Source organism: Aulonocara sp. 'chitande type north' Nkhata Bay, linkage group LG15 (genome assembly GCF_057382095.1).
Source record: "Aulonocara sp. 'chitande type north' Nkhata Bay isolate Kocher_YH1m ecotype deep benthic linkage group LG15, A_spYH_male_GT1.1, whole genome shotgun sequence".
Taxonomy (NCBI): Eukaryota; Metazoa; Chordata; class Actinopteri; order Cichliformes; family Cichlidae; genus Aulonocara; species Aulonocara sp. 'chitande type north' Nkhata Bay.
This window is the reverse complement of record NC_141358.1, coordinates 12,767,175-12,834,251: the sequence shown is the minus strand read 5'-3', so window position 1 is coordinate 12,834,251 and position 67,077 is coordinate 12,767,175. Positions and strand designations below refer to the sequence as shown.

Below are 67,077 nucleotides of genomic sequence, written 5' to 3'. Positions count from 1 at the left end.
TGGACCGGAAAAAGACAATTTCGAGTCAAATTAAATGTGGATATGGCCACCGAAGACGGGTATTGCCACCCGCCCGCGGTGTTCTCTATTGGAGCGGATAGGGGCTTCCTAGTGTATGCCGGGCAGCCCCAAGCGTGCAGAAAATGTGGTAGCACCGGACACAATGCGGACAGTTGCGAACAAATGAGGTGCAGGAGTTGCGGAAAGATAGGCCATATAACAAAAGACTGCAAGGAGCCTAGAAAATGTCACTTGTGTGATTCGGAGACGCACATGGCAAGAGACTGTACTAGGCCAAGGTCATATTCTGAAGCGGCAAAATCTGGAACTAAAGACGGATATCATAGAAAAACGGACACAGAAACTGATACTGAAAGGAGAGCACAGGAGGCGCCAACGGCTGCCGAAGATCAGACTAATGAGGAGAGAGATGGGAGCAAGGAAGGTGGAGCAGAGCAGAGAAAGGAGGAGGGAGGAAATCCACGCGAACTGGATGCCGAGAGAGAGAAACAAGGGGAGGACGGACAGGTGTGGGAAGTAGTAGCGAAGCCTCGGAGAAAATCAGCTAAGAGGCAGAGAAAGGTGAGCTCGGGCGCTTCTTCAGAAGAGACTAAAATGAAAAGTAGAGAGGACAGAGAGGAACGGACCGAGGAGGTGGAAAATGTGGAGGGACATGTTCTGAGAGGTACACAGACTGAATGTATGCACACGCCTTTAAGTGACTTAACTAGTGATGGGGATACGGGGGAAGAGGCCGAAAGTGAAGAAAAGTCGGAAGATTCCTTTATAAAAAACTTGCTGGCGCAAGTTAATATGGAGAGTTAAAAATGGGGATTTCGGAATAAAAGAAGATTTTTTAGGTTACTTAATGCAGTTATTTAATTTTTTCCTCCGGACTTTAATTATAAACGTATTCCCATGGTTTTGTTTGGTAATGATTTGGTTTTGTTGTTAAGATATGGGAAAATTCCGAATAATTACTTTAAATGTAAGGGGGCTTAAAAACGCCCGAAAGAGGAAAATGGTTTATGAATTTTTGTTACATTATAATTTTGATGTTTGCCTACTGCAAGAAGTACATCTAAAGGATGAGGGGGATATTGACCTTTTTACGGAGGAATGGAGAGGAGGTGAATCGGCTTGGAGTATAGGGGGGGTACACGGGACTGGGGTCGGAGTGTTATGTGGAAACAAAAGTATAAGGATAAAGGAAAGTTACACGTTAATACAGGGAAGGGTGATGGTTGTAGATGTGGAAAAAAGTGGAATGCAAAACCGGATAATAAACGTGTACGCACATGTGGATCCAAAGTTGAGAAGAGAACTACTCTTAAAAATGGATACCTGTTTTATGACAAAAAAAAATATTCTGGTGGGAGGGGATTTCAACTGCACCTTGGAGAAGGAAAAATCCTCCCTCCCCTTCAAGACTTTCATAAAAAAATATGGTTTGATAGATGCAATGGCTACACTACAGGGGAAACAAGTGGGGCACACATGGAAGAATACAAGAGGGGTGGAAAGTAGATTAGATTATATATTGGTAGACAAAAAGTGCAAAATAAAGCAAGGAAAACTAATACCGGCACTGTTCACGGATCATCAAATGGTAGAGGTGGAAGTGGAGATAAAAGGAACAGATTATGGAAAAGGTTACTGGAAACTAAATAATGAAGTACTTATGGAAAAAGAATATAAGAAAAAATTTGCAGAGCTCTTCCCCTTATGGGCAGAGACGGAGAAGTTATACATGAATAAACTGGATTGGTGGGAGGATGTAAAAAATAAAATAAAAAAGTTCACAGTGGATTATTGTACGGAAAGGTCAAGAGCTAGGAATGAGGAATTCCGCACGCTGCAAAAAGAAATAGAATATACTTACGCACTACAAACAAAAGAAAAAAATAAAAATAAGGACGAGAAAATAGAAATTTTAAGATCGAAACAGGAAGAATTACTTGAGAGGAAGGCAAGGGCTGAAACATATAAATTAAAACAGGAGGAGTATGAGGAGAACGAGAAATGTTCCGCTTTTTTCTTCAAAAAGATGAAAAGTAGGGAAAAAAGGGGAGTCATAACAAAATTGGAGAAGGATGGGAAAATGACGGAAGGGAGAGAAGATATGTTAAAGGTGGCGAAGGAATATTATGAGGAGCTGTTCAGCAAAGAAAATCTAGAGGGAGGGAAAGGGGATTTCTTCTTGAAGAAAATAAAGAAGAGACTAACGGGAGAAGAAAGGGAAAGGCTAGAGGGGGAAGTGACAATAGAGGAGGCATATAAAGTAATAAAAGGAATGAAGGCAAATAAAGTGCCGGGAATAGATGGTTTAACAAAGGAATTTTACGAAACCCTTTGGGGGGTGGTGGGGATACATTTGGTGGGAGTTTTTAAGGAAATCATGGAGGGAGAGGCGATGACAGAGAGTATGAAGATGGGTGTGGTTTCCGTATTATTTAAGAAAGGCAACCCACATCAACTTGATAACTATAGACCGTTAACCATGTTATGTGTGGATTATAAGATCTTGAGTAGGATATTTGCAAATAGACTTGCAGGAGTAATGTCGCACATAGTGGAGAAGGATCAAACGTGTGGGGTACGGGGGAGGCAAATTACCTGGAATGTGCAACTACACAGAGATATACTTACATATGTGAGGGATAGAAACTTGGCAGCAATATGTGTGAGCTTGGATCAGCAAAAGGCCTTTGATAGGGTAGATCACGAATTTTTGTGGAGGGCAATGGAGTATATGGGGCTGGGAGGGACCTTTATAAAATGGGTAAAGAATTTATATAAGGGCATAAACTCGAAAATAAAATTAAATGGATTTCTTACAGAAAAGGTGTATCAAACAAGGGGTTTGAGACAAGGATGTCCATTATCTGTTGTGCTTTATGTACTTTATGTTGAACCTTTGGCCTGTGCAATAAGGGAAAGCCAAAGAGTGAAAGGGATAATGATGCCACGGGGGGAATGTTTAAAAATATCACAATACGCGGACGACACGATATTATATTTGGCAGATGATGATAGTCTAAGGGATGTGATAGAAATTTTAAATGCTTATGAAAAAGCGACGGGATCTAGGATAAATAAAGAGAAGACAAAGTATAAATATTTGGGGATATGGGAGGGTAGAAGAGATAACATCTGTGATTTTACTTTGTGTGAAGGTCCAATGGATATTTTAGGAATCTCTTTTGGAAACAAGGAAGGCGATGAGCTTTGTAATTGGAGAGAAAAGATGAACGCGGTGGAAAAGAAGTTGGGTCTTTGGAAAGTAAGAAAATTATCAATCTCGGGGAAAGTTTTGGTTATAAAGAGTGAGGTAGTGCCGAAATTACTACATTTGGCCTACGTGTTCCCGATGCCACAGATATATAGAGCACAAATAATGAGGGGGATATTTAAATTCATATGGGGGGGTTACGAGTATGTAAAAAGACTACAAATGTATCAAGAAATAGAAGATGGTGGGAAGGGGGTACCAAATGTCCCGTTGAAGTTAGATACAATGTTTTATACAAATGTGTGTACATTATTGAAACAGACTTATGTGCATAAATGTCAAATATTGCTATGGTTTTTGGTTGGCGATACCATACCGTTTTTTGATAGGGTGGGAAAATAAGGGACCTAAGGCGGAGTTTAGACCAAAATATTTTCAGAGGATGGTGGGATGGGGAAAGAAACATCCGGAATGCAAAGAGGTGGATACAGTATTAAACCATAAACTTCTATACAAGAAAATGGTACGGAAAGCCAACCAAAATCAGGTACCGGTGAGTCCAGAAGTGTGGAAACTCACACAGGATAAGAGTTTTAAAAATGTCATAAAGGATTTTAATTGGATGCATTTACATAAAAGGCTACCCGTGAGGGTTACTATGTACGCACATAATTTGGGAAAACAGAAAAAGTGTCCGAGGGACAATTGTGTAAAAGAAGAAACAATTGAACATGTACTATGGGGATGCGAATACGCAAAAAAGGTATGGGAAGGGGTAAAGGGGAAGTATAAAGGTTTGGGGACGGTGACTTATGAAGAGATCACCTTCTTTGGGACTAAAGGTACAGAAAAAGAGAGATATAAAATACGTTGCATGTTGTTATCAATTGTTAAACTTAAGTTGTGGAGGGCAAGACAGAGTTGTATAATGGGGGGATACAAAGAGGGGGAAATTGGGACGATCAAGGCTATAGAAAGGGAATTTGAAAAGATATATTGGCATGAACTACAAAAATGGGGAATAGACACAATTAAGGACAGATGGAAAGATTTCTCTCCTTTTTTTGCTCTGAAGGTACCCAAAAGGTGGTGGTAGGTAAAGTGTAAGGAAAGGAGGAAGGGAAAAGGAGTAATGATAAGCTATACGTCAAATGAAAATGTCATATGAAAATGTTAATCAGTTTGTCATGAACGAATGTGGGGAAAAATGGAAATGTAAACTTGTCATTGTAAAGGAAATGGTAAAATGTTTTTGAATGATTGTGGAAAGAAAATTAAAAAAAAGGAAAAAAAAAAAAAAAAAATCTGTTCTTATCAGCAGATGATACGATATTATATCTGGCAGATGATGATAGCTTAAGGGAAGTGATAGAAATTTTAAAAGCTTACGAAAAAGCGACGGGATCGAAAATAAATAAAGAGAAAACAAAGTACAAATATTTGGGGATATGGGAGGGTAGAAAAGACAACATTTGTGAATTCACTTTGTGTGAAGGTCCTATGGACATTTTAGGAATTTCATTTGGAAATAAGGAAGGTGATGCTTTCTGTAATTGGAAAGAGAAGATGAATGCGGTGGATAAAAAATTAGGCCTATGGAAAGCAAGAAAACTTACAATATCGGGGAAAGTTTTGGTCATAAAGAGCGAGGTAGTGCCGAAACTATTACATTTGGCCTATGTGTTTCCGATGCCTCAGATTTATAGAGTACAAATAACGAGGGGGATATTCAAATTCATATGGGGGGGTTATGAGTATGTAAAAAGAGTACACATGTATCAAGAAATTGCAGATGGTGGGAAAGGGGTACCGAACGTTCCTTTAAAGTTGGATACAATATTTTATGCAAATGTTTGTACATTATTGAAAAAGACTTATATGCATAAATGCCAAATATTGTTATGGTTTTGGTTAGCGATACCATACCGGTTTTTGATTGGGTGGGAAAATAAAGGTCCCAAAGCAGAGTCTAGACCAGAATATTTGCAGAGGATGGTTAGATGGGGGAAGAAACATTCGGAATGTAAAGAGGTGGATACAGTATTAAATCATAAACTTTTATACAAAAAACTGGTATGGAAAGTTAATCACAATCAGGTAACGGTGAGCCCGGAAGTGTGGGAACTTGCACAGGACAAGAGTTTCAAAAATGTTTTAAAGGACTTTAACTGGATGCACTTACATAAAAGGCTACCAGTGAGGGTCACAATGCATGCACATAATTTGGGGAAACAAAAAAAGTGTCCAAGGGAAAATTGTGTAGAAGAAGAAACAATTGAACATGTACTATGGGGATGTGAATACGCTAAAAAGGTATGGGAAGTGGTAAAGGGGAAGTACAAAGGGTTGGGGATGGTGACGTATGAAGAAATCACTTTTTTTAGGGCTAAGGGCAAAACAAATGAGAGACATAAAATACGTTGTATGTTGTTGTCAATTATTAAGCTTAAATTATGGAAGGCAAGACAGGGCTGCATAACGGGGGGATTTAAATGGGGGGAAATTGGGACGATTAAGGCTATAGAGAAGGAATTTGAAGGGATATATTGGTACGAACTACAAAAATGGGGAATCGATACGATTAAGGATAGATGGAAAGATTATTTTTTGAAAGTACCCAAAAGGAGGTGGTAGATAAAGGGTAAGGGGTAAAGTGGGGAGGGGGAGATAAGGAGTAATATGATAAGTTATTTGAAAATGTTACTTTGTATGGGGAAAGATGAAAATAGGATTTTTTTTTTTTTTTTTTTTTTTTGTTATGAACGAATGTTGGGAGAAAAGTGAATGTAACCTTATCATTTTAAAGGAAAAGGTAAAATGTTGGAATTGTTGTGGAAAGAAAATAAAAAGGAAAAAAAAAATCTGTTCTTATCAGTAGGCGAGAAGCAATGAAGGATGGCGGCGGCGTCGGCCAATTTTCATGAGAGGAATGCATGGACGCATGGTACAAGAAATACTTTGAGATTTGAACTTATGGAGAAAGAAGAAGATTTCCACGACAGAATCAACTTTGGACGAAGGATCCTCTATGAAGCTTTAAAGATACAGCCGGAGGAGATCTACTGTCTTCAGCAGAGCACGGCGAGTAAACACTACGACGTGACCTTTTGCACGGGACAGTATGCGGAGGAAGTAAGAAGGAGGTGCATCAGAGAAGAAGATGAAGAACTGAGGAAATATACGGTAACTCCATTGTATAGGAATGATTATAGGATCTTAACTGTACACATGTACAATCCTTGGGTTACTGAAGAGACTATTAAGTATTTCCTGGGAAGATACGTTACTGTACTCCCAGGAGTACGGAAAATAAAGGACGGTTTGGGCCTATGTTGGGTCTGTGTTTCCACAAACCCCGCTAATTCTAGAGACTTATTCATCATGAAGAAAACAAGACAGTCGATCGATCAATTACTTGCGCAAGGGAGGCCTCGTCTGTGTCCAGCACGAAAATGACCCCAATGGTGGCCTCCTCTCGCTGCCTTTTATTGACAATCTTCAAACAATAGTTTACAAAGCACCTCCCCTTGCAACCCCCCTTTGGTTACATAGACAAGGCACTGTATGTAAGTGTGTGTGTTATATGTATGTGTGTGTGTGTGTGTGTGTGTGTGTGTGTGTGTGTGTGTGTGTGTGTGTGTGTGTGTGTGTGTGTGTGTGTGTTACCTCCTGCTGACCAAAGGGTCATAAACCCAGGAAGCTTACATCAAAAGAAACAGATCTTTCAGATAGGATGTATCTACAATAAAACCTCCCCCAGCACAGAGTGGCTGGAGAGGTGGTCAGAATCAAAGGAATGGCTTTGATCCTACTGCTTAAACTAAGACTGTACAAATTTAAGAAACACAATGGCAACATTCAACAATTAGACTTAACATTTCCCTCCTTTTTGTCATTGTTCTTAAATTTCAACTTATGCACCCCTTGTTTGACAGTGTCAGTGTAGATTTCATTCATGCACAGTAAACTACATCCTATACATAAGCAAATCAGTATCAACAGTTCAAAAACAGGAATTAATATTTTCAAAAGAAGATGCCACCAAGGACCAGACGGTAACCAAGCTATCCAGCCTTGTGGCGGATCTACTCCTGTCGTGCAATTCATTATGTATTTCTTCAAGTACACAACTGAATGTCAAAGGTCAAACAAGAAGAATCATCATTCTCAAAAATCATATGTCTCTACTAGAGATGGCACGATACCACTTTTTTATGTCCGATACCGATACCGATATCATAAATTTGGATATCTGCCGATACCGATATGAATCCGATATAGTGTTTTTTAATCAACAAAACTGTTTTTTAAAATATCTTGCTGCATTTTGTATAAGTTCATACTCAAGTTTAAAACAACAACTACACTAAAGCTATTCTGTTATACCTGTATGCAAAAAAAATGTTTCATAGTTCAGCAATACTGATCAATCTAATAAACTTAGACCTACACCATCCTCCCTATTCTGGTATTTAGCACTTAGCGTAAATATTAAGCAACCTAACTAATAGGGTTCCAACTCCCAGCAACAACAAAAATAAATAAATAAAAAATAGGGAACCACCCCTCACGCTCCACCTCATGATGCTTAATCGACGTAATCAACCTTAATTTGATGCAGTGTGAAAAAAATGCACAGAAATCAATTATTTTTCAAGAAATATTAAATAGATTCAACATCTTTCTTCAACAAAATTGCAGACTGCACAGATGGTACCTTCCCAAAGGAAAAAGTACTATAGCTTACTAGGGTATATATATTAGACTTAATAGTTACTATATACAGTAATGGACTTCTATTCATTTTGCATCAAATTAAAACTTTGGGTGTCAGATAATTATTTATTAAAAGCTTGACATTTTAAATGAGAATAAGAAAGAAAAGTATGTCTTTGTGCCCCCTTTTCCCTGTTAATGCCCCATCGGCCCCCCTGGCTAAACTTTGCTAGATCCGCCCCTGCACAGTTACCAGCGTCAGCTACGTAGAAAAAGATCCTGGAGTAGAAAGTAACATTAAATACATTCTAACAACAGCTGATCAAGCTTAAACGTGCTGCTGTTGTTCAGCCGCTGGTTTCCTCTTTCTGGTGCAAAGTGGGCCAAAAGCAAACTAGAGACACGGACTCGCGACAGAAAAGCCGATCAGCTGATCGTTAAGCAGTTTCATGATTGAAGTAGCAGCAAGAAGAGGCAGTCGCTCCATATATCGTTTGGTAAGCTTAACGCAGGAATGCTTTACAAACATTCAGAGATGGACTTACACACTTGCTTTACTTCTCTCGGGGATAACTTTGTCGGAGATGAAATGCCGGGTTGCTAGCGAAGCTCCAAATGCTATCCAGAGCACCGACAGGTCCCGCATGCCACAGCCGCTCTATCACGTGATGCATACTGCTCCGACGTGCTAACGTTCTGAGGTGAGTTACGGCGTGTCGCAAGTTTTGTGAGGTGCTTTCGTGATATTTAATGGATCGGATTACATTTTTTATTTTTCTCCGATATCCGATCCAGTAATTTAGGTCAGTATCGGACCGATACCGATACCTAATATCGGATCGGTCCATCTCTAGTCTCTACAATCCAACTGTATACAGACATAGGTATTTAAACGCATCAGTTGACTTTATTGTTTGTCCATATGGCTCTCAGCTAACTTCAAAGCTGCAGCCTGGTCAACACCCTTCTTTATGACTCCTATCAACCCCCCAAATCTTTTCACTGTAGGCATCCTGTGGGGGTTAGAGTCAACTGGTGAATTATCTGCATTTACAACTCTTCTCCTGTCCTGTTGTCACCACAGAAAAAGCTTTGTAAAGGAAATTGGATCAAGGGGTTTTGATCTTCTTGGCTCAAAACCTCAAGTGTTCATGATGTAAATGTAGACAAAAGGCTTCTCTGTTTACATCCTTCTTGCAGAAGACAAAAGAATAAGTGATGTTGCCATGTTCCATGGTTAATCTCCAACTTGGGCTAATCCATTGTCCTTCGTACACATAGGCAATTGGCCTGTTTCCAGTTCGTTTAACTGTATAATGTCCTGCAACAAGTCATATTCTTTGAGTCAGACGAGCAGGTCTGTCTCACCAGAGCAGTTCACCTTCCCAGCTACTGGTGAATCAACCTTCCATTCAGGTTCAGAGCAGTTGAAAAGTTGGCAGTGTTCCTGGATGTGTTGCTAAAGCAACCAAACAAACTGTCTCGCTCCAAGTGATGCTATCCGGTTGTGTTCTTAAACTGCCACCAGTAGTTGGTTGAAAACCCATGCGGGTACTGGGTGTGATTTGCTCTGTCCCAATGCGCTCCTGTCATCCCACTCAGGGTCCACAGGCACAAGAAGATGCACAGCACATTCCCAGCCATTCTGATGAGTACCTGTGGCTCAGTTGGTTTCTTCACCGGATTGAGACGAGGGGCCCTGGAGGCTTTCCCCCCCCTTTGTTCCCGGTCTTCCTGCCACTTACTCCGAGCTGGCCTGGATGTGTGTCACCTTCTTGCAGTGCGCTTGATATATCCAAGTGTTCCTTCCGGCAATCTTCACTGCTGTGGTCGTCGTCAGCAGCATCCGATATGGACCTTCCCACCATGGACTGGACCAGCACTTCCTCTCCATGGCCTTATCATCATCCAATCTCCAGACTTCAGGCTCTGCTCCTGCGAAGAAACAGAATCATCTGGCAGATCATTTGTTCTCATGACTACTTTACTTTTAAACATTTTCAAGCATCTAATCTGCTAATATGCTCTCTCTTCTGCTTTTCTATCATCACTACAGAAGACTGGAACTCTAACTCTAACTCTAAATCCTCTAACATGTGTAATCTCAAAGAGTCAGACCATTCTCTGTTGGAGTAATCCTCGTGTACTTATTCTATACAGTCTAACCATGTCCTGCCTGTCTTCCTAAATCCTAACTTTACTGTTCCATTAGTTCTCTCTGCAAAAAAGTTTTTTTTTTTTTTAAAAGTATTTAATAATCCTAGAGTGAGTATAACGACTGCTCATCTCCCTCCTGTTTGAGACATGGTATAGCCAATGGCTCAAAATAGCAGCAGTCTTATACAAATTATTAGGCAGTACTGGTGTATCACACAGATAAAAAAAATCATCCTGCAAGCTTGCTCCCTCTGTAAGTCACAACTGTTTTCCTGCTGTAGGTGAGTGGATGTGCATGTCTGCTGATGCTGTATTTCCAAAATGTTAACACCATGTTTAACTACAGCTGCCTCTTTTGCGATCTTATCTGCAAAATCTTTTCCTAATGCAACTGGATCTTTCCCTCACATGTGTGCTGCACATTTACAAACGGCAATTCCACTGGTTAATAACGCTGCATCCAGCAGAATTTGCAAGAGTTTGGTGTGTTCTGCAGGTTTCCCTGTAGAGGTTGTCACACCTCGTCTCACTCACTGCACTACAAAGAAATGTACAGTAGCAAATGTATACTACCTATCAGTGTATATTGTCTCTCTACAGCTTTACACGCTTCCGTTAAAGCTAGCATCTCTGCTGCTCAAGCAAACATGAAACATGCTAGTTGTCCTACATAGATAACTCTCTCTCACTGTCTGCTACAGTATGTAGCAGTTCTAGTCTGTCCCTCTGCTGTTATAAAACTCAAATCATCAACAAACCAAACCTTTTCCTCAACGAGTGGCACATCTATTAAGTCATCCCTCAGCTTACACGTCTTCTCCTCGCGCTCTCTACACTCATGAGAAGTGCCCTCCTCCGTTGGCAAAAAGGGTTGGACAGATTCAGAATTCTGCACCACTTTATGGTAATATGTGTGGTTGTGAGAGTAACAGTAACATTAAAGACAAGTGTCTTGTAGGTGACAGAAATGTAAGTTTAGTCTGCAGTAGTAGACATCTACCTCGTGTGGAACTAACAATTGCAAAAGGTGAAATAAACTATTGAAACATTGTACAGCTTAAGCTGCTGCACATACTGATCTCACGCATGGAGGTAAAGCACGAGCAACTAGAGCTAATCTTTTAGGATAGTAAGTTACTGGCTTCACTTGTGGAAAAAGTGCTGTTAGTTATTTTACAGTCACCTTGCATTTGTGCTGTTCACAGAACCACAAGTCCATCGCTGGACCTCCTCTGCGCTGTCACTTTTTGGAGCTTGGCACGCTCCCTCAGGTTCCATTTTGTGGGCGATCCTCTCAGTCACTCCTTCTCATCATGGCATCTCACGACATCTACAAATTGAAAAAATGACACTCCTCTCGCCACACGGCTTTCGCCATGTGTCAACTCCCCAATGAGACATGTACAAGAGTGTTGCACAGTCTCCCTAAAACAATCTCCAGGGTTTGTCCCTTGGAGCAGCTTCACTCCAAGCTGTAACCCTGTGTAAAAACATTAATCAGCACTTAAATGTTCAGCTTGTTTAGCTCCCAGCTCCTGTATCACAGAAGACAAAGTCTTAAATTTAAAACAACTTCACATTCGCAACCAACTGTAGATCATAAGAGTAATAAAGTATTCAGCATCACAGAGACAAGTATCATTGCAGGTTTATTCTAAACTCATTAAACTCCTACGTTTTCCCATAATTTATTCCAAATTATTTAACATCTCAATGTTATTCCACATTGTAATCAGTGAACTTCACTTATAGGCCATCAAAGCCTCATCTGAACAAGGATGCACCACTTGCATAGGTTTAATACTTGTAAATAAACAGCTAATCACACAAATCACTGCAACAATAATAGAAAACATTGTTTAATGTTACTTCTGGACCCCACCTCTTGACGCATGGACACTCTCATGCGTCAACTCACCAAACCTGGATCCCTGCCTTAAAAACTGGCTCCACCAGGAGCCTGCATACTCACCATCATGGCCTGGAAAACAAGATCTGGAAGTAAAATTAAACTTCACACTTATAAACAAGTATATCACAAGGGTAACAAGCATTCAGCATCAGCAAGACAAGTGTCATGTGCAGGTTTTCTCAAATCATTAAATCACTATTGTTACCATAATTCGCCTCAAACATGGATCATCCCATGTGCTCAGTTAACATTAATGTAATCGGTGACTTCCCTTAAGCAAAGTCACTCCACTCATATATTATTATGGGTCCAAAAGTGGCCAGCAAATGAGCCCATAATAAACTACTCCATAAATATCGTAATCTCTTATTTGTTTTACTCATGTCACTTGTCCACTTCTGCTGAATGCTACATGCACTCTTAAAGAAAACAAAACCTGAAATAAAGAAACAAACATCCACCAGTTGTTCTGCTAAAAACCACATCATCAAATCACATGAAAAACTGCAATGCTGTAAGAAAAAATGCAAATGTTAGCGCTGCGCAGGTGTGTACACACTTTCTCACAGTAACTTCTGTGAGTACCACAAGCCCATGAATAACACACCTCTGATAGATTCACAAACATAAAAATGGCATTTAAAAGGTTAAACCATCACGCAACCTCAGATGTTGCTATCATCTTTCTGCTCCTGTAACAGAGACACACACAGAGATACATCCACACCTTTGTCAAGTGGGGGTTGACTTCACACAATGGTGTTAAGTCAGTCAGTCAGTTCCCCATTTATTTTAAAATTCTTACTCATTCACTCAGTGATTCCTTCTTTTGCTAATTGTGGAAATTATCGTCGCATCCGTTTCCACGCTCAGCAAAACAACGTCATTTCAAAAAGAAAAATAATTTAGACTGGATTTTCTCGTTGAATCCTTTTGGAGGAATTTGTTTCCTGATTGTCCCAAATAAGAGCCCATTTTAATTTTGGAGAAGCTCACTTTGCAACAGTTTTCTTGACGACGCTTCGATTCTAATCGTGCAGATCTGCTCAAACAGAGATCATCAAACAAAACTTTCAGTGCACCATGAAAGTAACAAAATAAAAGAAAGAAAATCAAAGAAATCAAAGAAAATAAAGGAAAGATAGGCCTTGTTTAAATCATGACACGTGTTCTTCATGCCAGGGGGATAAATCGTAACAACCCAATTGGCAGGTTCAACTTTAGTAATAAAGACAAATCAAACAGCCAGTTTAATCTCAAACATTCATCCAATCAGCCATACACACAACATACAGCATAACCCTGTTGTCTTAGCACATAATAAGTTTTAGTTCTCATGTAACTAAATGTGTGCCATGGTAAAACGTCTTCACACACCAGAAACTCACAATCAGCTCACTCAACTCACTCATTCAAGACCTCTCATCAGCATTCTGTTTCCTCCTCTATGATGCAACCATCTGTCCTCCTATAATATTCAGTCCACTAGTCTATGTATCACTTTCATCTTACTAGTGACTTGGACAAGATGACAAACAGAATCTCATGCTTAAGATGCTGTCTGGTCTCATGAGTATCATTGTATGTGTATATGCATGTGGGGTTAGTATAGTTAATGCATTTTCAGTATGTTTTTGTGTTCATCTCTCACCACACTTCCATTATTCTCATCACTGCTTAAAACAACACACATCTCTCTGTTTTTTTTCTTTAACTGTACTTTTCTCCAAAACAGAAAATAGCATTACAGCTGTTTCAGACTGAGAAACACCAAACACTCTTCGTGCCATCATTCATCCACACAACTATTTTATTTCTTTTTGTCCACTGGGCAGGTGACCTGCAGAATCACGTCTGCCCCAGCTGGATACCTTTCACACACACCATGACGTCAGACACTCTCACACTCGCGGAATTGATCAGGAGAAAAACTTTCTTCATCTTTTCTGTCTCCTCTCTTGCCTAGTCTGTCTTGGACTCAATGCTGCTCCTAATATGCCTCTAATCTCTCCTCCACTTCTACCTCTGCTCTCTCACGCTCTTCTCTGACTCTACTTTCTGCTAACATTCTTGCTCTTCCTAATGCTTTTCTACGGTGTTGTTCTAGAGTAGTTGCAGTGGATTGAGCTGTAGTTTCATCCTCAGGTTTCACAACTACTTCTTGCAATATTGCTCTTTTAACATTCTGTGCTTCTCTCCTCTTCTGAGCCTGCTCCAGCCACAACTTAGCAATTGCTAACTGCAATTCCTTCCTCTGCTTCGCTTTACCTGTTTTACCTGCTACACTTACAGCTATTCTTTCTACCAGCATTTTACACTGAACTTCCACTAATGTCCCTTCAAATCCACATTTCTTACGCCAACAACCTACATACTGCGTGCTGCCTGGTAAAAATTTCTCCATAAATTTTACATCTCCTTCTAAGGCAGACTTACACATTTTATTCTCCATTACAAGACAACAATCAGCCACACTCACGCAGACCACGTCTGGCCCGCACACACACACACAACATAGGCCTATCGCTTGCGTCTGCACGCACAGCTAGCGCTCTCTGTTGAAAACTCTCAAACGCCCCATATGGCGGAGATTCCGGACTCTGAACCTAGGTTCTCTCCACGCCCCAAACGGCGGAGAAGCCTGCGTCTCTCTCACGCGGCTAGCGCGCTCCCGGACTCACGTTTAACGCACAGCCCGTAGCCGCTCTCTATTGTTTTGGGTCCACGTGCGCTCTCGTGACCAGCGCTCCCCGGGACTCAAACGTTTCACGCAGAATCACGGTGACGCGTTTCTAGGATCCCACATTCATTCACACGGTTATAGAGACACTCTCTAAGGCCTTCTGTACTCACTGTTTGTTTACGTTCATGGGAAGAGTCTCTGGATCCCGTCAATCGTCATCCATCCCGAGGGGAGGTCAGGCGCAAACTTCCCGGCCTGGTGGCAAGCCAAAAACACCAGGGCTTTACGTCAATCATCCCAGACGTTGCGGTGGCGTCCTCTCCCTCTCCTCGGTGGATGCAATGTGTTAGGCTCCGGCTCCGAAGGACCAAATAAATGTTGGGTCTAAACTCAGACCCCGCTGTATCCAAGACTTATTCCCATGAAAGAAAAGCAAGGCAACAGTGTTCGATCGATTTCTTGCGCAAGGGAGGCCTCTCGTCTGTGACCAGCACGTTGAAATGACCACACTGGTGGCCTCCTCTCGCCGCCTTTTATTGACAAACTTCAAACAATAGTTTACAAAACACCTCCCCTTGCAACCCCCCTTTGGTTACAAAGACAAGGCACTGTATGTAAATGTATACACTGAGTGTGTGTGTGTGTGAGAATGTGTGTGTGTTATGTGAGAATGTGTGTGTGTGTGTGTGTTGGTCAAAGGGTCATAAAACCTAAAAGCAGGAACAACATCCTTGGTCATAAAGAGGGTAGTCTTCCCCCACACCCAATGTATGGTTTACCAAAGATAACACAGTGAAACCATACAAAGGGTAGGAAGCTCTACCAAACATCAAACAGATCTTCAAGTTAGGATGTATCTACAATAAAACCTCCCCCAGCACAGAGTGGCTGGAGAGGTGGTCAGAATCAAAGGAATGGCTTTGATCCTACTGCTTAAACTAAGACTGTACAAATTTAAGAAACACAATGGCAACATTCAACAATTAGACTTAACAGCCTATGGACCGGAAAAAGACAATTTCGTGTCAAACTCAAAGTGGATGCGGCCACCGAGGACGGGTATTGTCACCCGCCCGCGGTGTTCTCTATTGGAGCGGATAGAGGCTTCCTGGTTTATGCAGGGCAGCCTCAAGCATGCAGGAAATGTGGTAGCACTGGGCATAATGCAGACAATTGTGAACAAATGAGGTGCAGGAGTTGTGGAAAAATTGGCCACATAACAAGAGACTGCAAGGAGCCTAGAAGGTGTCATTTATGTGACTCGGATGCGCATATGGCAAGAGACTGTACTAAGCCCAGGTCATATTCGGAGGCGGCTAAGTTTGGAATCGAGGTTGAACATCACAGAGAAGCGGACATAGAAACTGATACTGGAGAAAAAGCACAGGAGGTGCCACCAGCTGCCGAAAATCAGACTAATGAGGAGAAAGCTGGGAGTATGGAAGACGGAGTGGAACAGAGAAAGGAGAAAGGAGAAACGATTTGTGAACAGGATGCCGAGAAGCAAGGTGAGGACGGTCAGATATGGGAAGTGGTAGCTAAGCCACGGAGAAAAACTGCCAAGAGACGGAGGAAGGTGAGTTCGGGCGCTTCTTCAGAAGAGACTAAGATGAAAGGTAAGGAGGGCAGAGAGGAGCGGACTGAGGAGGTGGGGAATGAGGAGGGGTACGTCCTGAGAGGAACACAGACTGAATGTATGCATACTCTTACAAGTGACTTAACAAGCGATGGGGACATAGAAGAGGATGCCGAAAGTGAAGAAAAGTCAGAAGATTCCTTTATAAAAAACTTATTGGCACATGTTAATATGGACAGTTAAAGTTGGTATTTTTATTTTTATTTTTCTTTGTTGTTGTCTCCGGATCTTAAGTTTAAATATGTCCCCATGGTTTTGTTTTTGTATTTCCTTTTTGTTGTTGGGATATGGGGAAAATTCGAATAATTACGTTAAACTTAAGGGGGCTTAAAAATGCCCGAAAGAGACAAATGGTTTATGAATTTTTATTATTTTATAATTTTGATGTTTGTTTATTGCAAGAAGTACATTTAAAGGATGAAGGGGATGTTGCTGTTTTCACGGAGGAATGGAGAGGAGGAGAATCTGCGTGGAGTATAGGGGGGGTACATGGGACAGGGGTTGGAGTGTTATGTGGAAATAAAAGTATACAGATAAAGGAAAGTTATACGATAATACAGGGAAGGGTGATGGTCGTAGATGTGGAAAAAAGCGGGATGCAAAGTCGGATAATAAATGTGTATGCACAGGTGGATCCAAAGTTGAGAAGAGAACTTTTTTTAAAAATGGATACCTGTTTCATGACAAGAAAGAATATTATAGTGGGAGGGGATTTTAATTGTTCTTTGGAGAAGGAAAAATCTTCCCTCCCTTTTAAGACATTCATAAAAAAATATGGTTTGATAGATGTAATGGCCAAATTACAGGGGAAACGAGTAGAGTATACATGGAAGAATACAAGAGGGGTGAAAAGTAGATTGGATTATATATTGGTAGACAAAAAGTGTAAAATAAAGCGAGGGAAAATAATACCGGCACTGTTCACGGATCATCAAGCTGTAGAGGCGGAATTGGAGATAGAAGGAACGGAATTTGGAAAGGGATATTGGAAATTAAATAATGAAGTACTTACGGAAAAAGATTATAGGGAAAAATTCTTAGAGCTCTTCCCGTTATGGGCAGAGATGAAAAATCTATATATGAAGAAATTAGATTGGTGGGAGGATGTAAAAAATAAAATTAAAAAATTCACAGTGGATTACTGTACGGAGAGGTCAAAATCAAGAAAAGAAGAATTTTGTACGCTACAGAAAGAGATAGAACATACTTATGTAAAACAAAACGAGGGAAAAAATAAAAATATGGACGAGAAAATAGAAAATTTAAAATTGAAGCAAGAAGAATTACTTGAGAGGAAGGCAAGGGCTGAAATATATAAAATAAAGCAGGAGGAGTACGAGGAAAATGAGAAATGTTCAGCTTTCTTTTTTAAAAAAAATGAAAAGTAGGGATAAAAGAGGGGTTATAACGAAATTAGAGAAGGATGGGAAAATGATCGAGGGGAGGGAAAATATGTTAAAAGTGGTGAAAGAATATTATGAGGATTTGTTTAGGAAAGAAAAACTAGAGGGAGAGAAGGGGGATTTCTTCTTAAAGAAAATAAAGAAGAGATTAGCGGGAGAAGAAAGGGATAGGCTAGAAGGAGAAGTGACAATAGATGAGGCATATAACGTGATAAAGGGAATGAAGGCAAATAAAGTGCCGGGAATAGATGGTCTAACAAAGGAATTTTATGAGACGTTTTGGGGAGTGGTGGGGATACATTTGTTGGGGGTTTTTAAGGAAATCATGGAGGGAGAGGTGATGACAGAGAGTATGAAGATGGGCGTGGTTTCTATATTATTTAAGAAAGGTAATCCACATCAACTCGATAATTATAGACCTCTAACCATGTTATGTGTGGACTACAAGATTTTGAGCAAGATACTCGCAAATAGACTCGTAGGAGTAATGTCACACATAGTGGAGAAGGATCAAACGTGTGGGGTCCAGGGGAGGCAAATTACTTGGAACGTACAATTACATAGGGATATACTTACATATGTAAGAGATAGAAATATAGCAGCAATTTGTGTTAGTTTGGATCAGCAAAAGGCGTTCGATAGGGTAGATCATGATTTTTTGTGGAGGGTAATGGAGGAAATGGGGTTAGGAGAGGCTTTTATAAAAAGGGTAAAAATTTTATACAAGGGCATAAACTCAAAAATTAAATTAAATGGTTTTCTTACAGAAAAAGTGTACCAAACAAGAGGTTTGAGACAAGGGTGTCCATTATCTGTCGTACTTTACGTGCTTTATGTCGAACCTTTGGCCTGTGCAATAAGGGAGAGCCAAATAGTGAAAGGGATAATGATGCCACGGGGGGAAAGCTTAAAAATATCGCAATATGCAGATGATACGATATTATATCTGGCAGATGATGATAGCTTAAGGGAAGTGATAGAAATTTTAAAAGCTTACGAAAAAGCGACGGGATCGAAAATAAATAAAGAGAAAACAAAGTACAAATATTTGGGGATATGGGAGGGTAGAAAAGACAACATTTGTGAATTCACTTTGTGTGAAGGTCCTATGGACATTTTAGGAATTTCATTTGGAAATAAGGAAGGTGATGCTTTCTGTAATTGGAAAGAGAAGATGAATGCGGTGGATAAAAAATTAGGCCTATGGAAAGCAAGAAAACTTACAATATCGGGGAAAGTTTTGGTCATAAAGAGTGAGGTAGTGCCGAAACTATTACATTTGGCCTATGTGTTTCCGATGCCTCAGATTTATAGAGTACAAATAACGAGGGGGATATTCAAATTCATATGGGGGGGGTTATGAGTATGTAAAAAGAGTACACATGTATCAAGAAATTGCAGATGGTGGGAAAGGGGTACCGAACGTTCCTTTAAAGTTGGATACAATATTTTATGCAAATGTTTGTACATTATTGAAAAAGACTTATATGCATAAATGCCAAATATTGTTATGGTTTTGGTTAGCGATACCATACCGGTTTTTGATTGGGTGGGAAAATAAAGGTCCCAAAGCAGAGTCTAGACCAGAATATTTGCAGAGGATGGTTAGATGGGGGAAGAAACATTCGGAATGTAAAGAGGTGGATACAGTATTAAATCATAAACTTTTATACAAAAAACTGGTATGGAAAGTTAATCACAATCAGGTAACGGTGAGCCCGGAAGTGTGGGAACTTGCACAGGACAAGAGTTTCAAAAATGTTTTAAAGGACTTTAACTGGATGCACTTACATAAAAGGCTACCAGTGAGGGTCACAATGCATGCACATAATTTGGGGAAACAAAAAAAGTGTCCAAGGGAAAATTGTGTAGAAGAAGAAACAATTGAACATGTACTATGGGGATGTGAATACGCTAAAAAGGTATGGGAAGGGGTAAAGGGGAAGTACAAAGGGTTGGGGATGGTGACGTATGAAGAAATCACTTTTTTTAGGGCTAAGGGCAAAACAAATGAGAGACATAAAATACGTTGTATGTTGTTGTCAATTATTAAGCTTAAATTATGGAAGGCAAGACAGGGCTGCATAACGGGGGGATTTAAATGGGGGGAAATTGGGACGATTAAGGCTATAGAGAAGGAATTTGAAGGGATATATTGGTACGAACTACAAAAATGGGGAATCGATACGATTAAGGATAGATGGAAAGATTATTTTTTGAAAGTACCCAAAAGGAGGTGGTAGATAAAGGGTAAGGGGTAAAGTGGGAAGGGGGAGATAAGGAGTAATATGATAAGTTATTTGAAAATGTTACTTTGTATGGGGAAAGATGAAAATAGGATTTTTTTTTTTTTTTTTTTTTTTTTGTTATGAACGAATGTTGGGAGAAAAGTGAAAGTAACCTTATCATTTTAAAGGAAAAGGTAAAATGCTGGAATTGTTGTGGAAAGAAAATAAAAAGAAGGAAAAAAAAATCTGTTCTTATCAGTTTAATATCTGATACGTCCCCTACCCGGGGACCATATATTAAATTGATTTTTGGAGCAGGGAGATGGAATAGGGGCTTGCTCCGTCCACTCCACGCATCGACCTGGTATTGCAGTATTTCTAGGAACGGTGCACCCCCTGAAGCTGTGAAAAACAAATGGCATTTGACTCAACAGTTTGTGCAAAGAAATTTCTTATACGCTAGATATATGTGTGCGTCTGCATATCTGGACATTGTCTTCGTGTAATCTTCCAAGGTTAGTCAGACTGAAATGTTGCCACTTAATATTTGTGAATGACTTACATTTAACTATTACCAGAATTACTACATCCTGCCACTTGGACTGACACGTGGCTGGACACACACTTTCTATGGGAAATCAAAAAAATATGTCGTTTTGAACTGCAGTTACACTATTCTGGCTCCAATCCTGCAGTTACCTCTGTTGTCCACTAGAGACCAATAGAAGTCTTTAAAAACCGGAGGCTGCCATCTACAAGGACTCATGTTGATTATAGGTTTAACTCTTCTCTTTCTCTACATACTGCAGCTTTCTGTCCTCTGTGGCTGTAAATTACATCGTTTGAAAAAAAATATAAACCACACAATTTTTTCTTGGCTTTTTAGCTAAAATCACCTGTATTGTCTGTTGTTTCCATTTGTGGATGGTTAATAGTGCAGAAGATTGTTTTTCTGTTTTCAGGATTACATGAAAACATTTTGGAACAGATCATTTTTGTATATAATAAATCTTAGGATAGTATTGGTTTTGATGATTTATAAAACAGCTGTGTGCCGTAGCCCTGGTAGTGTGGATCCTTAGTGTGTAAAGAGTAGATACCTCATGTAATATGTGTGAATGAAAATCCATGGACTTTATAAGAGTCCTCCATTTATGGCTATGATCCTAACAAACAAGATTAATACGTTTCTTTCTCCTAGCAATCTTCCTGTTTCCTAAAGGAACACGCATGCACAATATATATGCATCAGGATGGCCGAGTGGTTAAGGCGTTGGACTTAAGCTCCAATGAGCGCATGCTCTCGTGGGTTCAAACCCCACTCCTGGTATAATTTGGAGCCTCATGACTGGTAAACTGAAATGTATCTATGGGAGCACCAATGATCAATAGGAGTTTTTAGGAATTTGCTGTGAGCAATATCCCCCCACCCAGTCACCCCCAAAAAAGCTGGGATGAAAGACAAATGAGAGGTCTGTGCCAAGGTCGCCCCCTCTCAGTCTTACTGTACATGTTATATGTAGAACCGTTGGCTTGTGCAATTAGGGAAAGCCCAGACATAACAGGAATACAGTTACCGGGAGGAGAAAAATGTAACAGTATGTAATTATCATATTATGAAAACAATTATAACGCCAAGAAAGTTATAAAAATGAATTGAAGACGCTCCGTCTCAACGACCGCTGATTGGACTGCAGGCGACCACGTGATTTTGAATCTCATTAACCGGCATGCGCTGACCGGCGTTTCAGAAACTAAAGTGTCGTCATATATGTGGCGCCGTTTAAAAACTGAAACATGCCGACCATAGTTATATTGTGATGTTTCGGAGGTAAAACGTCAGTAAAACATCGACCTGTCCTCTACCATTTGTTAGAAGGCGACTGTGTTCTTCATTGTAACCATGAGTTAGAGTTGCAGTAAGCAGAATGAGTCGTTTCTGTCGTGCGATATGTGGGTATCGCTTCTCGGCCTTTTGGCTAAGATCAAGTGTAGTATCTGTTCTTATCATTTCGCACTTGATTTTTGGTCTTAGTCTAGGACTGCGACCCTCTCCTTTGGGTGTCTGGGCGGTGAAACCTTGGTTATTTATTGCAGCGCAAAGGTACGTGGTTTTTTATAGAAATTATTTGTTTGTATTGAAAACGTTTCCTTTTTAATCTTCTGTATAAAAAACTGGTGAGGAATGCTAACTACAACCAGGGGATAGTGAGTTCGGAAGTTTGGGAATACGCACAGGATAAGAGTTATAAGAATGTTTTGAAAGATTTTAATTGGATGCACCTACATAGGAAATTACCTGTAAGGACTACGATGTATGCACATAATTTGGGGAAGTTAAAAGAATGTCCGAGGGATAATTGCACAGAGGAAGAAACGATTGAACACGTCCTATGGGGGTGCAAATATGCAAAAAAGGTATGGGTTGGAATGAAGAGGAGGTATAAGGGACTAGAGGCTTTGACATATGAGGAAATAACTTATCTTAGGCCTAAGGATAAAAAGAAGGAGGAAAATAAAATACGTTGTATGTTGTTATCAATTACAAAACTTAAGATATGGAGGGCAAGACAGGGGTATATAAGGGGGGGGGGTATGAATGGAAAGAGATGGGAACAATAAAGGATATAGAGAGGGAATTTGAGGGGATATATCGGCATGAATTACAAAGATGGGGAATAGACACGATTAAGGACAGGTGGAAGGATTATTATGAATGATGTAAAAGATGTTTTTGTGAAATATGAAAAGTATTCAATGGAATGTTGAGCAAATGGAAATGTAAGATGGTTGTTACAGGAAAAATGATTCTATGTTTCTTTACCTTCTTTTAAATGTACAAAGATGCCTTTTGTCTGCCCTCTGCCTATGGTTAGATTAGTTTAGAATTATCTTTTTAGACTTTCCCAGCAAACACATCTTGTTTCTGGGACATATTGTTTTAGATTGTTTTATCTTCCCTAGCCCTCTGCTGACGAGACTAGCACCATATATGGAGTTGTTTTATTTTATCTGTTTATTATTTGTTATCCTGTTCTCACTGTCTCTGTGCTCTGTGCCTATAAAAATTACCAAGCCACTGTGCATGGTGTGAGTTGTTCTTAGCAGCTCACCCGTGTACACGTTTGATAAAGAAAGTAACTTTGACTCATTGTGTCTTTATTTCTCCTGGGTTTTTTACAGAGTTTTCCCCCAACATTTCTTGGTCCTTCGGAGCCGGAGCGCCTCCATCGTGTCCCATCTCCGTGACCAGTCCACGTTGCTCGCCTGTCGACAGCTCACATACTAGGTGTGTGATAAAAGACCAAGAGCGTTAAATTCGGGTCTTGGCCAACGTCTTAGAAAGCGACCCACGGTGGTGGGGCCCGATCGAGGTGGACCAGACCCGGCGACACCGACCAGGTAGATACAGACACACTGACACAATCTTGCGTAAAAGCGTATTTTAAATTCAGGGAATTTAAAATAGCGAAAGTAGCTCGTCGCGACTGGAAGCTCCCCACCTCTGTGGGTTTAAAGTAGCTCGTCGGCTGGTAGCTTGGAGCTCGTCGACTGGAAGCTCCCCACTTCTGTGGGTTAGGTTTGGAGCTCTGGGTAGCTCCCCCAGCTGGGTCTAGACAGGGTCTAGGGAATAAGTAGCTCGTCTACAGAAAGACTGGCAGCTCCCCTTATGATAAGGGTTCCGATCGCGCGAATAGGTGTGAATGTGAATGTGTGTGTGTGTGTGTGTGTGTGTGTGTGTGTATGTATTGTTTTAATTAACGGAGCAAGCTGAATTTTCACGGTCCAATAAGAGACTGAGCTGCTCCTACTGTGTTTTTCTTTTACTGCTATTCACTGACGTGCTGGTGAGTTGAGAGAACGGTCGAGTTCCGTCTCGTAAAGTTCACACCGCTTTTGGAAATAGTCCGAAAGTAGAAGGGCGTGTGAGCAACCACTCTCGTCTCTAATACCAGCGAAGGTGATAGCAGCTGTATTGTGTATATATTACTTAAACAAAAATAAGTAAATACATAAATAAGATGGGTAATCAAGCAAGTGAAATTAAAACTCACTCCTGCTGACGAGCAGTGGTGAGAAAAGAAAAGTCCAGACGCCGGACAAAAACAGTGTCTGTAAACTGAGAGATTTAAGAAAACAAAATATAAACAGTCAGAAGAATAGAACTCAACTGCCAGTTTAGTAAAACCAGAAGACGAGACACTGTGCAGTTCCCACAATCTTTTTAGTAAACCATCACTCACTCCTGCAGCCACATCTGCAGCAACACCCATATCAGGAAGAACATAATAATCCTTTATTAAGTGAAAACTAGAGATCACAGTAGTTTGAAGTAGTTTAAAAGGGTTGAAAACAGACCCCACTGAGTAGATATAAATATAAAAAGTACGAAATAAAGATGAACAAAGGGAAAATTACAGTAGAAATTATCTTTAGAGTATTTGAAATTAATAATAGCAAGGATAACAACCTGTAAAGTGATATTATCAATGAAACACAGTTGGCATGATGACCATGCTCACAATGTATAAAATGAATATAAAGCAAATAATTCACACGAAAATATTTTAATAACATAAATAAAGTATATTAAGGCTGTGTCACTGTTCAGCCAAGGACAGTGTGTGAAAAGGTAACTGTCTCCACCCTGGGAAAAGGATGATTCTGCAGGTCATCTGAAGCCCTTGATGGATACAAAATAAAATATAAATAATATATTATAATAGAACTGCCTGGTCCGCCATGCAACAGAGAGAACAAATGTGACCGCAGATTGGATGAATTCAAAATTATCTGTTTGCTGAATAAGATGATCCTAACTATCAAATTGGCTCAGTAGTAGTATAGTGGTACACACTGATAAAATATAATATGCTATTACTGTTATATAAGACAAAGAGGATAATATTAACAATGACATAATATTAATATGAAGAGGCACCTTAATCGGTTATGATGTAAGGTGGATAATTGTTAAGCAGTAGTCTGCATCAAGCTTAAGGTTTGCTGAAACTCAGTGTAATGACATGTGAGATGAAGACAATACAGAGAATAACTAAACTAATGAAGTGCATAGAGGCACTTGACCAGCTTGAAACCTATCATCCTAGAATGACACATTGCTGGGATATAGAGCACACCTATAATAACAACCAATAAGCAAAACCCTGTAGACAACAGCTAAAACTACAGGATTGAGAAGCTGAATTAAATATGTAGACACTGCTAAGCTGATGAGCATGTTACACATTTTCTTTTCTTTTTCTTTTTTGTTTCTTTTAGAGCAGAAGCTGCTGTAACACACCCAAAGAAAGACTCTAGGTCTGACCAACCGTCTCAGTCGTGGGAAAAAGATGACAGTCAATAAAATTCTAAAAGATAATTTATTGACGAAAAATATATCAAGAGATAAAAGATAAAACAGTCCAGTGTCCCACTTATGAATTGTATAAAAACACACAGTCCCAAGGCCAGAGCCAGCTATGCCACACGGCCAAGTTTAACAGGGTTAGAAGTTGTCCTTGGAGACCCACCACCCTGCAAGCATATAGTCAGTGGTCACTCAAGCCTCTGGAACTCTGCTGCCTTTAGGCTGTGGCATATAATAGGCCCTGGACTGCACAGAGAGACAAAACAACACAGCAGTGTTTGTAGTGTGGGCTATATGTAGATCAGTGCAATCAAGTACACCTGCCTCTAATTAGTCCAACCCCATTCCAGCCATTGGCTCACCAAAAATGTGACAACCACAAAACCACTCCCAACCCAGTGCAACTTCACACAATAATATGGAGCTGAATTAACACAGGCACATTAGTCTACCATGTTACAAGCTGCATGATATTAAAAGCCAACATATGCAGACTTCTGCCTTGTTCGGGTGGCAGCATTTTTCTTTCTCTTTTGTGTCCTGACACGTTTATGTTTTTTGTTTTTGTTTGATTATTTTGTTGGTTTTGGAAACGAATTTAAACGAACTTGTGACAATACTTGAGAATCACAGTGACACATAGTGATTAGGCATATGATTGAAAAATGCCTAGGTTTAGAGCTGTGAGCTATGAGCTGTGAGCAATGCAAAGTTAAATATATATATTTGTATAAATGGGAAACAACCGTAACTTGAAAGTTTGAAATGTGTGAGATCCATGCATTGTTTGAAGAACTAGAAATTATCTAAAACTGCCATAAGTGAAGATGTAGAGTTGCATCTATTCTCCCAAACAAAAAAAAAAAAAAAAAAAAAAAAAAAAAAGGAGAAGCATTCTGTAACTTAAAAATAAGGCTGACTGTTGACAACAGACTAAAACACTAATTCGCAGGTGGCTATCAGGAACAGAGAGGCGAGCAAAGTCACAAACACCAAGGCCGCAGACAGCCACGCAGACACAGCAGATAACATAGAGACAACGCCTGCTAGAACCGTGGAGAGGAAGGTCACTTCACACGAGATTGTTGCGCATGTGAAATACACAAAGATAAACAAATAACCATTTATATAGACAGCCAGTATGTTTTCTCTGCTGTGCATCATTTTGCAAAAAATCTGGAAAACCAGAGGAATGATTACACCAACTGGCAAACCAGCATGCCAACCTCTTACAACGCCTACTGACTCTTTCATTACTACAGGCAACAATTTTGCTGACAGAGCAGCAAAATAGGCGGCACAAAAGACAAACATCACATTGATGGCAGTGAACACACATCAGATTCCACTGGATGTGTTGAAAAATGAACAAAAGCAGCAAGCACAGCAGAGCAGGCAAAATGGCTAAAACACGGTGCAGTTCTGACAAACGACTTAATGATGTGTTATGGCAAGCTAGTGTTGCCAAAATTCCTCCACAAAATGGCGGCATTAGTGACTCATGGCTGTACGCATTTGTCAACGGGGGGACTGACCAGTATTGTCAACTCTCATTTCTACACTGTAAATTCTACACTGTAAATTTTGAAACCTCAGCAAAACAATTTGTCAGAACGTGCATGACGTGTCAAAAATGTAATGCTCAGGGAAACCTGAGACCACACAATCCATATGGACTTTATTGAGCTAAATGAATGCCAAGGGTAAAAATACACCCTAGTGGTTATAGATGTATTCTCAAAGTGGCCAGAAATCTACCCAGTGAAAAAGGCAGATACAATTTCAGTAGCAAAATGTATGTCTAAGTTGTAGGAAAATAAAGAGATGATTGTAAATGACGAAGAATGTAATGATGTCTATCAAGTGTCTTGCAGATCACAGCCCGGTGACTGGGTTCTGATCAAAGTGCTCCAAAGGAAAAACTGGAGCTTGCAAAATAGCGGAACGACCATCTTGCATCCATCAGAGCCAGTAAGTGAAGCCATCTAAACACAGCTGACAGCAGGCTTGCCCACTTGTTGTGATCTCGCCCGGTGGAGGGGTCAGCTTTCCTGGCCGGGGGGTCTACTCGCGACAGGAGGGTGTGTCCCGTCGTCATGAGGTGGTGGCTCTTAATAACTGCAGTGGCCCTGACCATGGCCGGGCTCCTCATCTTTGCTTCCGTGAGGGACAATAAGTCACGCTATATGAAGAAAAGGCAGACACTGTATGACAAAGGAAAGTACACCAAGTTTCCCCATGGCTATGCCACTAATTTCTGGTGGCAGTTTATGAACACTACAGCTTACTGGAATAATAAAACTGACTGCTATGCAAATACATATACACTTTCTGCCCACCGAGGAACGAGAGGAAGTGTATGGACTGTTCACTCAACGAAACCTGTGCCAGTAACGCGACACTGATGAGCCTCAACTGTCGCTCCAACTACAGCTACCGAATGATACTACAAACAAAGACTCATTACCAGACAGGATGTGCACGGACGGCACCAAGCAGTAAAGGAACCAGAGTTTCGCATCTGAGGAGGAGTGAAATTCTTACAGAGCTTGATCCCCGGCATTGGAGTTGCCGAGGTGCGGGATCACGTGGAAATCAACCGATATGCTCTGCTACGACACATCAACTTAACTAAGGCCCTGGGAACCGCCTTAGCAGGAGAACAGAAGGCCATCAGAACGATGGTGTTGAAGAACACACTGACACTAGACCTGCTAACAGCATCACAAGGAGGAGTTTGCAAGCTGATCGGGGAAACATGTTGCACTTTTATCCCTGATGGATACGAAACTGGAGGAGACATTTATGAAGCTTTGCAGAATTTGACCACTCTGCAAAAATATGTCACTGACCACACACCTGGAGCAGCTACAGCACAAGGCTGGCTGGACTGGCTGTTCAGCGGTTCATGGCTGGCTGCTGTAGCAAAGCCATTTTTCCTTCTAGGTCTCGTCATGATAGCACTGCTCATATTAGTGTTGTGTGTGTTGCCATGCCTAAGAGTAATGATTTCAAAGATGATAACAACTACAATGACTGCTTATGTTGCCGTGCCTGAAGAAGACCAGCATCCCGTTGCAATTCTGTTAGAGGAGAACTTGTAATAACTGCTAATGAATGACGTGGTGATTAAAAATGACTTGTCAAGTGATCACGCACTGATTAAAACATTAGTAGGTTATGCAGGTTTTCATCCTTTTATTTTTTGAAGTTTTCATTTTAAATATGAAGTTTTCATCATTTTACATATAAAGTTTTCAATTTAAGGTTTGCATCATTTTAAATATAAGGTTTTCATCCTTGTATTTTTTGAAGTTTTCATTTTACATATTAGGTTTTCATCATTTTTAAATACAAAGTTTCCATTTTAGTTTTCATCCTTTTATTTTTTGTAGTTTTAGTTTTATTATTTTTTCTTGTTTATTCCACTTGTTATTTCATTTACTATGATTTTCATTTACTATGTTTTTCTTTTTATTATTTTCTTTTGTTTTATTCTTTAGACCAAATGACTTCCATTTCTGCTATGCTGACATTTTGAAAATTAAAAAATTGCTTAAGATACTTAATAAATAACCTTCACAGACAATTGTTGTATACATTTAAAATAAGTTAAAACAGGAGGGAATGTTACAGGAAAAATGATTCTATGTTTCTTTACCTTCTTTTAAATGTACAAAGATGCCTTTTGTCTGCCCTCTGCCTATGGTTAGATTAGTTTAGAATTATCTTTTTAGACTTTCCCAGCAAACACATCTTGTTTCTGGGACATATTGTTTTAGATTGTTTTATCTTCCCTAGCCCTCTGCTGACGAGACTAGCACCATATATGGAGTTGTTTTATTTTATCTGTTTATTATTTGTTATCCTGTTCTCACTGTCTCTGTGCTCTGTGCCTATAAAAATTACCAAGCCACTGTGCATGGTGTGAGTTGTTCTTAGCAGCTCACCCGTGTACACGTTTGATAAAGAAAGTAACTTTGTCTCATTGTGTCTTTATTTCTCCTGGGTTTTTTACAGAGTTTTCCCCCAACAATGGTGTTGTAAGTAAAAAGAAAAAAGAAAAAAAAAATCTGTTCTTATCAGTTTAATATCTGATACGTCCCCTACCCGGGGACCATATATTAAATTGATTTTTGGAGCAGGGAGATGGAATAGGGGCTTGCTCCGTCCACTCCACGCATCGACCTGGTATTGCAGTATTTCTAGGAACGGTGCACCCCTTGAAGCTGTGAAAAACAAATGGCATTTGACTCAACAGTTTGTGCAAAGAAATTTCTTATACGCTAGACATATGCGTGCGTCTGCATATCTGGACATTGTCTTCGTGTAATCTTCCAAGGTTAGTCAGACTGAAATCTTGCGACTTAATATTTGTGAATGACTTACATTTAACTATTACCAGAATTACTAAATCCTGCCACTTGGACTGACACGTGGCTGGACACACACTTTCTATGGGAAATCAAAAAAATATGTCGTTTTCAACTGCAGTTACACTATTCTGGCTCCAATCCTGCAGTTACCTCTGTTGTTCACTAGAGACCAATAGAAGTCTTTAAAAACCGGAGGCTGCCATCTACAAGGACTCATGTTGATTATAGGTTTAACTCTTCTCTTTCTCTACATACTGCAGCTTTCTGTCCTCTGTGGCTGTAAATTACATCGTTTGAAAAAAAAAACCCACACAATTTTTTCTTGGCTTTTTAGCTAAAATCACCTGTATTGTCTCTTGTTTCCATTTGTGGATGGTTAATAGTGCAGAAGATTGTTTTTCTGTTTTCAGGATTACATGAAAACATTTTGGAACAGATCATTTTTGTATATAATAAATCTTAGGATAGTATTGGTTTTGATGATTTATAAAACAGCTGTGTGCCGTAGCCCTGGTAGTGTGGATCCTTAGTGTGTAAAGAGTAGATACCTCATGTAATATGTGTGAAGGAAAAAAAAAAAAAAATCTGTTCTTATCAGTTTAATATCTGATACGTCCCCTACCCGGGGACCATATATTAAATTGATTTTTGGAGCAGGGAGATGGAATAGGGGCTTGCTCCGTCCACTCCACGCATCGACCTGGTATTGCAGTATTTCTAGGAACGGTGCACCCCCTGAAGCTGTGAAAAACAAATGTCATTTGACTCAACAGTTTGTGCAAAGAATTTTCTTATACGCTAGATATATGTGTGCGTCTGAATATCTGGACATTGTCTTCGTGTAATCTTCCAAGGTTAGTCAGACTGAAATCTTGCGACTTAATATTTGTGAATGACTTACATTTAACTATTACCAGAATTACTAAATCCTGCCACTTGGACTGACACGTGGCTGGACACACACTTTCTATGGGAAATCAAAAAAATATGTCGTTTTCAACTGCAGTTACACTATTCTGGCTCCAATCCTGCAGTTACCTCTGTTGTCCACTAGAGACCAATAGAAGTCTTTAAAAACCGGAGGCTGCCATCTACAAGGACTCATGTTGATTATAGGTTTAACTCTTCTCTTTCTCTACATACTGCAGCTTTCTGTCCTCTGTGGCTGTAAATTACATCGTTTGAAAAAAAAAAACCCACACAATTTTTTCTTGGCTTTTTAGCTAAAATCACCTGTATTGTCTGTTGTTTCCATTTGTGGATGGTTAATAGTGCAGAAGATTGTTTTTCTGTTTTCAGGATTACATGAAAACATTTTGGAACAGATCATTTTTGTATATAATAAATCTTAGGATAGTATTGGTTTTGATGATTTATAAAACAGCTGTGTGCCGTAGCCCTGGTAGTGTGGATCCTTAGTGTGTAAAGAGTAGATACCTCATGTAATATGTGTGAATGAAAATCCATGGACTTTATAAGAGTCCTCCATTTATGGCTATGATCCTAACAAACAAGATTAAGACGTTTCTTTCTCCTAGCAATCTTCCTGTTTCCTAAAGGAACACGCATGCACACTATATATGCATCAGGATGGCCGAGTGGTTAGGGCGTTGGACTTGAGCTCCAATGAGCGCATGCTCTCGTGGGTTCAAACCCCACTCCTGGTATAATTTGGAGCCTCATGACTGGTAAACTGAAATGTATCTATGGGAGCAACAATGATCAATAGGAGTTTTTAGGAATTTTCTGTGAGCAATATCCCCCCACCCAGTCACCCCCAAAAAAGCTGGGATGAAAGACAAATGAGAGGTCTGTGCCAAGGTCGCCCCCTCTCAGTCTTACTGTACATGTTATATGTAGAACCGTTGGCTTGTGCAATTAGGGAAAGCCCAGACATAACAGGAATACAGTTACCGGGAGGAGAAACATTAAAAATTTAACAGTATGTAATTATCATATTATGAAAACAATTATAACGCCAAGAAAGTTATAAAAATGAATTGAAGACGCTCCGTCTCAACGACCGCTGATTGGACTGCAGGCGACCACGTGATTTTGAATCTCATTAACCGGCATGCGCTGACCGGCGTTTCAGAAACTAAAGTGTCGTCATATATGTGGCGCCGTTTAAAAACTGAAACATGCCGACCATAGTTATATTGTGATGTTTCGGAGGTAAAACGTCAGTAAAACATCGACCTGTCCTCTACCATTTGTTAGAAGGCGACTGTGTTCTTCATTGTAACCATGAGTTAGAGTTGCAGTAAGCAGAATGAGTCGTTTCTGTCGTGCGATATGTGGGTATCGCTTCTCGGCCTTTTGGCTAAGATCAAGTGTAGTATCTGTTCTTATCAGTTTAATATCTGATACGTCCCCTACCCGGGGACCATATATTAAATTGATTTTTGGAGCAGGGAGATGGAATAGGGGCTTGCTCCGTCCACTCCACGCATCGACCTGGTATTGCAGTATTTCTAGGAACGGTGCACCCCCTGAAGCTGTGAAAAACAAATGTCATTTGACTCAACAGTTTGTGCAAAGAATCTTCTTATACGCTAGATATATGTGTGCGTCTGCATATCTGGACATTGTCTTCGTGTAATCTTCCAAGGTTAGTCAGACTGAAATCTTGCGACTTAATATTTGTGAATGACTTACATTTAACTATTACCAGAATTACTAAATCCTGCCACTTGGACTGACACGTGGCTGGACACACACTTTCTATGGGAAATCAAAAAAATATGTCGTTTTCAACTGCAGTTACACTATTCTGGCTCCAATCCTGCAGTTACCTCTGTTGTCCACTAGAGACCAATAGAAGTCTTTAAAAACCGGAGGCTGCCATCTACAAGGACTCATGTTGATTATAGGTTTAACTCTTCTCTTTCTCTACATACTGCAGCTTTCTGTCCTCTGTGGCTGTAAATTACATCGTTTGAGAAAAAAAAACCCACACAATTTTTTCTTGGCTTTTTAGCTAAAATCACCTGTATTGTCTGTTGTTTCCATTTGTGGATGGTTAATAGTGCAGAAGATTGTTTTTCTGTTTTCAGGATTACATGAAAACATTTTGGAACAGATCATTTTTGTATATAATAAATCTTAGGATAGTATTGGTTTTGATGATTTATAAAACAGCTGTGTGCCGTAGCCCTGGTAGTGTGGATCCTTAGTGTGTAAAGAGTAGATATCTCATGTAATATGTGTGAATGAAAATCCATGGACTTTATAAGAGTCCTCCATTTATGGCTATGATCCTAACAAACAAGATTAATACGTTTCTTTCTCCTAGCAATCTTCCTGTTTCCTAAAGGAACACGCATGCACAATATATATGCATCAGGATGGCCGAGTGGTTAAGGCGTTGGACTTAAGCTCCAATGAGCACATGCTCTCGTGGGTTCAAACCCCACTCCTGGTATAATTTGGAGCCTCATGACTGGTAAACTGAAATGTATCTATGGGAGCAACAATGATCAATAGGAGTTTTTAGGAATTTGCTGTGAGCAATATCCCCCCATCCAGTCACCCCCAAAAAAGCTGGGATGAAAGACAAATGAGAGGTCTGTGCCAAGGTCGCCCCCTCTCAGTCTTACTGTACATGTTATATGTAGAACCGTTGGCTTGTGCAATTAGGGAAAGCCCAGACATAACAGGAATACAGTTACCGGGAGGAGAAACATTAAAAATGTAACAGTATGTAATTATCATATTATGAAAACAATTATAACGCCAAGAAAGTTATAAAAATGAATTGAAGACGCTCCGTCTCAACGACCGCTGATTGGACTGCAGGCGACCACGTGATTTTGAATCTCATTAACCGGCATGCGCTGACCGGCGTTTCAGAAACTAAAGTGTCGTCATATATGTGGCGCCGTTTAAAAACTGAAACATGCCGACCATAGTTATATTGTGATGTTTCGGAGGTAAAACGTCAGTAAAACATCGACCTGTCCTCTACCATTTGTTAGAAGGCGACTGTGTTCTTCATTGTAACCATGAGTTAGAGTTGCAGTAAGCAGAATGAGTCGTTTCTGTCGTGCGATATGTGGGTATCGCTTCTCGGCCTTTTGGCTAAGATCAAGTGTAGTATCTGTTCTTATCAGTTACAAGGCGAGAAGCAATGTAGGATGGCGGCGACGTCGGCCAATTTTTCGGAGAGGAATACATGGTCGTATGGAACGAGGAATACCTTGAGATTCGAACTAATGGATAAAGAAAAGGATTTCCATGACAGAATTAATTTCGGACGAAGGATTCTTTATGATGCATTGAAGGTACAACCAGAGGAAATCTACTGCCTCCAGCAAAGTACGGCAAGTAAGCACTATGACGTGACTTTTTGCACGGGAGAGTACGCGGAGGAGGTGAGAAAGAGATGTGGTACAGAAGAAAATGAAGAACTAAAAAAATATATGGTAACCCCGTTATACAGGAACGATTATAGGATTTTAACGGTGCACATGTATAATCCCTGGGTTACAGAAGAGACCATTAAGTACTTCCTGGGGCGGTACGTTACAGTGCTCCCAGGGGTACGAAAAATAAAGGACGGGCTAGGCCTATGGACTGGAAAAAGACAGTTTCGGGTAAAACTTAAAATGGATATGACAACGGAAGATGGATACTGCCACCCGCCTGCAGTGTTTTCCATCGGAGCAGACAGAGGTTTTTTGGTGTATGCAGGACAGCCACAAGCATGCAGAAAATGCGGCAGTACGGGACATAATGCAGACAATTGTGAGCAGGTGAGGTGTAGGAGCTGCGGGAAAAATGGTCATATCACAAGAGACTGCAAAGAGCCTAGAAGGTGTCACTTATGTGGCTCAGATACACATATGGCAAGAGATTGCACTAGGCCCAGATCATATTCGGAAGCAGCTAAAGCAGGGACCGAGGTAGAGCGGTATGAAGAAACGGATATAGGAACAAATATTGGGGAAAGCGCACAAGAGGCGCCACCAGCAGAAAGGAATCAGACTAATGAGGAAGAAGGGGGGGGGGGAGAGGATGGGGCCGAACAAGGAAAAGAAGAAGGCGATAAGATGGGGGAGAAAAATGGGGAGAAGCAGTGCGAAGAAGGACAAATATGGGAAGTGGCAGCTAAGCCACGAAGAAAGTCGGCCAAAAGGCGTAGGAGAGTGAGCTCGGGAGTCCCTCCAGGAGAGACTAATTTGAAAGAAGATAAAGGAGAGCGGATGGAAGAGGGAGGGGAGATGGGAGCGTATGTGTTGAGAGGGACGCAGACTGAATGTATGCACACACCAATGAGTGATTTAACGAGTGATGGAGACGTTGAAGAAGAAGAAGTAGAAAGTGAAGAAAAATCGGAAGATTCATTTATAAAAAATTTGCTGGCGCAAGTCAACATGGACTAATAAGGGAGGGGAAAATGGACGACAGAGGTTTTTCTTTTTTTTTCTTTTTCGGCTCTAATTTTGTAAAGTTTTCCTTTTTTTCCAGGGGATATGAAGATCAAAAAAGACCACTAGGAGATGGTATCTGTTTTTTTCTTTTGTTTCTTTGTTATAAAATTATTAAGGGCCCTCTGCTTAGGTGTATAGATACCCCTTTTTTTACTACAAAATGGTGAGGTTCCGAATAATTACGTTAAATGTAAGGGGGTTAAAAAATGCCAGAAAAAGACAAATGGTATATGAATTTCTGTTGTTTTATAATTTTGATGTATGTTTATTACAGGAGGTACATTTGAAGGACGAGAAGGATGTTGTTATTTTTTCGGAGCAGTGGAGGGGGGGTGAATCGGCATGGAGTATAGGAGGAGTATATGGGACAGGGGTGGGAGTGTTGTGTGGAAATAAAAGTATAAAAATAAAAGAAAGTTATACGGTGATACAGGGAAGAGTGATGGTGGTAGATGTAGAAAAAAACGGAGTCCAAAGCCGGATAATAAATGTGTACGCACATGTGGATCCAAAACAAAGAAGAGAACTCCTTTTGTCGATGGACACTTGTTTTATTACAAGGAAAAATATTATAGTGGGAGGGGATTTTAATGTATCTTTAGAAAAAGAAAAATTTTCTCTCCCATTAAAGACATTTATAAGACAATATGGGTTAACGGATGTTATGGGCAGACTTCTGGGGAAAAAAGTAGGGTATACATGGAGAAATACAAGGGGGGTACAGAGTAGGTTGGACTATATTTTGATAGATAAAAAGTGTAAAATTAAAGGGGGAAAAACGATTCCGGTTCTACTCACGGATCACCAGGCGGTAGAGGTGGATTTGGAGATAGAAGGGATGGAATACGGGAAGGGATATTGGAAATTAAATAATGAGGTGTTAAAGGAAAAAGATTATAGGGATAAATTTCTAGAGATCTTCCCTTTATGGGTGAAAGTAAAAGAACTTTATGGAAAAAAAGGGGATTGGTGGGAGGATGTAAAATGCAAGATAAAAAAATTTACGATAGAATATTGTACAGATAGATCTAAACGTAGAAAAGAAGAATTTAATATGTTACAAAAAGAGATAGAACATATTTATGTTATACAAAAGGAGGGGAAGGAAAAAAATGTAGATTTGAAAATTGAAGACTTAAAGGTGAGGCAAGAAGAGTTATTAGAGAGGAAGGCAAGAGCAGAAACATATAAATTAAAACAGAAAGAGTATGAGGAAGATGAAAGGTGTTCCGCATATTTTTTTAAAAAGATGAAAAGTAGGGATAAAAGGGGGGTTATAGAGAAATTGGAAAAGGATGGGAAGGAGATTATAGGGAGGGAAAGCATGTTGGGGGTAGTAAAAGAATATTACGAGGATTTATTTAGAAAAGAAAAAGCAGGGACAGAAAAAAGAGATGTTTTTTTGGGGTCATTAAAGAGGAGATTAGTAGAGGAAGATAGGGAGTTTCTGGAAAGGGAAATAACGATGGAAGAGGCATATAAGGTGGTGAAGGGAATGAAGGTAAATAGGGTACCAGGAATAGATGGATTAACGAAAGAATTTTATGAGGTATTTTGGGGAGTGATAGGGTTACATTTGTTGGAGGTCTTTAAAGAAATATTAGAGGGGGAAGAGATGGCGGAGAGTATGAGGACGGGTGTGATTTCGTTATTATTTAAGAAAGGGAATCCGTATTTACTTGATAATTATAGACCGCTCACTATGTTATGTGTAGATTATAAGATTTTAAGTAAGATAATTGCAAATAGATTGGTAGGGGTAATGTCGGATATAGTGGGAAGTGATCAAACGTGTGGGGTGAAGGGGAGACAAATTTCATGGAATATACAATTACATAGAGACATACTTGCATATGTAAAGGATAGAAAAATGGCGGCAATCTGTGTAAGTTTAGACCAACAAAAGGCATTTGATAGGCTAGATTACGAAATTTTGTGGGAGGTAATGACTAAGATGGGCTTGGGAAAACAATTTATAAGGTGGGTGAGGATCCTTTATAAAGAGATATATTCAAAAATCAAATTGAACGGGTTCCTCACGGAAAAAGTTCATCAAGCGAGGGGGTTGAGACAAGGGTGCCCGTTATCGGTGGTACTCTATGTATTATATGTTGAACCATTGGCTTGTGCGATTCGGGAGAATAAAAGAGTGAGGGGGATAATGATGCCGGGGGGGGAATGTTTGAAAATATCTCAATATGCGGATGATACTATACTATATTTAGCGGACGACGACAGTTTAAGAGAAGTTGTGGAAATATTAAAAATATATGAAGAAGTTACAGGATCAAAAATAAATAAGGAAAAGACAAAATATAAGTACTTGGGGACGTGGGAAGGTAGAAGGGAAAATATTTGTGATTATACTTTGTGTGAAGGTCCTATGGACATTCTAGGAATTTCTTTTGGGAATAAGGAGGGCGATGCTATTTGGAACTGGAAGGGGAAGATGGCAGAGGTGGAAAGGAAATTACGACTATGGAAAATGAGGAAGCTTACAATTACTGGGAAGGTGTTAGTGATAAAGAGCGAGGTGGTGCCGAAATTATTGTATCTTGGCTATGTGTTCCCGATGCCACAAGTATTTAGAGCACAAATAATGAGGGGAATATTTAACTTTATATGGGGAGGTTACGAGTACGTAAAGAGAGTACAAATGTATCAGGAGGTTGCCGATGGGGGAAAAGGGGTACCGAACATTCCGTTAAAGTTAGATACGATTTTTTATGCAAATGTGTGTACGCTGTTAAAGAAGCCATATATTCATAAATGTCAGATATTGTTATGGTTCTGGTTAGCTATTCCATACCGGTTTTTAATTGGGTGGGAAAATCAGGGGCCGAAGGCAGAGACAAGACCAGAATACTTTCAGAGGATGGTTAAGTGGGGAAAGAGACATATAGAGTGCAGGGAGGTGGATACAATACAAAATCATAAACTTCTGTATAAAAAACTGGTGAGGAATGCTAACTACAACCAGGGGATAGTGAGTTCGGAAGTTTGGGAATACGCACAGGATAAGAGTTATAAAAATGTTTTGAAAGATTTTAACTGGATGCACCTACATAGGAAATTACCTGTAAGGACTACGATGTATGCACATAATTTGGGGAAGTTAAAAGAATGTCCGAGGGATAATTGCACAGAGGAAGAAACGATTGAACACGTCCTATGGGGGTGCAAATATGCAAAAAAGGTATGGGCTGGAATGAAGAGGAGGTATAAGGGACTAGAGGTTTTGACATATGAGGAAATAACTTATCTTAGGCCTAAGGATAAAAAGAAGGAGGAAAATAAAATACGTTGTATGTTGTTATCAATTACAAAACTTAAGATATGGAGGGCAAGACAGGGGTATATAAGGGGGGGGTATGAATGGAAAGAGATGGGAACAATAAAGGATATAGAGAGGGAATTTGAGGGGATATATCGGCATGAATTACAAAGATGGGGAATAGACACGATTAAGGACAGGTGGAAGGATTATTATGAATGATGTAAAAGATGTTTTTGTGAAATATGAAAAGTATTCAATGGAATGTTGAGCAAATGGAAATGTAAGATGGTGTTGTAAGTAAAAATAAAAAAGGAAAAAAATCTGTTCTTATCAGTTACAAGGCGAGAAGCAATGTAGGATGGCGGCGACGTCGGCCAATTTTTCGGAGAGGAATACATGGTCGTATGGAACGAGGAATACCTTGAGATTCGAACTAATGGATAAAGAAAAGGATTTCCATGACAGAATTAATTTCGGACGAAGGATTCTTTATGATGCATTGAAGGTACAACCAGAGGAAATCTACTGCCTCCAGCAAAGCACGGCAAGTAAGCACTATGACGTGAATTTTTGCACGGGAGAGTACGCGGAGGAGGTGAGAAAGAGATGTGGTACAGAAGAAAATGAAGAACTAAAAAAATATATGGTAACCCCGTTATACAGGAACGATTATAGGATTTTAACGGTGCACATGTATAATCCCTGGGTTACAGAAGAGACCATTAAGTACTTCCTGGGGCGGTACGTTACAGTGCTCCCAGGGGTACGAAAAATAAAGGACGGGCTAGGCCTATGGACTGGAAAAAGACAGTTTCGGGTAAAACTTAAAATGGATATGACAACGGAAGATGGATACTGCCACCCGCCTGCAGTGTTTTCCATCGGAGCAGACAGAGGTTTTTTGGTGTATGCAGGACAGCCACAAGCATGCAGAAAATGCGGCAGTACGGGACATAATGCAGACAATTGTGAGCAGGTGAGGTGTAGGAGCTGCGGGAAAAATGGCCATATCACAAGAGACTGCAAAGAGCCTAGAAGGTGTCACCTATGTGGCTCAGATACACATATGGCAAGAGATTGCACTAGGCCCAGATCATATTCGGAAGCAGCTAAAGCAGGGACCGAGGTAGAGCGGTATGAAGAAACGGATATAGGAACAAATATTGGGGAAAGCGCACAAGAGGCGCCACCAGCAGAAAGGAATCAGACTAATGAGGAAGAAGGGGGGGGAGAGGATGGGGCCGAACAAGGAAAAGAAGAAGGCGATAAGATGGGGGAGAAAAATGGGGAGAAGCAGTGCGAAGAAGGACAAATATGGGAAGTGGCAGCTAAGCCACGAAGAAAGTCGGCCAAAAGGCGTAGGAAAGTGAGCTCGGGAGTCCCTCCAGGAGAGACTAATTTGAAAGAAGGTAAAGGAGAGCGGATGGAAGAGGGAGGGGAGATGGGAGCGTATGTGTTGAGAGGGACGCAGACTGAATGTATGCACACACCAATGAGTGATTTAACGAGTGATGGAGACGTTGAAGAAGAAGAAGTAGAAAGTGAAGAAAAATCGGAAGATTCATTTATAAAAAATTTGCTGGCGCAAGTCAACATGGACTAATAAGGGAGGGGAAAATGGACGACAGAGGTTTTTCTTTTTTTTCTTTTTCGGCTCTAATTTTGTAAAGTTTTCCTTTTTTTCAGGGGATATGAAGATCAAAAAGACAACTAGGAGATGGTATCTGTTTTTTCCTTTGTTTCTTTGTTATAAAATTATTAAGTGCCCTCTGCTTAGGTGTATAGATACCCCTTTTTTTACTACAAAATGGTGAGGTTCCGAATAATTACGTTAAATGTAAGGGGGTTAAAAAATGCCAGAAAAAGACAAATGGTATATGAATTTCTGTTGTTTTATAATTTTGATGTATGTCTATTACAGGAGGTACATTTGAAGGACGAGAAGGATGTTGTTATTTTTTCGGAGCAGTGGAGGGGGGGTGAATCGGCATGGAGTATAGGAGGAGTATATGGGACAGGGGTGGGAGTGTTGTGTGGAAATAAAAGTATAAAAATAAAAGAAAGTTATACGGTGATACAGGGAAGAGTGATGGTGGTAGATGTAGAAAAAAACGGGGTCCAAAGCCGGATAATAAATGTGTATGCACATGTGGATCCAAAACAAAGGAGAGAACTCCTTTTGTCGATGGACACTTGTTTTATTACAAGGAAAAATATTATAGTGGGAGGGGATTTTAATGTATCTTTAGAAAAAGAAAAATTTTCTCTCCCATTAAAGACATTTATAAGACAATACGGGTTAACGGATGTTATGGGCAGACTTCTGGGGAAAAAAGTAGGGTATACATGGAGTAATACAAGGGGGGTACAGAGTAGGTTGGATTATATTTTGATAGATAAAAAGTGTAAAATTAAAGGGGGAAAAACGATTCCGGTTCTACTCACGGATCACCAGGCGGTAGAGGTGGATTTGGAGATAGAAGGGATGGAATACGGGAAGGGATATTGGAAATTAAATAATGAGGTGTTAAAGGAAAAAGATTATAGGGATAAATTTTTAGAGATCTTCCCTTTATGGGTGAAAGTAAAAGAACTTTATGGAAAAAAAGGGGATTGGTGGGAGGATGTAAAATGCAAGATAAAAAAATTTACGATAGAATATTGTACAGATAGATCTAAACGTAGAAAAGAAGAATTTAATATGTTACAAAAAGAGATAGAACATATTTATGTTACACAAAAGGAGGGGAAGGAAAAAAATGTAGATTTGAAAATTGAAGACTTAAAGGTGAGGCAAGAAGAGTTATTAGAGAGGAAGGCAAGAGCAGAAACATATAAATTAAAACAGAAAGAGTATGAGGAAGATGAAAGGTGTTCCGCATATTTTTTTAAAAAGATGAAAAGTAGGGATAAAAGGGGGGTTATAGAGAAATTGGAAAAGGATGGGAAGGAGATTATAGGGAGGGAAAGCATGTTGGGGGTAGTAAAAGAATATTACGAGGATTTATTTAGAAAAGAAAAAGTAGGGACAGAAAAAAGAGATGTCCTTTTGGGGTCATTAAAGAGGAGATTAGTAGAGGAAGATAGGGAGTTTCTGGAAAGGGAAATAACGATGGAAGAGGCATATAAGGTGGTAAAGGGAATGAAGGTAAATAGGGTACCAGGAATAGATGGATTAACGAAAGAATTTTATGAGGTATTTTGGGGAGTGATAGGGTTACATTTGTTGGAGGTCTTTAAAGAAATATTAGAGGGGGAAGAGATGGCGGAGAGTATGAGGACGGGTGTGATTTCGTTATTATTTAAGAAAGGGAATCCTCATTTACTTGATAATTATAGACCGCTCACTATGTTATGTGTAGATTATAAGATTTTAAGTAAGATAATTGCAAATAGATTGGTAGGGGTAATGTCGGATATAGTGGGAAGTGATCAAACGTGTGGGGTGAAGGGGAGACAAATTTCATGGAATATACAATTACATAGAGACATACTTGCATATGTAAAGGATAGAAAAATGGCGGCAATCTGTGTAAGTTTAGACCAACAAAAGGCATTTGATAGGCTAGATTACGAAATTTTGTGGGAGGTAATGACTAAGATGGGCTTGGGAAAACAATTTATAAGGTGGGTGAGGATCCTTTATAAAGAGATATATTCAAAAATCAAATTGAACGGGTTCCTCACGGAAAAAGTTCATCAAGCGAGGGGGTTGAGACAAGGGTGCCCGTTATCGGTGGTACTCTATGTATTATATGTTGAACCATTGGCTTGTGCGATTCGGGAGAATAAAAGAGTGAGGGGGATAATGATGCCGGGGGGGGAATGTTTGAAAATATCTCAATATGCGGATGATACTATACTATATTTAGCGGACGACGACAGTTTAAGAGAAGTTGTGGAAATATTAAAAATATATGAAGAAGTTACAGGATCAAAAATAAATAAGGAAAAGACAAAATATAAGTACTTGGGGACGTGGGAAGGTAGAAGGGAAAATATTTGTGATTATACTTTGTGTGAAGGTCCTATGGACATTCTAGGAATTTCTTTTGGGAATAAGGAGGGCGATGCTATTTGGAACTGGAAGGGGAAGATGGTAGAGGTGGAAAGGAAATTACGACTATGGAAAATGAGGAAGCTTACAATTACTGGGAAGGTGTTAGTGATAAAGAGTGAGGTGGTGCCGAAATTATTGTATCTAGGCTATGTGTTCCCGATGCCACAAGTATTTAGAGCACAAATAATGAGGGGAATATTTAACTTTATATGGGGAGGTTACGAGTACGTAAAGAGAGTACAAATGTATCAGGAGGTTGCCGATGGGGGAAAAGGGGTACCGAACATTCCGTTAAAGTTAGATACGATTTTTTATGCAAATGTGTGTACGCTGTTAAAGAAGCCATATATTCATAAATGTCAGATATTGTTATGGTTCTGGTTAGCTATTCCATACCGGTTTTTAATTGGGTGGGAAAATCAGGGGCCGAAGGCAGAGACAAGACCAGAATACTTTCAGAGGATGGTTAAGTGGGGAAAGAGACATATAGAGTGCAGGGAGGTGGATACAATACAAAATCATAAACTTCTGTATAAAAAACTGGTGAGGAATGCTAACTATAACCAGGGGATAGTGAGTTCGGAAGTTTGGGAATACGCACAGGATAAGAGTTATAAGAATGTTTTGAAAGATTTTAATTGGATGCACCTACATAGGAAATTACCTGTAAGGACTACGATGTATGCACATAATTTGGGGAAGTTAAAAGAATGTCCGAGGGATAATTGCACAGAGGAAGAAACGATTGAACACGTCCTATGGGGGTGCAAATATGCAAAAAAGGTATGGGCTGGAATGAAGAGGAGGTATAAGGGACTAGAGGCTTTGACATATGAGGAAATAACTTATCTTAGGCCTAAGGATAAAAAGAAGGAGGAAAATAAAATACGTTGTATGTTGTTATCAATTACAAAACTTAAGATATGGAGGGCAAGACAGGGGTATATAAGGGGGGGGGTATGAATGGAAAGAGATGGGAACAATAAAGGATATAGAGAGGGAATTTGAGGGGATATATCGGCATGAATTACAAAGATGGGGAATAGACACGATTAAGGACAGGTGGAAGGATTATTATGAATGATGTAAAAGATGTTTTTGTGAAATATGAAAAGTATTCAATGGAATGTTGAGCAAATGGAAATGTAAGATGGTGTTGTAAGTAAAAAGAAAAAAGAAAAAAAAAAAAATCTGTTCTTATCAGTGATAAGGCGAGAAGCAATGCAGGATGGCGGCATCATCGGCCAACTTCCATGAGAGGAATGCATGGATGCAAGGTACAAGAAATACTTTGAGATTCGAGCTGATGGAGAAAGATGAGGAAATCCATGACAGAATTAATTTTGGACGGAGGATCCTATACGAGGCTTTAAAGATACAGCCTGAGGAAATCTACTGCCTTCAGCAGAGCACGGCAAGTAAACATTACGATGTAACCTTTTGCACGGGAGAATGCGCGGAGGAGGTGAGAAGGAAGTGTATTGGAGAAGAAAACGAAGAATTGAGAAAATACATGGTAATCCCTATGTACAGAAATGATTATAGGATCCTAACTGTTCATATGTACAACCCATGGGTTTCTGAAGAGACTATTAAGTATTTCTTGGGAAGGTACGTTACAGTACTACCAGGAGTGCGGAAAATAAAGGATGGCTTAGGCCTATGGACCGGAAAAAGACAATTTCGAGTCAAATTAAATGTGGATATGGCCACCGAAGACGGGTATTGCCACCCGCCCGCGGTGTTCTCTATTGGAGCGGATAGGGGCTTCCTAGTGTATGCCGGGCAGCCCCAAGCGTGTAGAAAATGTGGTAGCACCGGACACAATGCGGACAGTTGCGAACAAATGAGGTGCAGGAGTTGCGGAAAGATAGGCCATATAACAAAAGACTGCAAGGAGCCTAGAAAATGTCACTTGTGTGATTCGGAGACGCACATGGCAAGAGACTGTACTAGGCCAAGGTCATATTCTGAAGCGGCAAAATCTGGAACTAAAGACGGATATCATAGAAAAACGGACACAGAAACTGATACTGAAAGGAGAGCACAGGAGGCGCCAACGGCTGCCGAAGATCAGACTAATGAGGAGAGAGATGGGAGCAAGGAAGGTGGAGCAGAGCAGAGAAAGGAGGAGGGAGGAAATCCACGCGAACTGGATGCCGAGAGAGAGAAACAAGGGGAGGACGGACAGGTGTGGGAAGTAGTAGCGAAGCCTCGGAGAAAATCAGCTAAGAGGCGGAGAAAGGTGAGCTCGGGCGCTTCTTCAGAAGAGACTAAAATGAAAAGTAGAGAGGACAGAGAGGAACGGACCGAGGAGGTGGAAAATGTGGAGGGACATGTTCTGAGAGGTACACAGACTGAATGTATGCACACGCCTTTAAGTGACTTAACTAGTGATGGGGATACGGGGGAAGAGGCCGAAAGTGAAGAAAAGTCGGAAGATTCCTTTATAAAAAACTTGCTGGCGCAAGTTAATATGGAGAGTTAAAAATGGGGATTTCGGAATAAAAGAAGATTTTTTAGGTTACTCAATGCAGTTATTTAATTTTTTCCTCCGGACTTTAATTATAAACGTATTCCCATGGTTTTGTTTTGTAATGTTTTGTTTTTGTTGTTAAGATATGGGAAAATTCCGAATAATTACTTTAAATGTAAGGGGGCTTAAAAACGCCCGAAAGAGGAAAATGGTTTATGAATTTTTGTTACATTATAATTTTGATGTTTGCCTACTGCAAGAAGTACATCTAAAGGATGAGGGGGATATTGACCTTTTTACGGAGGAATGGAGAGGAGGAGAATCGGCTTGGAGTATAGGGGGGGGTACACGGGACTGGGGTCGGAGTGTTATGTGGAAACAAAAGTATAAGGATAAAGGAAAGTTACACGTTAATACAGGGAAGGGTGATGGTTGTAGATGTGGAAAAAAGTGGAATGCAAAACCGGATAATAAACGTGTACGCACATGTGGATCCAAAGTTGAGAAGAGAACTACTCTTAAAAATGGATACCTGTTTTATGACAAAAAAAAAATATTCTGGTGGGAGGGGATTTCAACTGCACCTTGGAGAAGGAAAAATCCTCCCTCCCCTTCAAGACTTTCATAAAAAAATATGGTTTGATAGATGCAATGGCTACACTACAGGGGAAACAAGTGGGGCACACATGGAAGAATACAAGAGGGGTGGAAAGTAGATTAGATTATATATTGGTAGACAAAAAGTGCAAAATAAAGCAAGGAAAACTAATACCGGCACTGTTCACGGATCATCAAATGGTAGAGGTGGAAGTGGAGATAAAAGGAACAGATTATGGAAAAGGTTACTGGAAACTAAATAATGAAGTACTTATGGAAAAAGAATATAAGAAAAAATTTGCAGAGCTCTTCCCCTTATGGGCAGAGACGGAGAAGTTATACATGAATAAACTGGATTGGTGGGAGGATGTAAAAAATAAAATAAAAAAGTTCACAGTGGATTATTGTACGGAAAGGTCAAGAGCTAGGAATGAGGAATTCCGCACGCTGCAAAAAGAAATAGAATATACTTACGCACTACAAACAAAGGAAAAAAAATAAAAATAAGGACGAGAAAATAGAAATTTTAAGATCGAAACAGGAAGAATTACTTGAGAGGAAGGCAAGGGCTGAAATATATAAATTAAAACAGGAGGAGTATGAGGAGAACGAGAAATGTTCCGCTTTTTTCTTCAAAAAGATGAAAAGTAGGGAAAAAAGGGGAGTCATAACAAAATTGGAGAAGGATGGGAAAATGACGGAAGGGAGAGAAGATATGTTAAAGGTGGCGAAGGAATATTATGAGGAGCTGTTCAGCAAAGAAAATCTAGAGGGAGGGAAAGGGGATTTCTTCTTGAAGAAAATAAAGAAGAGACTAACGGGAGAAGAAAGGGAAAGGCTAGAGGGGGAAGTGACAATAGAGGAGGCATATAAAGTAATAAAAGGAATGAAGGCAAATAAAGTGCCGGGAATAGATGGTTTAACAAAGGAATTTTACGAAACCCTTTGGGGGGTGGTGGGGATACATTTGGTGGGAGTTTTTAAGGAAATCATGGAGGGAGAGGCGATGACAGAGAGTATGAAGATGGGTGTGGTTTCCGTATTATTTAAGAAAGGCAACCCACATCAACTTGATAACTATAGACCGCTAACCATGTTATGTGTGGATTATAAGATCTTGAGTAGGATATTTGCAAATAGACTTGCAGGAGTAATGTCGCACATAGTGGAGAAGGATCAAACGTGTGGGGTACGGGGGAGGCAAATTACCTGGAATGTGCAATTACACAGAGATATACTTACATATGTGAGGGATAGAAACTTGGCAGCAATATGTGTGAGCTTGGATCAGCAAAAGGCCTTTGATAGGGTAGATCACGAATTTTTGTGGAGGGCAATGGAGTATATGGGGCTGGGAGGGACCTTTATAAAATGGGTAAAGAATTTATATAAGGGCATAAACTCGAAAATAAAATTAAATGGATTTCTTACAGAAAAAGTGTATCAAACAAGGGGTTTGAGACAAGGATGTCCATTATCTGTTGTGCTTTATGTACTTTATGTTGAACCTTTGGCCTGTGCAATAAGGGAAAGCCAAAGAGTGAAAGGGATAATGATGCCACGGGGGGAATGTTTAAAAATATCACAATACGCGGACGACACGATATTATATTTGGCAGATGATGATAGTCTAAGGGAAGTGATAGAAATTTTAAATGCTTATGAAAAAGCGACGGGATCTAGGATAAATAAAGAGAAGACAAAGTATAAATATTTGGGGATATGGGAGGGTAGAAGAGATAACATCTGTGATTTTACTTTGTGTGAAGGTCCAATGGATATTTTAGGAATCTCTTTTGGAAACAAGGAAGGCGATGAGCTTTGTAATTGGAGAGAAAAGATGAACGCGGTGGAAAAGAAGTTGGGTCTTTGGAAAGTAAGAAAATTATCAATCTCGGGGAAAGTTTTGGTTATAAAGAGTGAGGTAGTGCCGAAATTACTACATTTGGCCTACGTGTTCCCGATGCCACAGATATATAGAGCACAAATAATGAGGGGGATATTTAAATTCATATGGGGGGGTTACGAGTATGTAAAAAGACTACAAATGTATCAAGAAATAGAAGATGGTGGGAAAGGGGTACCAAATGTCCCGTTGAAGTTAGATACAATGTTTTATACAAATGTGTGTACATTATTGAAACAGACTTATGTGCATAAATGTCAAATATTGCTATGGTTTTGGTTGGCGATACCATACCGTTTTTTGATAGGGTGGGAAAATAAGGGACCTAAGGCGGAGTTTAGACCAAAATATTTTCAGAGGATGGTGGGATGGGGAAAGAAACATCCGGAATGCAAAGAGGTGGATACAGTATTAAACCATAAACTTCTATACAAGAAAATGGTACGGAAAGCCAACCAAAATCAGGTACCGGTGAGTCCAGAAGTGTGGAAACTCACACAGGATAAGAGTTTTAAAAATGTCATAAAGGATTTTAATTGGATGCATTTACATAAAAGGCTACCCGTGAGGGTTACTATGTACGCACATAATTTGGGAAAACAGAAAAAGTGTCCGAGGGACAATTGTGTAAAAGAAGAAACAATTGAACATGTACTATGGGGATGCGAATACGCAAAAAAGGTATGGGAAGGGGTAAAGGGGAAGTATAAAGGTTTGGGGACGGTGACTTATGAAGAGATCACCTTCTTTGGGACTAAAGGTACAGAAAAAGAGAGATATAAAATACGTTGCATGTTGTTATCAATTGTTAAACTTAAGTTGTGGAGGGCAAGACAGAGTTGTATAATGGGGGGATACAAAGAGGGGGAAATTGGGACGATCAAGGCTATAGAAAGGGAATTTGAAAAGATATATTGGCATGAACTACAAAAATGGGGAATAGACACAATTAAGGACAGATGGAAAGATTTCTCTCCTTTTTTTGCTCTGAAGGTACCCAAAAGGTGGTGGTAGGTAAAGTGTAAGGAAAGGAGGAAGGGAAAAGGAGTAATGATAAGCTACACGTCAAATGAAAATGTCATATGAAAATGTTAATCAGTTTGCCATGAACGAATGTGGGGAAAAATGGAAATGTAAACTTGTCATTGTAAAGGAAATGGTAAAATGTTTTTGAATGATTGTGGAAAGAAAATAAAAAAAAGGAAAAAAAAAAAAAAAAAAAAAAATCTGTTCTTATCATTTCGCACTTGATTCTTGGTCTTAGTCTAGGACTGCGACCCTCTCCTTTGGGTGTCTGGGCGGTGAAACCTTGGTTATTTATTGCAGCGCAAAGGTACGTGGTTTTTTATAGAAATTATTTGTTTGTATTGAAAACGTTTCCTTTTTAATCTTCTGTTGTGTGTTTGTAGCAGGTGTTTTTTCTAAACCTTTGGTGCCTCCGCAATGGCTGGGTATGCCAGTATGCGGAGGCACCACTGTGTGCGCTTCAGTTTAATTGAGAAGGTTGGAGAAGTGCCAAAGATGTCCAGGCTGGATTTCTCCAGGAAATTGATTCAACAGGTGTTGGGATTTTCACCAAATGACTTGAATTGCATTTTGACCCTCCCTTTTAACAGGGGTTTTGATGTAAGTTTCAGCTCAAGCGAATTGTTGGAAGAGTTTTGGAGAAGATTCGAAAATTTGAGACCACAATTTGAAATTTTCAATGTGGAGAAACTGACAGACAATACTATGAAAACAGTAATAGTTAAAATGTTTAATGAAACGGTGAATGCCCAAGACATTTGTGTGTGGTTGGGGAGATATTGTACGGTGAAGGGTCAGCCGAGGAAGGTGAGAGATGTGGATGGAATATGGAATTGTGTATGGAAAGTACCAATACAGCAATGGGAAGATCCCCAAGGGTTCCGGGGTTTAAAACATCTCCCGTCCATGATAGTTTTGGGAGATAATAGAGGCTATATCCATTACCAGGGCCAACCAAAGCTCTGCCGGAGGTGTGGGGAGCATGGGCATTTGATAGAGGCATGCGAGGAAATCATCTGTGGGAAATGTAAAGAGAAAGGGCATACGTATGCTGATTGTAAAAATGACCGTAAGTGTAACTTGTGTGGAGGGGAAGGTCACCTCTTTAGGGACTGTCCGCGGTCCTTTGCAAATAAACTTAAAAAAGGAAACCAGATTAATGAGGGAAACCTGATTGCAATGGTAAACGAGGATGTCTTGATTGATGCAGCTGGGACAGATATTTTAAATCAGTTCCCAGCACCTGAAGACGGAGGGGAGGAACAGGAGGAGGAGGGAAAAGGGGAGGAGCATGGAAGACCTGCCCAACCAGAACCCTCAGAGGAGGGGGAGAGAGGGCAGGAGGAGAGTGGAGTTCAGAAAGGAGTAAGTGGTGAAAGTGAAAATGCTCAAGGGCAGCCCCCCCCTGTCCCCCCTGGCCTTCCTGATTCACAGGTGGCAAAGAGGACTGCAGCAGAACTGTCTTCTGGGACAATTGTTTCAGGAAAGAGAGGGAGGCATGAAACACCTTCAGGGAGTTCCTCAGGGGAGGACTCCAGGGTCTTCCCCTCTGACTCACCAAATGAGGTTTCCTTCCTTAACATAGTTCTGCAGTCAACGCCAAAGGAGCGGATGGTAAATGCAGCTCTGCGACAAAGGCCGTCACCTAGAGTACGAAAAGGGAATAGAGTGGCGGTCCCCCCTTCGGAACCCGGAGAGGTGAAGGAAGAGTTACACTCACAAGAAATAAATTGATGGTATGCCCCCCCAAAGTTTGGGTTGAGCCTTTGAAGAGAACAATCTTTCCTTAGTTTCATAATGACTAGCTTGTGTTCTGTATTAATCTTCATGGCTCTGACCTTCTCATCCATAAATGTCAGGAGTGTTAGGTCTAAAGTAAGAGCCCAAAGTGTTCTATCCTTCTTGAATAGTGTAACATCAGATGTTATTTTAATACAGGAATGTGCTATACCTTTCCTAAAAGCATATGGTCAGTGGCAGGATATGTGGCCACAAATGTCCATCTGGAGTGGATCAAATGAAAATAAAAATGATGGAGTAGCCATATTGGTGAAAAACCCTCTGGTGTCGGTGAAGGGAAGTACTGTAGTAAGTGATGGAAGAGCACTTGTTGTTAACCTTATTTATATGGAAAAGGAATTTAAGCTCTTGAACATTTATGGCCCAAATGACAAACACGAAAGATATGATCTTTTAGAGGCTTTGCAACCCCACTTGTTGGGAAAAGCGCCTTTAGTGTTTGGAGGGGATTTTAACTGTATTTTAAACAGGAAAGATAGAAAAAGAGCCACACAAGATGTGAAGATTGATAAGACGTCACTTTTACTACAAGGTTTAGTCAGAGACTTTAAATTGATAGATTGTTTTCCAACGGTTCATCCAATGGAGGAGGGTTTTACTTGGTATAGTGGAAACGGTGACAGGGCCTCTAGAATTGATTATATCTTTGTTAGAGACTTTTCACCAGTAGAGGCCACTTTGATGCCAGTCTTTTTTTCTGATCATCTGATGTTAACTGTTAAAATTTCCCTTGAACTAGATATAACAATGGGGAGGGGAGTGTGGAGGTTAAACTGCTCCCTACTGGAGGATCAGGATCTGCTCAGACAGTATAAGGAGAGGTATACTGAATGGCAGACTCTCCAGGATTTCTATGCAACACGTGTCTCATGGTGGGAAATGGTGAAGTGTAGGACTCGGTCCTTTTTTAAACAAGCAGGAAAGAGAAAGAAGGCTGCAAAAGACAGGTGTATGAGAGGACTACAGAAAAGGTTACAGAGGTACCATCTCTTAAATAGGTGGGGTTTACACTTCTACGAAGAAATTAGAGAGGTTAAAAAAGAAATGCAGAAAATAGCAAATGATAAAAGTATGGGAGTCATACTAAGGAGTAGAGAGAGAGCGAGAGAGGAGGGAGAAAAATGTACGAGATACTTTTTCAAAAAAATTATGAACAAACCTGGCTCTGTCTCTCAGCTAAGAAACAGAGCTGGAGAAAAAGTAGTGAGTACTGAAGGTATAATAAAAGTGATTGAAGAATATTATGAAAACCTGTATGGGGAGAAAAATGTGGAGGAAAGAGTCATTGAGCAAACCCTGGAATATATTGATAAGATTGTTGAGTCTAGTGATATGTTAAGTCAACCTTTTACTACAGCCGAGTTAGGTCAGTGTCTTAAGAGTTTTAAAACTGGAAAATCCCCTGGTTTAGATGGCCTGCCGATTGAGTTTTATCTGACATTTTGGGATATTTTAGCTACTGATTTACTTTCAATTTTTACAGATTTTAGTGAATTAGATAAGCTGCCTGAAAGTTTTAGAATGGGTTTAGTCACACTCGTTCATAAAGGGAAGGATAAAACTCTCTTGGAAAATTGGAGACCGATTACGCTTTTAAACTGTGACTGTAAATTATTCAGCAAGCTTCTAGCAGAAAGGACAAGACCGGTTTTGGACCAGATAATCCACCAAGACCAAGCATGTACTGTAAAGGGCAGGAAGATCACGGATAGTCTGGTGTTGATTAGAGACACGATTTGTTTTGCTCGAAAGAGAAACAAGCGACTGATTGTTTTGAATTTAGACTTTGAAAAAGCCTTCGATAGAATATCTCACCGGTACCTTTTTAAAGTTTTGCAGAAGATGGGTTTCCCAGAAAGGCTTATATCCTGGGTAAAGTTGTTGTACACAGATATAAAGAGCAGATTTGTCATGAATGGGACCCTGACGAATGCAGTTCAGGTGAACTGTGGTTTACGACAGGGATGTCCCCTGTCCGCTCTTTTATATGTTATTTGTATTGAACCCCTGGCACAAATTTTGAGGAAAGATAAGAGTATAAACGGGATGAACATACCTGGGAGTGGGGGGCAGGTGGCAAAGTGTGTACTGTACATGGATGATATTAGCATCCTGTGTACAGACATATCCTCGATGAGAAGGACTTTTGAAGTTACGGACTGGTTCGGAAGGGCTTCGGCCTCTAGACTCAACAGGGGCAAGACTCGGGTACAATTCTACGGGCCATGGGAGACTATAGAATTGACTGGACTTGGAATAAATGTGACACAAACCGACCAAAAAATTTTAGGGGTTAGATTTGATAAGGATGGTGGAGGAAAGGCAAATTGGCCGGGAATGATAGGAAAAGTGAATCAACGATTAGGCCTATGGAGACTGAGAAAGCTGACTCTTGGAGGGAAGGTTTTAGTAATTAAGGCAGTGATTTTACCCTTGCTTCTTTTAGTCAGCGCAGTCTTTTTGCCACCAAAGGACGTATTGTTAAAACTAGAACGAGCCATCTTTTACTTTCTATGGGACTCCAAATGGGAGAGACTTAAAAGAGGGATAATGAAGAAATTAAAGGAAGATGGTGGCAAAGGAGTCCCAGATCTGTATTTATTCATGGGAAGCCTCTATACAAGTAGCCATATGAGACAGGCTACGAGTCCTAATAGTAATCCTCTGACACAGGCATGGGTTAGATTTTGGTTAGGTAGCTACCTAAGACAAAAGAAAATCCTGCCAGTAGATCTTAGAGTCCCCGTCTCCTTTGATGTTCCTGAAGCCTATGTAGAGCTGAAATCCTTTTTAACCTCCTTTAAATTGGAAGATCAGAGTTTGGACATTTTAACAAAACATCATTCTCTCATTTCAGTTGTGCAGGAGAGGGGAGAGGTGGTCCCAGTCAGAGGCCTCCCTATTGGAGAGGCCATAGAAGTGTGGCGTCTGACAAACCATCCCGTCCTTTCTAACAGGCTCCAGGATGTGTCCTGGATGGTGGCTCATGAGATTCTCCCAGTCAGGGCTGTCATGCACTCCAGAGGAATGTCGACAACAGAAATGTGTCCCCGACCGGGTTGTGGCGCGCCTGAGACGGTGAGGCACCTACTCTGGGAGTGCAGTGCTGCTATAGACCTGTGGGACATGGCCGGCTCCTTAAATTTCCCGTACTTACCAGCAAGGGAGGTCCTGACAGCAAACCTAATCCTCTATGGGGTGAGCCAAGGAGTGAAAACGCAAAGAAAAGGCTTTGAAAAGCAGTGGCTCGCCCTTGCTGCTATAAAAGACGCCATTTGGACCTCCAGAAACTTGTTGGTGAGCAAGCACATGCAGATCCCCCCCGTGGCTGCTCTCCGAATGGCAACAGCAACAGTAAAAGAGATCTGTGCCAGAAATACTAAGTTGAGAGAGCAGCCGCAAAGAAGAATCGCCTCTGTGCCCATTCGGATGGAGGAGCCGGGTTCGCACATAGAAAGGTCTAAGCAGCAAAAGCCTGGCTCTCCGGGAGAGGTCGGTGTGGAAGGAGCAAGTTGGGGAGAGTCCCCTCTGAGCACCGGAAGCTTGTAAGGGGTGGGATGGTTTTTTTTAAATAATTTAAATTCTCTATGGAAAAAAAAAAAAAAAAAAAAGGAAAAAACATTTAAATATTTGTTTTCCTGTTGTATTTTAAAAGGGGATGGGAGATAATAAAGAAGTAATCCTTTTAAATGGGGTGGGCTTATGAAAAAAATGAGATGATGATGATGTTGTTATATGTCTGAGTATCAATAAAAAATTTTCCAAAAGAAAAAAAAAAAAAATCTGTTCTTATCAGTAGGCGAGAAGCAATGAAGGATGGCGGCGGCGTCGGCCAATTTTCATGAGAGGAATGCATGGACGCATGGTACAAGAAATACTTTGAGATTTGAACTTATGGAGAAAGAAGAAGATTTCCACGACAGAATCAACTTTGGACGAAGGATCCTCTATGAAGCTTTAAAGATACAGCCGGAGGAGATCTACTGTCTTCAGCAGAGCACGGCGAGTAAACACTACGACGTGACCTTTTGCACGGGACAGTATGCGGAGGAAGTAAGAAGGAGGTGCATCGGAGAAGAAGATGAAGAACTGAGGAAATACACGGTAACTCCATTGTATAGGAATGATTATAGGATCCTAACTGTACACATGTACAATCCTTGGGTTACTGAAGAGACTATTAAGTATTTCCTGGGAAGATACGTTACTGTACTCCCAGGAGTACGGAAAATAAAGGACGGTTTGGGCCTATGGACCGGAAAAAGACAATTTCGTGTCAAACTTAAAGTGGATGCGGCCACCGAGGACGGGTATTGCCACCCGCCCGCGGTGTTCTCTATTGGAGCGGATAGGGGCTTCCTGGTTTATGCAGGGCAGCCTCAAGCATGCAGGAAATGTGGTAGCACTGGGCATAATGCAGACAAGTGTGAACAAATGAGGTGCAGGAGTTGTGGAAAAATTGGCCATATAACAAGAGACTGCAAGGAGCCTAGAAGGTGTCATTTATGTGACTCGGATGCGCATATGGCAAGAGACTGTACTAAGCCCAGGTCATATTCGGAGGCGGCAAAGGTTGGAATCGAGGTTGAACATCACAGAGAAGCGGACATAGAAACTGATACTGGAGAAAAAGCACAGGAGGTGCCACCAGCTGCCGAAAATCAGACTAATGAGGAGAAAGCTGGGAGTATGGAAGATGGAGTGGAACAGAGAAAGGAGAAAGGAGAAACGATTGGTGAACAGGATGCCGAGAAGCAAGGTGAGGACGGTCAGATATGGGAAGTGGTAGCTAAGCCACGGAGAAAAACTGCCAAGAGACGGAGGAAGGTGAGTTCGGGCGCTTCTTCAGAAGAGACTAAGATGAAAGGTAAGGAGGGCAGAGAGGAGCGGACTGAGGAGGTGGGGAATGAGGAGGGGTACGTCCTGAGAGGAACACAGACTGAATGTATGCATACTCCTATAAGTGACTTAACAAGCGATGGGGACATAGAAGAGGATGCCGAAAGTGAAGAAAAGTCAGAAGATTCCTTTATAAAAAACTTATTGGCACATGTTAATATGGACAGTTAAAGTTGGTATTTTTATTTTTATTTTTCTTTGTTGTTGTCTCCGGATCTTAAGTTTAAATATGTCCCCATGGTTTTGTTTTTGTATTTCCTTTTTGTTGTTGGGATATGGGGAAAATTCGAATAATTACGTTAAACTTAAGGGGGCTTAAAAATGCCCGAAAGAGACAAATGGTTTATGAATTTTTATTATTTTATAATTTTGATGTTTGTTTATTGCAAGAAGTACATTTAAAGGATGAAGGGGATGTTGCTGTTTTCACGGAGGAATGGAGAGGAGGAGAATCTGCGTGGAGTATAGGGGGGGTACATGGGACAGGGGTTGGAGTGTTATGTGGAAATAAAAGTATACAGATAAAGGAAAGTTATACGATAATACAGGGAAGGGTGATGGTCGTAGATGTGGAAAAAAGCGGGATGCAAAGTCGGATAATAAATGTGTATGCACAGGTGGATCCAAAGTTGAGAAGAGAACTTTTTTTAAAAATGGATACCTGTTTCATGACAAGAAAGAATATTATAGTGGGAGGGGATTTTAATTGTTCTTTGGAGAAGGAAAAATCTTCCCTCCCCTTTAAGACATTCATAAAAAAATATGGTTTGATAGATGTAATGGCCAAATTACAGGGGAAACGAGTAGAGTATACATGGAAGAATACAAGAGGGGTGAAAAGTAGATTGGATTATATATTGGTAGACAAAAAGTGTAAAATAAAGCGAGGGAAAATAATACCGGCACTGTTCACGGATCATCAAGCTGTAGAGGCGGAATTGGAGATAGAAGGAACGGAATTTGGAAAGGGATATTGGAAATTAAATAATGAAGTACTTACGGAAAAAGATTATAGGGAAAAATTCCTAGAGCTCTTCCCGTTATGGGCAGAGATGAAAAATCTATATATGAAGAAATTAGATTGGTGGGAGGATGTAAAAAATAAAATTAAAAAATTCACAGTGGATTACTGTACGGAGAGGTCAAAATCAAGAAAAGAAGAATTTTGTACGCTACAGAAAGAGATAGAACATACTTATGTAAAACAAAACGAGGGAAAAAATAAAAATATGGACGAGAAAATAGAAAATTTAAAATTGAAGCAAGAAGAATTACTTGAGAGGAAGGCAAGGGCTGAAATATATAAAATAAAGCAGGAGGAGTACGAGGAAAATGAGAAATGTTCAGCTTTCTTTTTTAAAAAAATGAAAAGTAGGGATAAAAGAGGGGTTATAACGAAATTAGAGAAGGATGGGAAAATGATCGAGGGGAGGGAAAATATGTTAAAAGTGGTGAAAGAATATTATGAGGATTTGTTCAGGAAAGAAAAATTAGAGGGAGAGAAGGGGGATTTCTTCTTAAAGAAAATAAAGAAGAGATTAACGGGAGAAGAAAGGGATAGGCTAGAAGGAGAAGTGACAATAGATGAGGCATATAACGTGATAAAGGGAATGAAGGCAAATAAAGTGCCGGGAATAGATGGTCTAACAAAGGAATTTTATGAGACGTTTTGGGGAGTGGTGGGGATACATTTGTTGGGGGTTTTTAAGGAAATCATGGAGGGAGAGGTGATGACAGAGAGTATGAAGATGGGCGTGGTTTCTATATTATTTAAGAAAGGTAATCCACATCAACTCGATAATTATAGACCTCTAACCATGTTATGTGTGGACTACAAGATTTTGAGCAAGATACTCGCAAATAGACTCGTAGGAGTAATGTCACACATAGTGGAGAAGGATCAAACGTGTGGGGTCCAGGGGAGGCAAATTACTTGGAACGTACAATTACATAGGGATATACTTACATATGTAAGAGATAGAAATATAGCAGCAATTTGTGTTAGTTTGGATCAGCAAAAGGCGTTCGATAGGGTAGATCATGATTTTTTGTGGAGGGTAATGGAGGAAATGGGGTTAGGAGAGGCTTTTATAAAAAGGGTAAAAATATTATACAAGGGCATAAACTCAAAAATTAAATTAAATGGTTTTCTTACAGAAAAAGTGTACCAAACAAGAGGTTTGAGACAAGGGTGTCCATTATCTGTCGTACTTTACGTGCTTTATGTCGAACCTTTGGCCTGTGCAATAAGGGAGAGCCAAATAGTGAAAGGGATAATGATGCCAAGGGGGGAAAGCTTAAAAATATCGCAATATGCAGATGATACGATATTATATCTGGCAGATGATGACAGCTTAAGGGAAGTGATAGAAATTTTAAATGCTTACGAAAAAGCGACGGGATCGAAAATAAATAAAGAGAAAACAAAGTACAAATATTTGGGGATATGGGAGGGTAGAAAAGACAACATTTGTGAATTCACTTTGTGTGAAGGTCCTATGGACATTTTAGGAATTTCATTTGGAAATAAGGAAGGTGATGCTTTCTGTAATTGGAAAGAGAAGATGAACGCGGTGGATAAAAAATTAGGCCTATGGAAAGCAAGAAAACTTACAATATCGGGGAAAGTTTTGGTCATAAACTATTACATTTGGCCTATGTGTTTCCGATGCCTCAGATTTATAGAGTACAAATAACGAGGGGGATATTCAAATTCATATGGGGGGGTTATGAGTATGTAAAAAGAGTACACATGTATCAAGAAATTGCAGATGGTGGGAAAGGGGTACCGAACGTTCCTTTAAAGTTGGATACAATATTTTATGCAAATGTTTGTACATTATTGAAAAAGACTTATATGCATAAATGCCAAATATTGTTATGGTTTTGGTTAGCGATACCATACCGGTTTTTGATTGGGTGGGAAAATAAAGGTCCCAAAGCAGAGTCTAGACCAGAATATTTGCAGAGGATGGTTAGATGGGGGAAGAAACATTCGGAATGTAAAGAGGTGGATACAGTATTAAATCATAAACTTTTATACAAAAAACTGGTATGGAAAGCTAATCACAATCAGGTAACGGTGAGCCCGGAAGTGTGGGAACTTGCACAGGACAAGAGTTTCAAAAATGTTTTAAAGGACTTTAACTGGATGCACTTACATAAAAGGCTACCAGTGAGGGTCACAATGCATGCACATAATTTGGGGAAACAAAAAAAGTGTCCAAGGGAAAATTGTGTAGAAGAAGAAACAATTGAACATGTACTATGGGGATGTGAATACGCTAAAAAGGTATGGGAAGGGGTAAAGGGGAAGTACAAAGGGTTGGGGATGGTGACGTATGAAGAAATTACTTTTTTTAGGGCTAAGGGCAAAACAAATGAGAAACATAAAATACGTTGTATGTTGTTGTCAATTATTAAGCTTAAATTATGGAAGGCAAGACAGTGCTGCATAACGGGGGGATTTAAATGGGGGGAAATTGGGACGATTAAGGCTATAGAGAAGGAATTTGAAGGGATATATTGGTACGAACTACAAAAATGGGGAATCGATACGATTAAGGATAGATGGAAAGATTATTTTTTGAAAGTACCCAAAAGGAGGTGGTAGATAAAGGGTAAGGGGTAAAGTGGGGAGGGGGAGATAAGGAGTAATATGATAAGTTATTTGAAAATGTTACTTTGTATGGGGAAAGATGAAAATAGGGGTTTTTTTTTTGTTTTTTTTTTTTGTTTTTTTTTTTTTTTGTTATGAACGAATGTTGGGAGAAAAGTGAATGTAACCTTATCATTTTAAAGGAAAAGGTAAAATGTTGGAATTGTTGTGGAAAGAAAATAAAAAGAAGGAAAAAAAAAAAAATCTGTTCTTATCAGTTTAATATCTGATACGTCCCCTACCCGGGGACCATATATTAAATTGATTTTTGGAGCAGGGAGATGGAATAGGGGCTTGCTCCGTCCACTCCACGCATCGACCTGGTATTGCAGTATTTCTAGGAACGGTGCACCCCCTGAAGCTGTGAAAAACAAATGTCATTTGACTCAACAGTTTGTGCAAAGAAATTTCTTATACGCTAGATATATGTGTGCGTCTGAATATCTGGACATTGTCTTCGTGTAATCTTCCAAGGTTAGTCAGACTGAAATCTTGCGACTTAATATTTGTGAATGACTTACATTTAACTATTACCAGAATTACTAAATCCTGCCACTTGGACTGACACGTGGCTGGACACACACTTTCTATGGGAAATCAAAAAAATATGTCGTTTTGAACTGCAGTTACACTATTCTGGCTCCAATCCTGCAGTTACCTCTGTTGTCCACTAGAGACCAATAGAAGTCTTTAAAAACCGGAGGCTGCCATCTACAAGGACTCATGTTGATTATAGGTTTAACTCTTCTCTTTCTCTACATACTGCAGCTTTCTGTCCTCTGTGGCTGTAAATTACATCGTTTGAAAAAAAAAACCCACACAATTTTTTCTTGGCTTTTTAGCTAAAATCACCTGTATTGTCTGTTGTTTCCATTTGTGGATGGTTAATAGTGCAGAAGATTGTTTTTCTGTTTTCAGGATTACATGAAAACATTTTGGAACAGATCATTTTTGTATATAATAAATCTTAGGATAGTATTGGTTTTGATGATTTATAAAACAGCTGTGTGCCGTAGCCCTGGTAGTGTGGATCCTTAGTGTGTAAAGAGTAGATACCTCATGTAATATGTGTGAATGAAAATCCATGGACTTTATAAGAGTCCTCCATTTATGGCTATGATCCTAACAAACAAGATTAAGACGTTTCTTTCTCCTAGCAATCTTCCTGTTTCCTAAAGGAACACGCATGCACAATATATATGCATCAGGATGGCCGAGTGGTTAGGGCGTTGGGCTTAAGCTCCAATGAGCGCATGCTCTCGTGGGTTCAAACCCCACTCCTGGTATAATTTGGAGCCTCATGACTGGTAAACTGAAATGTATCTATGGGAGCAACAATGATCAATAGGAGGTTTTTAGGAATTTGCTGTGAGCAATATCCCCCCACCCAGTCACCCCCAAAAAAGCTGGGATGAAAGACAAATGAGAGGTCTGTGCCAAGGTCGCCCCCTCTCAGTCTTACTGTACATGTTATATGTAGAACCGTTGGCTTGTGCAATTAGCCCAGACATAACAGGAATACAGTTACCGGGAGGAGAAACATTAAAAATGTAACAGTATGTAATTATCATATTATGAAAACAATTATAACGCCAAGAAAGTTATAAAAATGAATTGAAGACGCTCCGTCTCAACGACCGCTGATTGGACTGCAGGCGACCACGTGATTTTGAATCTCATTAACCGGCATGCGCTGACCGGCGTTTCAGAAACTAAAGTGTCGTCATATATGTGGCGCCGTTTAAAAACTGAAACATGCCGACCATAGTTATATTGTGATGTTTCGGAGGTAAAACGTCAGTAAAACATCGACCTGTCCTCTACCATTTGTTAGAAGGCGACTGTGTTCTTCATTGTAACCATGAGTTAGAGTTGCAGTAAGCAGAATGAGTCGTTTCTGTCGTGCGATATGTGGGTATCGCTTCTCGGCCTTTTGGCTAAGATCAAGTGTAGTATCTGTTCTTATCAGTTCGCACTTGATTCTCGGTCTTAGGCTAAGACTGCGATCCTCTCCTTTGGGTGTCCGGGCGGTGAAACCTTGGGTATTTTCTGCAGCTGGAAGGTAGGTGGCGCTTATAGAATTTATTTATTGTACATTGAAAACTTTTCAGTGTTTTGATTGTTGTTGTTTGATTGTATCAGGCGCTGCCTGATTTTGGGTGCCTCCGCCATGGCGGCTTATGCCAGCATGCGGAGGCACCACAGTGTGCGTTTCAACTTGGCTGAAAATGTTGGAGAACTACCTAAGATGTCCAGGTTGGATTTTTCTAGGAAGCTGATTCAACAGGTGCTGGGCTTCTCGCCAAATGACTTAAACTGCATCCTGACTCTGCCTTTCAACAGAGGTTTCGATGTAAGTTTTTGTTCAAGCGCTTTGCTAGAGGAGTTTTGGATGAGGTACGAGAATGTGAGACCACAATTTGAAATTTTCAATGTGGAGAAATTGACGGACAATACCTTGAAGACGGTAATTGTCAGAATGTTTAATGAAACGGTAAATGCCCAAGATATTTGTGTATGGTTGGGGAGGTACTGTACAGTGAAGGGTCAGGCAAGGAAGGTAAGGGATATGGATGGGATATGGAACTGTGCATGGAAGGTACCCATACAGCAATGGGAAGACCCGCAAGGGTTCCGGGGTCTAAAACACCTCCCGTCCATGATAGTCTTGGGGGAAAATAGAGGCTACATTCATTACCAGGGCCAACCAAAGCTCTGCCGGAGGTGTGGGGAGCATGGGCATCTGGTAGAGGCGTGCGAGGAAATCATTTGTGGGAAATGTAAGGAAAAAGGACATACGTACGCTGAATGCAAAAATGACCGTAAGTGCAATTTATGTGGAGGGGAAGGTCATCTCTTCAGGGACTGCCCGAGGTCTTTTGCAAATAAACTTAAAAGGACAAACCCGATTAACGAGCAAAACCTGATTGCAATAGGAAATGAGGTTGTCTTGATTGATGCAGCTGGGGCAGATAATTTGAACCTGCCGCCAGCACCTGTGAATGGAGGGGAGGAACAGGGAGGGGCGGGAAATGGGGAGGAGCATGGAAGACCTGCCCGACCAGAAACCTCAGAGGAGGGGGAGAGCGGGCAGGAGGAGAGTGGAGCTCAGGAAGGAGAAAGGGGTGAAAGTGACAATGCCCAAGAGCAGCCCCCCCCCGCCCCCCCCCGACACCCAGTTGGCAAAGAGGACTGCAGCAGAATTGTCTTCCGGGACAATTGTTTCAGGGAAGAGGGGTAGGCTTGAAACACCGTCAGAGAGCTCCTCTGGGGAGGACTCCAGGGTCTTCCCCTCTGGCTCGCCAAACGAGGTTTCCTTTCTTAATATAGTTTTACAGTCAACTCCTAAGGATCGTATGGCTAATGCAGCTTTGCGACAAAGGCCGTCACCTAGAGTCCGTAAGGGGAATAGAGTGACTGTCCTCCCTCCGGAACCAGGTGAGGTGAAGGAAGAGCTATGCTCACAAGAAATAAATTGATGGTACGACCCCCGAAGTTTTGGGTTGAGCCTTTGAGGAGAACAAACTCCCTTCAGTTTTATAATGACTAGCCTGCTTCTTGTTTTACTCTTCATGGCTCTGACCTTCTCATCTATAAATGTTAGAAGTGTTAGGACCAAAGTGAGAGCCCAAAGTGTTTTATCCTTTTTAAATAGTGTAACGTCAGATGTGATTTTAATTCAGGAATGTGCAATACCTTTCTTAAAAGCATACAATCAGTGGCAGGACATGTGGCCGCAACTGTCAATATGGAGTGGATCAAACGGGAATAAAAATGATGGAGTAGCCGTCTTGGTTAAAAACCCCCTCGTGCTGGTGAAGGGGAGCACTGTGGTGAGAGAAGGAAGAGCACTTTTAGTCAATTTGAAATATATGGAAAAGGAATTTAACCTCTTAAATGTTTATGGATCTAATGATAAACATGAGAGATATGATCTCCTAGAGGCACTGCAGCCCCACTTGTTGGGGAGGGTGCCTTTAGTGTTTGGGGGGGATTTTAACTGTGTTTTAAGCAGGAAGGACAGGAAACGAGCCAGGCAAGATTTTAAGGTCGATAAGACGTCACTCTTACTGCAGGGGTTGGTTAGAGATTTTAAACTAACAGACTGTTTTGCAGCGGTGCACCCCAGGGAGGAGGGCTATACCTGGTTTAGTGGGGATGGCGTTAGGGCCTCTCGGATCGACTACTTGTTTGTGAGAGACGCTGTACCAACTGAGGCTAGGTTGATGCCTGCTTTCTTTTCTGATCACCTGATGCTGACCGCTACTATCTCCTTTGGTTTAGGTGTGACGATGGGGAGAGGAGTGTGGAGGCTTAACTGCTCCCTGCTGGAGGACCAGAACCTGGTCAGACAGTACAGGGAGCGGTATAGTGAATGGCAGACTCTACAGGATCTTTATGAAACACGGGCTTTGTGGTGGGAAATGGTGAAGGGAAGGACACAGTCATTTTTTAAACAGGCAGGAAAAAAGAAGAAGGCTGCGGAGGACAGACGCATGAGGGGATTACAGAAACGACTACAGAGATACTATCTCTTAAATCAATGGGGGATGGACTTTAATGAAGAAATTAAAGAGGTCAAAAAGGAAATGCAGGTGATTGCGGACACAAAAAGTAGGGGGGTCATATTGAGAAGTAGAGAGAAAGAGAGAGAAGAAGGAGAAAAATGCACAAGATATTTTTTTAAAAAAATTATGAGTAAACCTGGTTTTGTCTCTCAGTTAAGAAACAGAGCTGGAGAAAAAGTTGTGAATACCGAGGATATCATGCGGGTGATTGAAGATTATTACAAAGAGTTGTATGGGGAGAAAAATGTGGATGGACGAGTCATTACACAAACCTTGGAATTTATTGATAAGACTGTTGAGGCTAGTGACACTCTAGGGCAAGCTTTTACATTGTCCGAGCTAAGCCAATGTCTTAAGAGTTTTAAAGCTGGGAAGTCCCCTGGGACAGATGGACTGTCGATTGAATTTTATCTGACCTTTTGGGACATTTTGGCTGCGGACCTACTTTCAGTGTTTATAGATTTTAGCAAATTAGACAGGTTGCCTGATAGTTTTAGAATGGGTTTAGTCACGCTTATTTATAAAGGCAAAGATAAGACTGACTTGAAAAATTGGAGACCGATTACGCTTCTAAATTGCGATTGCAAGCTATTTAGCAAGCTCTTAGCAGCACGGATACGACCAGTTTTAAGTCAGATAATCCACCCGGATCAAGCCTGCGCTGTAAAGGGCAGGAGGATCGCGGACAGCCTCGTACTGATCAGGGATACCATTTGTTTTGCGAGGGATAGAAACAAGCGATTAATCGTCTTGAATTTGGATTTTGAGAAAGCTTTTGACCGAATATCACATCAGTATCTCATCAGAGTGCTGCAGAAGATGGGCTTTCCAGAACGACTTATTTCTTGGGTGAAGCTGCTATACAATGGGATAGAGAGTAGATTTGTTGTGAATGGGACCCTGACCAGTGCGGTGGAGGTACACTGTGGTGTTCGTCAGGGATGCCCTTTGTCTGCACCCCTATATGTCATTTGTATAGAACCATTGGCACAGATCTTGAGGAAAGATAAAGGCATAAAGGGGATGGAAATACCTGGGAGTGGTGGTCAAGCAGCAAAGTGTGTCCTGTACATGGATGATATTAACATTTTATGTACAGACCTTCCATCGGTGAAGAGGACCTTTGAGGCTACGGATTGGTTTGGGAAGGCCTCAGCCTCCAAACTCAACAAGAGTAAGACTCAGGCACAATTTTATGGACCATGGGGGACTACAGAGCTGACTGGACTTGAGATGGACGTGACACAAATTGACCAGAGGATTTTAGGGGTTAGATTTGATAAGGAAGGGGGAGGGAAGACAAATTGGCCTGAAATTATAGGGAAAGTAAAGCAACGATTGGGGTTCTGGGGACTGAGAACGCTGACTCTTGGGGGGAAGGTTTTAGTCATTAAGGCAGTGATCTTACCCTTGCTTCTATTAGTTAGCGCAGTTTTTCTGCCACCCAGAAATGTGCTGCAAGAACTGGAACGGGCCATTTCTATCTTCCTATGGAGCTCTAAATGGGAAAGACTCAGAAGGGGGATAATGAAGAAGATGAAGGAGGATGGAGGAAAGGGAGTCCCAGACTTGTATTTGTTCATGGGAAGCCTCTATACGAGCAGCCACATGAGACAGGCTACGGGCCGTAGTAGTAACTCCCAAACACAGGCATGGGTTAGATTTTGGTTGGGCAGCTACCTAAGACAGAGAAAACTTATACCAGTAGATCTTAGAGTACCCGTCTCTTTTAGTCTTCCTTCAGCCTATGCTGAGTTAAAATCCTTCTTAGTCTCTTTTAATTTGGAGGATCAAGGCTTGGACATTTTAACTAAACACCGTTCTCTCATTTCTGTTGTGCAGGGGCGGGAAGATGTGACTCCAGTTAGAGGTCTCTCTATTGGAGAAGCCACAGAGGTGTGGCGTTTGGTGAACCATCCCATTCTTTCAAACAAGCTCCGGGATTTGTCCTGGATGGTGGCTCATGGGATCCTCCCAGTCAGGGCCGTAATGCACTCCAGGGGAATGTCTGCAACAGCTATGTGTCCCCGACCTGGTTGTGGCGCGCCAGAGACGGTGAGGCACCTACTCTGGGAGTGCAGCGCTGCCGGAGACCTGTGGGAAATGGCCGGCTCCTCACAATTCCCGTACTTACCAGCAAGGGAGGTCCTAACAGCACAGTTAGTACTCTATGGGGTGAGCCAAGGAGTAAAGGCACAAGGGAAAGGCCTTGAAAAGCAGTGGCTCACTCTCGCTGCTATAAAAGACGCCATCTGGACCTCCAGAAACTTGCTGGTAAGCAAGCACATGCAGATCCCCCCCGTGGCTGCTCTTCGAATGGCAACAGCAACAATAAAAGAGATCTGTGCTACAAACATCAAGCTGAGAGAGCAGCCACAAAGAAGAATCGCCTCTGTGCCCATTCGGATGGAGGAGCCGGTGCCGCACACAGAAAGGTCAAAGCAGCAGCGGCCTGACTCTCCGGGAGAGGCTGGTGGGAAGGAGCAAGGTGGGGAGGATCCCCTCTGAGCACCAGGAGCTTGTAAAAGGATGGGATGGTTAATTTTAACCTTTTAAATTTTATTAGCTTGTATTTTTAAGGGGGTGAAGGGAGGTAATAAAAAGAAGTAATCCTTTTAAATGGGGTGGGATTGTGAACCAAATGAGATGACGATGTTTTGACTTATGTCTGAGTGTCAATAAAATTTTTTCGAAAGAAAAAAAAAAATCTGTTCTTATCAGTTACAAGGCGAGAAGCAATGTAGGATGGCGGCGACGTCGGCCAATTTTTCGGAGAGGAATACATGGTCGTATGGAACGAGGAATACCTTGAGATTCGAACTAATGGATAAAGAAAAGGATTTCCATGACAGAATTAATTTCGGACGAAGGATTCTTTATGATGCATTGAAGGTACAACCAGAGGAAATCTACTGCCTCCAGCAAAGCACGGCAAGTAAGCACTATGACGTGACTTTTTGCACGGGAGAGTACGCGGAGGAGGTGAGAAAGAGATGTGGTACAGAAGAAAATGAAGAACTAAAAAAATATATGGTAACCCCGTTATACAGGAACGATTATGGGATTTTAACGGTTCACATGTATAATCCCTGGGTTACAGAAGAGACCATTAAGTACTTCCTGGGGCGGTACGTTACAGTGCTCCCAGGGGTACGAAAAATAAAGGACGGGCTAGGCCTATGGACTGGAAAAAGACAGTTTCGGGTAAAACTTAAAATGGATATGACAACGGAAGATGGATACTGCCACCCGCCTGCAGTGTTTTCCATCGGAGCAGACAGAGGTTTTTTGGTGTATGCAGGACAGCCACAAGCATGCAGAAAATGCGGCAGTACGGGACATAATGCAGACAATTGTGAGCAGGTGAGGTGTAGGAGCTGCGGGAAAAATGGCCATATCACAAGAGACTGCAAAGAGCCTAGAAGGTGTCACTTATGTGGCTCAGATACACATATGGCAAGAGATTGCACTAGGCCTAGATCATATTCGGAAGCAGCTAAAGCAGGGACCGAGGTAGAGCGGTATGAAGAAACGGATATAGGAACAAATATTGGGGGAAGCGCACAAGAGGCGCCACCAGCAGAAAGGAATCAGACTAATGAGGAAGAAGGGGGGGGGGGGGGGGGGGGAGAGGATGGGGCCGAACAAGGAAAAGAAGAAGGCG

At 40.7% G+C, this 67,077-nt stretch overlaps 1 protein-coding gene, 6 non-coding genes and 6 pseudogenes across 7 annotated transcripts in view; all 13 read left to right on the top strand.

Moving 5' to 3' along the window:
• Positions 1 to 20,141: 20,141 nt before the first annotated feature.
• Positions 20,142 to 20,365, top strand: LOC147312662 (U2 spliceosomal RNA; annotated as a pseudogene).
• An 849-nt stretch (positions 20,366 to 21,214) lies between these two features.
• trnal-uaa (transfer RNA leucine (anticodon UAA)) lies at positions 21,215 to 21,297 on the top strand. The gene has a single exon. It is a non-coding gene; the product is annotated as a tRNA-Leu (tRNA).
• A 629-nt stretch (positions 21,298 to 21,926) lies between these two features.
• On the top strand, positions 21,927 to 22,021 carry LOC147312660 (U2 spliceosomal RNA; annotated as a pseudogene).
• Positions 22,022 to 29,336: 7,315 nt separating this feature from the next.
• On the top strand, positions 29,337 to 29,563 carry LOC147312659 (U2 spliceosomal RNA; annotated as a pseudogene).
• A 695-nt stretch (positions 29,564 to 30,258) lies between these two features.
• On the top strand, positions 30,259 to 30,451 carry LOC147312658 (U2 spliceosomal RNA). Its single transcript, XR_015125260.1, has one exon. It is a non-coding gene; the product is annotated as a U2 spliceosomal RNA (small nuclear RNA).
• Positions 30,452 to 31,298: 847 nt separating this feature from the next.
• trnas-uga (transfer RNA serine (anticodon UGA)) lies at positions 31,299 to 31,381 on the top strand. Its single transcript has one exon. It is a non-coding gene; the product is annotated as a tRNA-Ser (tRNA).
• Positions 31,382 to 32,017: 636 nt separating this feature from the next.
• LOC147312656 (U2 spliceosomal RNA) lies at positions 32,018 to 32,208 on the top strand. Its single transcript, XR_015125243.1, has one exon. It is a non-coding gene; the product is annotated as a U2 spliceosomal RNA (small nuclear RNA).
• An 847-nt stretch (positions 32,209 to 33,055) lies between these two features.
• trnal-uaa (transfer RNA leucine (anticodon UAA)) lies at positions 33,056 to 33,138 on the top strand. Its single transcript has one exon. It is a non-coding gene; the product is annotated as a tRNA-Leu (tRNA).
• A 636-nt stretch (positions 33,139 to 33,774) lies between these two features.
• LOC147312654 (U2 spliceosomal RNA) lies at positions 33,775 to 33,890 on the top strand (annotated as a pseudogene).
• A 25,084-nt stretch (positions 33,891 to 58,974) lies between these two features.
• Positions 58,975 to 59,202, top strand: LOC147312653 (U2 spliceosomal RNA; annotated as a pseudogene).
• Positions 59,203 to 60,048: 846 nt separating this feature from the next.
• On the top strand, positions 60,049 to 60,131 carry trnal-uaa (transfer RNA leucine (anticodon UAA)). Its single transcript has one exon. It is a non-coding gene; the product is annotated as a tRNA-Leu (tRNA).
• Positions 60,132 to 60,762: 631 nt separating this feature from the next.
• Positions 60,763 to 60,857, top strand: LOC147312651 (U2 spliceosomal RNA; annotated as a pseudogene).
• Positions 60,858 to 67,071: 6,214 nt separating this feature from the next.
• Positions 67,072 to 67,077, top strand: part of LOC147312649 (uncharacterized) — an 11,494-nt gene continuing 11,488 nt past the window's right edge. Inside the window, exon 1 of the mRNA XM_086264248.1 lies at positions 67,072 to 67,077. This exon is cut by the window's right edge and continues 144 nt beyond it. The gene's annotated coding sequence lies outside the window, so the exon portion shown is untranslated.